Genomic DNA, 72,089 nt, shown 5'->3' on the forward strand with positions numbered 1-72,089 from the left:
AGAAAAAAAAAAAAAATCGCTCACCACTGTGGAAAAATCACATGACCAGTAGCAACAAGGCTCATGGGATCTGAATTCCCAGTACAACCTCCCTGTACCATCTGCATCTGTAACTGCTACATTCATGATAATTGTGTCTGTCAACAACTTCTGCATAACAAACCAGCCCAGAACAAAACGATGATCATTCTCCCCCACGCACTGGCAGGTTAGCTGGGGCTTGGCTGGTCTTGGCAGGGCTCAGCTGGGCGGTTCTGCCTCAAGTGTAGTCAACTGGGCTTGGCTCCTTGCTTGGGTTGGGCCGTCTCACTGGGGGGCTGAATGGGCAGCAGATACCTGGGAGAAGCTCTTCTCATGACAGTGGCAGAGGCACAAAAGAGCAAACTCCACTGCACAGCACATTTCAAGCCTATTTCTTGTCTTGTTTGCTGTCATCTAAAATGGCCAAAGCAGGCCATGCTGCCAAGCCCCAAATTGATGAGTACACACCTCCCAGGGAGGTGGAGGGAAGAGAGTGAATATTTTTGAGCAAAAATCAAATCCACCTCAGTGATTCTACCTGATTATTCTAATTTAGCCCTGATTTCAAAATGTCATATATAAAGAATAACTCATTTGCCTTATCTTAAATCTAAATGTGTATTCATTATAAGTACATGTCTCTGACGACTTCATTATAATAATCACATGGTCATGCCTGAGTATTAACATATAAAATACATACAGTTATGCATCGTTTAACGACAGGAACATGTTTTGAGAAATGTGTCGTTAGGCGATTTCGTTGTTGTTTGAACATCCTAGAGTGCACTTACACAAACCCAGATGGTATAGCCCACTGCACACTTAGGCTATGTCGTAGAGCCTACAGCGCCTGGGCTACAAACCTGTACAGCATGTGACTGTCTCCAATACTGTAGGCAATTCTAACACAACGGGAAGGATATTGTATCTAAACATATCTAACCATAAAAAAGGTACAGTAAAAATAGAGCATAAAAGATAAAAATCGGTACACCTTCATAGGCACTTACCAGGAAGGGAGCTTGCAGGGCTGGAAGTTGCTCTGGATGAGTCAGTGAGTGAGTGGTGAGTGAATGTGAAGGTCTAGGACATTACCTTACACTACTATAGACTTTATAAACACTGTACACTTCGACTGTACTAAATTTATATTAAAAAGTTGTGCTATGACATTATGATGGCTACAACATCACTAGGTGATAGCATTTTTTCAGCTCCATTGTAATCTTATGGGGCCACTGTCCTACCCATGGACCGTTGTTGAGCAAAATATGTGGGGCCCCTGCCATATACATGGTCCATTGTTGAGCAAAAAATCATTATGTGGGACATGACTGTATTTTATTATAAATAACTTTCCTTTTATTTTTTAATATACTTATTTTATTTGAAATTAGGTGTTTAGGTAAATTTTATTATTTATGAATTTCAAGTCGAGTGTCAAGGAGGTTGGCAAAGTATTTTTTATGAAAAGGGGGCCCTGAGCCCACGGGGTGGGAACCACAGCGGTATCCAACATGGTTCAGCGCAGTGGGCGCAGTAGAGTTGAGTCAGAGAGACCTCCGTCCCTTTGAATCCCGCTCACAAAGGATGTAGCCTCAGGCTCTGAGGCTTTCCCAGGTGTGCTATGGGGATAATAACACATATCTCTTCCTGGCTGCAGTAAGAATTAAGTAAGATCACATGTGAGACATTCAGGATCCTGGCAGGAAACAGATGACACACTCAAGTGGGGTAACTGAAGGACATTTCATAAAGGGACTATTTGCCAGGTTGTGGGCAAAGTTAAGGGAAACCACCCAGGGAACATGCATTATCTTAGGGTTATTAGAGAGCCATTTCCACCCCTAGTTCTACAGGGTCAAGGGGAGATGGAAGTTTCTGGAAATAAAAAAGAATAATTATATGGAAAGGGCAGCCCTGCAAGAGCTGCGACCTTCAGGAGAGGGCTTCAGCCAGCCATGCCAAGCCCACAGGGCAGAAGCTGTGGGGATGTGTGCTCCAGCCTCACTCTTCTCTTTCCGCCCTCAGATCTTTCTGCCATCAGTGTCTCCTGTTGGCAAAAGGCAGTCGGAAGTGAGGCGTGGAGGAGGCTGCTGATGCCACCTGTAAAGGTCAGCCTCCTAGAGCACAGAGCAGGAGGGTGGGGAGTGGGCCTGGAGGAGAAAACAGCTGTCTGGCACAGCACGGAAAACACTTAGCAGAGCACCTGGCAAAGTAAGAAATGTACACGTGGTAGCACCGCCGAACAAGTAAGTAAACATACACACACATGTACATACACAATACATACACACACACAGTAACTCAAATAAACCTGCCCCAAATTATGAGTAGAACCTCCACTAGAATCTAACTGATCTCTTCATTCAGAGTCAAAGGCTTTTTCCACTGCATTCCTCGACAGATTATACCAAATTTCTGCATCAACAATGACAACTTGTCCCGAGCCACAGACTTTTGAAACTTAAAATAAAGGTCATATTTATATTTGCCCTCAAGACATAGTAAGGGGCTGCTGTCCCAGTAAGGAGCAGCATTTTAGCTATAAATTTGGGGAATTAAGCATGTCCCACCCCTCTCCGACAGCATGACAGCAAGTGTCTGTCTATAGATGCTAAATTGCTTGGGAGCTGTTAGGGCAGTCGCCAGCCTGGTTTACACCAGTACCTTGGTTGCCCTTAAGTGCTGCAATTTAAAACAAACACTTGAAGGGTAGACTAGCTTTCTGGACTGTTCCCAAAGCCACCCTGAGATGAAAGGCAGTGTTGTTCACCCCGACTGGCAGTCAGGCATAAGCACCTGGTTAAACCAGTTCCATCAGCCACGGGATCAGCCCTAGATGTTGAGACAACATTCTGACTCTTGGGGAAGGCAAGTTTACTTGATTTTTCTGCTGCTTCTGCAGATGTCAATAGATTCAGAAGCCTTCCCTGTGAGTAGGAATTGTGTAATCAGAGCTTTTGGAGCAGGCAGGGTTCTGGGAGTCAGAAGAAAAATACACACATCTCTTTGCTTACAGAGATTAGCGGCTTCTTTTTGAAATCATGTGCTTTCAATTTCCAGATCTAAAAACTGCCCGCAGGGTCACATGCAGGAGTGCCCGCATTTCATGGGCTAGACCCAGGCGTCAGGGTTCTGAACAAACACCTTTTGAAATCTCTCTTAGTTCCTCAAGAAGTTAAGTTTGGATAAATCTCCAACCAGTGACCTCAGGTGCCTTTCACTCTCCACCCCAAATTAACCCCACATGTATCACAGAAGAAAAAGCTTTAAGATTCCAAATTTGTCACCACTCCCCAAGAAAGATATCAAATCTAGAAATTTGCATGTGCACATGTACCCTTTATGCAATAATCCAAACCCATAAACATAGACGTATGCCTTGTTTCATCATCTGAAACTCAAAATCCAAAAGGGCCATTAATACACAGCTGCTCAGGTGGAAACTGAGCATGTATCTTAACAGCATTTGTACCACATTTTCCACAAAATATACGTCATTTATCCTTGTACAAAGCTCTAAGGAACTATTCCCTCATGAGTTTTACACGTGGAGAAAACTGATTTGGGAGACTGCAAGATCTACCTAAGGACATGGTGCAAACAAGGGGCAAAACCAGTGTTTAAACGTAGTTCTCTTTTCCAAATCCCTAACTCACAAGATGATTGTCCAAAGAGAATTGTACATACTTCCCATTTATTGAAGATAAACAATAATTAGAACATAAACTAAATTTACAGTATTTTACAATGACAAAAGTTGAAACTAATGTCACTTCATAGTGGTGGAATAAAGACTTTAAAGCTTAAGGATTTATTTTCTTGAAGAACTCTTTACATGGGTTCTGAAGCAGGTTAAAACTTAATTACTAAGTAAAATAATGCAATTGATAATGCACTTTGCTTAAATGCATTTTTGTTATATACTTTTACTGTTCAAGCCAAGGGCTTGGTGGAACCTGACTGTCCATCAACTGATAGATGGATAAAGAAAACGTGGTACACGTACACAATGGAACACTGAATAGCCTTAAAAAATACCATAGAAAATTCTGTCATTTGTGACAACATGAGTGAACCTGGAGGACCTGATGTTAAGTGAAATAAGCCAGGCACAGATAGACAAATACTACATGATCTCACTGATATGTGGAGTGTAAAAACATTGATTTCCTAGAATCAAGAGAGATTCTTTACTTTACAAGAGAGTAAAATGGTGGTCACCAGACGCTGGGGGTGGGAGGATTGGGGAGATGTTGGTTAAAGGACACAGAACTTCACTTAGAAGAATTAAGTTCAAGAGATCTATTGTCCATCATGGTGACCACAGTTAGTAATAACACACAGTATTGTATATTTGGAAATTGCTGAGAATAGATTTTAAATGAAAATATGGAGGTAATGCGTATGTTAAATAGCTTGATTTTGCCATTCCACAATGTATACATGTATCAAAACATGATATTTTACATCAGCCATCCCCAGCCTTTTTGACACCAGGGATCGGTTTCATGGAAGATGTTTCCGTGGACAGTTGCGGTGGGGAGGGAAGAGGAGCTCAGGCGGTGATGGGAGCAATGGGGAGTGGCTGTAAATACAGATGAAGCTTCCCTTGCTCCTGGCTGCTCACCTGCTGTGCGGGTCTCTCCTTTCTGCTGTGTCCCCTCCCCAGTTCCTAAGTTTCTTGGAAGACAATTTTTCCACGGATGGGTGGAGCTCTGTGGCCCGGGTCCCTAACAAGCCAGGGGTTGGAGACCACAATTTTAAAACATTAGACTACTGTTTTCTTCTGCATCACAGATGTGTTTCTGGGATTATCTTCATTTTCTGTGGGTACATTATGCAGATTGCAAGACTCTGTTTTCTCACAGCATATTGTGAAATGTGTTCATGTTTAAATAAGATGGGTTTTTCCATATTTTTTCTTCTATATTTTTATAAGATTCCTGTGTAGGAGGTGAGGGTGGGCCAGGACAGTTTTCTAGCTTCATGGTTCTAGGGCTCTCTCTTCTGTAGTTCCTACAGAGTATTAGATAAAATGGTTTTGTGTGTCTCTACCTCTTTAGTACTTTCTGAATTCTATCACATTTGGTACCCCCTCTTCTATCAGTATCCAAACCCCCTCTCCTTTATACCCAGAGCTCTTCCCTTGTCAGTGTGTCTTCTATTCCCAGGAGTTTCTCTCAGTACAGACCACGTCCCCTCACTGGCTATTTGTGAGAACAACTGTGGAGACAGATTGCCCCAGCACCCCCCACCGTTCTGCAGGCCTCACCACTAGCTGACAGTTGAACACTGGGCAGTCTTCTCCCAGTTTGATTGGAGTTTTGGATCTACCAACTGAGATTCCCACCACTACTGGGGATCTTTCCTTTGCAGGCTGAGTTCATGGTGGCAAATTCTGGGTTCTTTGGCTCTCAGGACCATCACAAATCCCCCTTCCCTTCTCTCTGCTTGCTCCGCCAAAGCTGCTGTTCCCACGTGATCTTGTTGCTGTTGATGGTTTTGACCCAAACTACTCATACTCTGGGATTCAAAGAGATATTCTGCCACCTAGTTTTTGTGAAGATGGCATCCCTGTATGCCTCCAATAATTGTTTTCCAAATTTTTATTTTAAAAGTGATTTGCATTTTTCTATTTATACCATAATGCCTAGGATAGGACAGACTAAGCTACAGTAACAACTAAACTAAAAACTGTAGTGATTACACACAAGCACTTCTTTCTTGTTCTTGTCACAAGTCCAACGCAGTCAGGAAGCTCTCCTGGTTGCTTTCCACCAACAGTGACTCCCGTGCCCGGCTGCTTCCATTTCGCAAATTCTTTGTTTATAGCCAAATAGGAAGACAAGAGAACGGCCAATCACGACAGTGAGTTTTACTGCCAGGCCTGGAAGTCCCATAGATTACTTGTCTGCACATCTCGCTGGCCAGAACTCTGTCATGTGGCCCCAAATTAACTGCAAGAGAAGCTTGGAAACATAGAACAGCAGTAAGAATTTCTGCCACAACTCTGTACAGTTGCCTAAGCAACTTGGTGAAAGGCGGCAGACAAAAACTAGGATGCTACCTGTCTCTTCATATATCTGTACGAGGATGTAAAATGTAATTTGATCAAAGAATATATCATAGTATTTAATAAGGTTTTAATTCCTTAAAATTACTTTAAATTAAAAAAATTTTTATAAGTCAAATTATTTTCGAGTCTGCAAAAAACCATGTCTCCACAAAGAGTCTCCAATTGCTAACAAATTTTGGGGGTGACAGAGTCGGCATATAATTAAATAAAATTAAAATGTCTCCAATTGTAAAGGTTCTAGTTAAATGTGTTTTTAGGAATTATAAAGAATTAAACTATACCATTAATAAATGAAGTAAGAAAATCGTAGTTTGGCATCATTTATAAATGTGTATGTATTCACATTCTAAATCTTCAATATATATACACACAGAAGAAATATAACCTTAAAACAGTGATTTTTATTACCTTTAGTCTACTATGTTTGACTATAAATTTGACTATAAATATAACCATTGGAAGAAAACACAATATTTAAATAAGAATTAAGTTCATCAACATTTACAAAATACAACCAATGTACTCTGACTTGTAATTGTATCTTAAATATTTCAACTTTATTTTTCTGGCATGGTCAGACCATTTAGAAACATTTTCATACTATTTTAATTTTAGGATATAAAACAGTAATCTACTAAATTTTCCATTATAAAAATTAATATGGCAATTCTCAAAATACTGAAAAAACTGTTTTATGAAAGCAGAACTCACATCATAGCAACTTATTTCCTTTCTTCTCAAACATATCTTCAAAAGGCACATTTTAATTAATAGTATTTATCTAAAAGATAGTAGTTGGAGTTTTGAATTTCCAGTCAATTTTCCATTATCTCAAAACTGAGCTCATGGAGGGTCAGAGGAGGTAGGAGAACACAGGTTTCCAATGAACTCTATTAAGGCGGCAGAATTCTCATTCATCACATTCATGAAGACCAAGAGAAAGATGTAAAGGACGCGAGAACTACAGGTCTGTCTTACATGCTAATTTAACCTTCAGGAAATAATTTCTACACAAAAATACTTCCAACACAAGACAATAAGCTTAAAAAACAAAACGTCAAGAGCACAAATTACTCAGTTTGGTCCAACTGGTGATGTTACCGATTTTGAGCCTGAAGAAAAGAACAAAGTTTCTGCTTCTCTATAATCACGTCTTCATATCAGGCTCATTTCAGTTTAAATCACATGGTGCTGCAAATTCCAAGAATGTCAGACATACTGATATTCAAAATAAAGTACAAAAATAAATTTCAAAATCAAATATAAATGATTTTGTCTGTCATGCTCTCCTTTAATTGGCCTGGTAATATAAAATTGACTGTAATTATAATAACATCTGTAATTTCAAGTACTATTATTATTTTTAAGAACTTATAACCTAGGACACCAAAATGCAATCCAATATATAATTTGGGGTATGGTTTACTTTTAAGTTTAATATTAATTGAAGTATTAAATTTTATAAGATCAGTACTCTGAAGTACTAATCTCAAGTACTTGATCCCATGCTAGAAAACAAAAGGGAATTTTATTACTATTTTGGATTCTAAAATATTGGGGATCTACTTAAATTTCATATTATTCCTGTCAAGTCTCACTTGAATGTTTCCATTTTTTAAGAAAAGGGGGAATGTCTTTAGAATTTTTCCTTACTACAACAAAATAATTCACCAAAAATATTCTAAAGTACAAAAAAGAAAATGGTCACTTGATACTTATTGAAGATATAATTTTGTGGTCCCTAACAATAGCCACTTTAGGGGCACTTAGTCAAGTTCTGAAACAGCAGCTTTTAAAATTAAGGCAGCATTGCTTTATTTTTATGTGTTTTTCTATTACCTAACTATTCTATTAAAGTTCATAAGAGCAGTTTCAGACTTACGCACCCTCAAAAGCCTTTTGTAATGTAAAAAGAGTTAACATGAACATTCTTCTCAATGTTTAAAAAGTATATTAAAATTATTGTATTCAAAGTCAACAAACATCTTATTTTTCTACTTGGAATTCTAGGGTAATTACAGCCATTCCAGCATGTGTAAAATTACCTTTTAAACTAACAACAACATAAAATACAAATTTTCTACAAAATATAATACAGGAGATTATCACTTCTTCCCTGAAATAGAAATTTAATATTGGGACAAAGACTTGTAAACTTTTGGTTATATTCAAGATATAACCTTTAAAGACTTGTATTTGTATTACTCAAGGTTTTGGCAACTGGCGCTCTTAACAGCAGATTTACATTACCGTAATGTTTAACAACAAAATAACTCTAAACAGTTTGTTTATCTTATTCTTACATCTGTTACCAGGCAGAAAAAAATGGCTTCCTGCAATGGACAGTCTGAGTAAAGCAATTGCTTCGGTGGACAATCCGACCCTGACTTCCACCTTGACTCCGTTCCACAATTACACAAGGCATTTGTACTAGCTGAAAAGGACTCTTCCCATCTTTCAATGCCTGAGTAAGATTTAAGATCTGCGGAAAGAAGAGAGATTTTCACCAATTTTAGAAAGATAAAAAGCTTCACTTCACTGACATTATTTTAACCATTTATTCACCATAATTTTTTTCATCTACTTACACACACATGAGATTGTGATGAGGAGTGACTGCTATAAATATGACTATATGGATATACATATGTTTATATACACATGTACACAAATGCACAAAATTAGAAAAAAATAACTTTTGCCAATTGGTAACTTTAAAATATTCTAGAATAAACCTATGTCCAGGAACAATGGAATCAGAGAATAATAAAGTGAAGAGTTCCACATATTCTATTCAACATAAAATCTAAATAAATACTGGTTTAAATAGTCTGGTTTTAACTAAATACTTACCTTATCCACTCATTCAACAAATAAATTTACTGTATGCCTACTATGTGCTAGGTTCTGTTTTAAGTGCTAGGGATACAAAAGTTAAAAAAAAAAAAAAAGCAAAATTCCTGCCTTCATAAAATGTACATTTTAGCAGGAGGAGGATTCAATAAATGTGAATAATAAATCATACCATGCATTAGAAAGGTACAAGTGCTATGGGAAAGCATGAAGGAAGGCAAGGGGGTTAGAGAATTTGCGAAGGTAGTCATTTTAAACAAAGTTTTATTTAAGAGCTTACTGTTAAATAAGAAAAATAAAACTAGGAAAAGTAAAATATATTACATTCTATGTCCAAAGACACCCTTGGAATTCCTACTTGAGCATACAAAGAAGGTTATAAAACTCGATGCATAGATTATAGCCTATTCTATTCTCTATTTAGATACAATAAAATTTTAGTAATTCATTTTCTTTCTTCTCTACATATCGGGAAAAATTCCCTCTATCATGTACTTTAGAAATACAGATGTCTCCTTCAGGTATTTGAAAATATCTAATATATACATGCAATACATTTTGATGGTTCTTGTAAAGACTGGTCAATAGTGATAAGCATAAACATTTCACATAAAGCCACACCAATAAACAAGCTTCATAATTCTTTGAATAGTATAAAATAGATGGATTAGTTCCTAGAAAATCTGGAGTATTTAACACATCAGGAGAATAGACCTGTACTAGCATTAGTATTATAGTTATAGATTATATTTGTTTTAGGCTCCCTTTTAAGTTCTTCTTTTAAACTTTTCCAAGTTGGCTATATTTGGATAACAAGGAAAAAAAGAACTTATGAAATTTAAGTCTATAAGCATGGTTCTTACCAAGAAAATAAAACTATGTGCAAAAACATGGCTAAGGAATGAAATGTTCTGATTAGTTTCTTCTTTGGGTTTTAAAAATTCTATTCTAAAAATGTTAGTCTAAATACACCAAACTTAAGTAACATCTAATATTTTCCTGCCTCTAAAGAACAATACATGATTGGTGCAGAGAATCCGGAAAACAGAAAGGTACAAGAAAATGAAAGTCACTTTACAAATTCTCAATTTTTACATAGTTATATAGCAGCAAAAATTATTCAATCCTAAAACTATACTATTAATTTTTCTTTGGGAGTTCAGAAGATACAATAGTCTTGCATTTATTTACTAAAGAAATCTTTGCTGAGCACTCACTGTGTTGAAGAAGGGCCTGAATAGGAGGGAAAAATCATGCGTCCTTAAAGAACTCACAGACTAGAAACAAACAGCCACATGAACCAATAACTGCAATGCAGTGTGACAGACACTTTAACTACAAAGGACCTTAAAATCTGATCCTCACTCCCACATACCACCCATTTTTTCACTTCTCAAAGAATAAGCAAATCTATTATTATATGTTTAAATCAGACAGGATTATTTTTAAAATATAGAATGGAACAAATACTGCAGGCAAGCGGAGATGCCAGAATTCTCTACCCATGTCACATCTGCGAGCTTGATAGGCACATGACAGCCGTGGCAGAGGCAGATGGCACAAACCTGTGGGCTTCTGCATACAGACTGAGCTTTCCTTTAGATTAGTTCACTGGTTTTCAAATTTCAACGCGTATGAGAATTACTGCACTGTATACATCAAACCACATATATTCTACTTTATGGTCAATTTTAAGCTATTTTTCAGTAGTAATGTACCTGATATGCTGATTTTAAAACCACATTTCTGAGTAAAATGGGACACCAGCATATTCCCAGAAAGTGCTGCAGAAATCTAAAAAGAACAACTCCCTGGATTGCAGGACGAGCCTAGGGAGACTGAGCTGGAGCTTGAAAGAACTGTTCTCCAGGTGAAGAGGGAAAGGCATCTGGGGAGAAAACAGCACAAGGGCTCCACAGGGAGATGGGAAGAAAGAGAAGTTCCGAGTTGCTAAGCTTAAGGGAAGCCACAAAACAACAAAAGACAAAGGCGGGTGCATTGTTTGGAGTCAGAGCGTGAAGAGTCTTGTTGACTGTGCTGAAAGCCTAGATTTGAGCCTATACACACGGGCAAATATATCACGGGAGTTTTAAATCATGAAAGACACGATCAGACTTGTTTCTAGAGAGATTTTCTTCATTTTAATGTGGAAAAGAAATGGGAGAAGAGGTAAGGACACCACATAGAATGTCAATAAATCCAGAGAGGAGATGATAAGGGCCCTAAGCAGAGGCAATGCCTAAATGGCACAGATCTGCCAGGCTAAGACAGACCCTCTTATTACATGGATGCAACATGGTACTTCACCCCTTTGAGCCAAATTCTTCCATATAAAATGCAGATAACTGTAGAGTTGTGAGGATAAGCAATAACGAACACAAAAGTGCCCAGTAAAGGATCAAGTACTCAGAGGTACTAAAGTGCTTGTCTCACTTTTTTTAAACATCAATTGTTACTAAATCTGTAAATGAGCCTCTAGTTTGTAAATCACTGAATACTCGTTCACTGTATTTTCATAAAACAGTTTTACTTATTATTTCTGCCATTTTTTCAGATCATGGGGAAAATATATTTCACATTCCCATAAGTAAATATTCTCAGGTCCAATGTTCCAAACAGGCACAGGTAGAACATTAATGAATTTTATTGAACCGACTATGACCTATTTAATGTAAATATCAAAACATGGTTTATCTTTAGCTTTCATAAACATTACCAGTCCCAAACTACAAAAAAAAAAAAAAAAAAAAAACCTTCATTGTAGTTTCAGTCCACAACTTCACAACTTCATGTGAAGAATTAGAGCATGTCACTGATTATATGCATAAAACTGAAGTCTTACTACAAACTAGGGCAAAAGGCTTGGTTATAGAAAACACAAATCATTAAGTTAATAGGCAAAACTGGAGGGGAAAGGAATTTAAGGGATATTTATAAATGATAGAAATAACACAAGCATTTTGATTCAATGAAGGAACTGGCCAAAATAATGATTCTGTTGTTTGGAATTTAGAGTATTGTTATTTGTTTTTGTTAAGCCTCTCTTTAGTAAGTCCTGATTTACTTTAGAATAATATCTGATTTTTTAGACCATTTTTTTTAGAGACAGGGTCTCGCTGTGTTGCCCAGACTGGAGTGCAGTGGCTACTCCCAGGCACAATCATAGTGCACTGCAGCCTGAAACTCCTGGGCTCAAGGGATCCTCTTGTCTCAGCCTCCCAAGTAGCTGAGATTAAAGGTGCATACCACCGTGCCTGGCCTTAGACCAACTTTAAAAAAATGAAACAACAACAATAACAAAACGGCCAGCTAAAACAAGAGAGCTACACAATCATGTACATGGTCAGGGTACACTATTCTTTTTGGCTATCAGAAAGCACAAAATCAAACTAAAATTAAAACCAAAACAAAATCAAACTAAAACATATAACCAAAGTATCATCATTTTATTTCTTTCTCTCCCCAGATCTTAACCCTGTCACTTTTATATTTTATTACATACATTTTTATAATACCTTAAACTCCTTTGTAAATGAGACAGGATATGAATAAATAAACCTAAAATAGCACATAGCCACTGCTATATCTTGTACCAAACCTCAGAGTCATCAAAACTTTTCAGACAGGCATTTTGTAATTTAAATTCCTCATGTGCTAACTTTAATCCACAATTAAAGCTTACAAAATTCTTTGTAGCATTGATTTCTTTATTTGTTTAAAATAACATCCCTAAGATAAAGATACACCTTTAAGGATAAGAAAATTCCAGAGGTTGAAGGATATTGATATGTCCAGTCAATCTGTTTCAAGCAAAAAGGTCAAATCAGGGCATAATTATCTATGCCTGAAAATTTAGCTCAAATGCTTTTTGGGAATGGTAAAACTCTGCAACAAAATTATAATCATTGATCATCTGATCCCTTCATTCATGTCTGAATTACCAAAAAAAAAAAAAAAAAAGCCTCCTAGTGATGCTCCCTGGCTCTAGTCTCCTCATCTGCTAAGCAAACCTGTACCCCACTGTTCAGCCTAGCTTTCTGCAGTGGTTCTTACCCTTTTTTGGGTTAGGGACCCCTTTTGCTGAGATATCCTATCTCCTCCCACACCCAAAATGCACATATAAACAAAATTTTATACACAATTTCAGGCAGTTCATAGAAGAAAACTAGAAGGAGGTCTCCTTTTCAAAACTTTCTGTCTCATCACAGCCTTTCTTTAATGCTAAATTTCTAACTGCTCCAATTCCTTCTGTGTGAAATCTGTATTTTGGTTCTTAAGGCTCTCTATACCCTGGTTCTATCCTACTTCTCCAGCCATTTCACTTACTGATTCCAATAAAGCACTGCATAAATGTGAAAGAGCACAGAGAGATCCACTAGCTAATAATCGGTCCCTTTTCACTGATCCCTGCCCTTCTTAGAAGAGCATAAGTTCCATGAGAGCAAGAACTTGGTTTTGCTCACTGCTTTATCTCCAGTGACTAGTTTCTGGCACTAGTCCTGTCAACAATTATTTGGTGAATGAATAAATGATTATCTTATTTAACTATATTTACTTGCTAAAGTTATATAATATAATATGAGTGTAAAAACTTGACTCATCTTCTTTGCCACAGGTATTGTAGCAAACAGCTACCTTAAATTAAATGTATATTTTAGGAAGAGAATGTTAATGTACAAGTTACCAAAAGACAATGTTTACAGTATAATTTATTTTCATTTCAAGTCTTCCTTTTGGAACCTAAATACCATTAATAGAGTTGAAGAAGCAAATGTCATCTGAGAGTCAGCCCAGCCTGCAGGTCCACATCAGCAGATTTATACCTTGAATCTCTAATACTTAATTAGAGGAGTGAGGAAGAGAGGGAGGAGAGGACTGAGTTACAATTAGTTCTTTCACGCCCCAATCAGTGCTGAACTTTGGTTACTAAACCACTACTCTAGCAAAGGCCAAACATGTTCTGCAAGGAAAAGACCACTGGCAACAGAACTTGATATTGAAATGCTCAGACAAGTGAATTTGAGAAGAAAAATGTAAGGATATTCAAGAAAATAGCTATCCAAATGGGGACAAACAATTCACAGTAGGAGGAAACAAATAGCTAAATAAACAATATACAAAACAAGGTCAAAAATACCTAATTTATAAAACAATAAAGAAACTATTTAAATTAACTTCATTTCTAGTCATCTGAGCATAACAGGTAGTATTAAGAATTCTATCTCCGGGTCACAGTGGAGAAAACAGTTGACTAGTGTTCCAAAGAGATTTTTTTCCTAATGAATATGATTATAAAAAAGTAACCTACCTGGCCTCTCATCACAGACATCTGACTTTCAAAAGTGGCTTTGTCAAGTCCTTTGTCAGTCTATCACAGAAAGGGGAAAAAATTATAATTTCTAAAATCGAGATCTTTGAAACAAATATTTGAAAACAAATGAATACTTCAACTTAGCAAATAAGACAATTAGAAAGCTTTCCTAATTGATAAAACAAAAAGAGTTTTTTACCTGATATCTTTTTGTATACTTTCAGAATGATAAAAAAAGATTTATTTATTTATACCTCAGCTTATTCCATAAGGGATTTAAGAGGGCTTAGGTTTTTTAAGAGAATTAAATAGCAGGTCACCAAATATGTATTATAATTTATGGAGTATTAATAATTTTGTGAAAGTTCAACTTTTGAAGAAAACAACTTCTTAAATTTTAATGCAGTCTCACTTCAAAGAATACTCATAGAAAGTGTAACTTTACAAATTTATGCTCCTGTAAAGTAAAACTGCTAATTCCTCTGTCATGTCAGATTCTACTGCAAGGAGCAATATAAGAAGTAATAAATTGCAAATTAGCTCTGTTAGGAAAATCTCTTCCATTTTAAGAGTTACTTTTACTTTCTGCATAATCAAAATGAAACATTTATTTACCTTAAAAAGTTCATAAAGATCTTCACATAAATCTTGCACAAAGTTCATGTCAGAAATATATGGTAGAATCAAATTTCTTATTTCTTCAGAAAAAGGAACTTTTGCTTGAGGAAGCCAAGCCCAGTGAAATGGATCTATAGAAAGAAGTATTCTAATCAGTGGGAAGAAATGGTTTATTTAGACTCACATTTATCCTGGTTCTTTCTCACAATCCTAGGTTCTCCCAAAAAAAGGACAGGAGAAAGAACTTAATCAGAATACATATTCTTTGCAATTCTAATTATTCAGATTTGGATAGCCAATTCAGACAGTAAAGCATAGTAAACTAGTTATGTCTCTGAGTTTAGACAGTAAAGAGTAAGAGTTTGGATAATGAGTCTATCTCAAATAGCACTATCTCAAAAAATATATCTGAATCTGGTTCCTGAGTTTAGAAATTGATGGATACCTATAATTTGCTCACAGTCTCAGATGAATACCATAGCTGAGGTCCCCCTGCCCTCCACAACTACAAATCATCAGAAGTGACTACTCACTTGTATATAGAAGATAATCTAAAATTTTACATCATTAAGAAGTAAATAAGTGTGTGGCTTTAAGTGATAAAAGATCCATGACCCTGAGCTAACTCTACTTCTCCCCCAAAAAGACCATTAAATCTATACAGCCAAGACTAGAAAGATATATACAGACATAACAGAGGAATCTTCTAGAGAGGGTGCATATTCAGATTCCTACAAGTTAAGGCTTACCACATTATGATCTATAGAGCTACTGTGGGTACATCGAATGAGAATCCTCAGCTTGGATGGATCCTATCTTAGAAAGCCCTGAGAAAGAAACATGCCTTTGAAGTCATTCCTTCTTACTTCTCTATCTACTTCTTTGTACATGGTGAGAAGGACTCTCATTCTAAAGAAAGCTTTTCCTCTGGACCACATCTCCTTGACACCATGTCCAATTTCCTTTGTACCTTTCCCTGAACAATTTCATTAAAAAAAAAAGCCCTTATTCTTTGCCTGCTTCCACTTCTAACCCCTACCCTCAACTTCTACCACCACCATGCAAACTCCCTCCCCTGACACCACCAGTCATCTCATAAGGGTCTCTCCAAAGGCCCACTTGCAATCCTCATATACTACTTAATCTCTCTGTAGCAAGTAGCACTGTTTTCTACCATCTCCTTCATGAAATTCTCTCCTCTGGCTTTGGATATATCACTCTCTCAAAGTTTACCTTCTGTCTTATAAGCCACACCTTCTCTCTTTCTCTTTTCCTTCTCTTTTTCAGTGTCACTGTTTCCCCATCTTCCACACTAGTCCTTCGTTGTCTTCATTCATTAATCATTCATGAAACATTTATTGAGTACTGATGTACCTGGCATTGTACTAGGCTATAGTGTTGGTTCTCCATGACTTCCCTGGGTGATAGCAAACACTACCATGGCTTCCACTATCAAGATGACAGTTTAAAAACTACATCCTCAATACCAATTCCTCTTTCAAGCTCCAGACCCTTAATCCTCAACTTCATGTTTGATAAAATTTCCCAAATGAATAGTAGGCACCTTAAACTTAATCTTTTAAAAATGCAATTTGCATACAGGTTCCAAACAATTAAGGGGAAAAATCAAATGGAACCAAGACATCTCAAATCAGTCAACAAAAGATAAGAAAGACAAAAAACAATAAATTGGAATTCATGGTAAATAAAAAAAGAGAAGATGGCAGGAGAAGTTCAAGCATATCAGTTTACTGAGTATTAAACTACAAGGTTAAGTGTACCTTTTAAAAGACAAAGACTAGGTTTAAAAAAAATCCAGCTAAGTATTGTTTATAAGTCATATACGTTAAAACAAAATGACTAAGGTTAAAAATAAAAGTAGAGAATAATACCAGGTAAATGCTAACAAGAAGAAAGGAGGAATGACAATGTTACAACATACCAAATAAGAAAAACAAAAAACATTGAGAGGGATAAAGTATATATTTCATACTGAAAAAAGAACAAGCCACCACACAGATAAACCACTGGACCTTTATGTGTGTGAAATACAAAGCAAAAAATATGCAGAAATGTAAGAAGAAATTGATAAAATCACAATCACAGTGATCTTTAATTCTCTCTCAAAAATTTAACACATCAAGGGCTCAAAAAATAAATCAAGGATATTATGTGAATAACAATTAACAAGTTTTAGTTAGCAGACACAGAATTTTGTGCCCAAACATTCTTTTCAAAAACAGTTCTCTAAATTGGCCATAAATAAGATCAGAAAGAAATTAATAACAAATTGCAAAACATAGAATTCACATAGGCCATACTCACAGATCACAATGCAATGATACTGGAAAATAACAATAATGAGCAGTTTTTAAAAAATAGCAACAATGGACAGTTGAAAAAATAAACTGACCTAGAAATTTTAAAATCAAATAAAATACTTCCAAATTATTACTACCAAAAAGAAAATCAGAAAGTGTAAACATGTAAAGCAGAACAATAGAACAGCACCTATACAATCTGTGGTTTAGCCAAAATAATACATAGAGGAAAATATGTGGCTTCATACGCATTTATAGAAAAGCAATATAGCAGCCAGGCGCGGTGGCTCACGCCTGTAATCCCAGCACGCTGGGAGGCCAAGGCAGGAGGATCGCTCAAGGTCAGGAGTTCAAGAAAAGCAATATAGAATGAAGATAATAGTAGAAAAGAATAATGATGGAAAACATAAATCAACAAAAGAGAAAAAGCAACCTAACTAAAAGCCTGATCAATAAAATAAAAAGCCAATTATATGAAAAAAAGCATAAATAAATGGGCCAACACTTAACAATAGATAAATCTTTGGCAAGCCTAATGACCTAATGATGACAAAGGCCCATTAATAAACAATAGGAATTTAAAAGAGACATATCACTGATATAAAGACTTTTAAAACTTATCATATATTTTAAACATACACAAATTTTTTTAAAAAAATTAAAAAATCATCTCCTATATTTCCAATAACCTAATTCAATTATTACCAAATTTTTGCAAAATTTGCTTCATCTGTTCCCCTGGGCCCTACCCCCACAAGCATTTTAAGGCAAATTCCAGATTATCATTTCATTTCATCCCTTAAATACTTAACATGCACTGAGGGGATTTTTTTTAATTATAAGAGAATTCTAATAAAATGTTATAAATCTAAACTCAAGATATCATGGGCAATTTTAAGCAAAATAAAAGTACCTAAAACTGGCTCAAGAAGATGTAGAAAACCTACTAACCGTAAGAGACTGGGAAAGCAATTACAGCACTACTCACTCAAAAGGAGTTGGGGTTGGGGGGCAGGCCTAAACTGTTCTCGAACTCCTGACCTTGAGCGATCCACCCACCTCGGCCTCCCAGAGTGCTAGGATTACAGGTGTGAGCCACCGCGCCCGGCCAGGCCTAAACTGTTTTACAAGTGAATAACCCAAAACTCCAAATACAGTTCTACCAGAATGTTAAAGTAGCTAATCCTCATGTTATATATATATTTAAAATTGGAAAGCTACCAAACTCATTTTCCAAGGCTAATATAAGCCTAAAAATCAAAACCAGTCATCCAAAAATACGCAACTAATACACAGCAAGGCCCATGTTGTACACATGTTTGCATCCCTAGTGCCTAGAACTGAGCCCTAATGAATCATATACTTCAACAATTTTTTCCTCTGCTATTTTGATATCTGTAAATTTTGTTCCTTTCCCATTCTGGAAAAGAGGTAATTATAAAATCTATATAAGGTTCTAAATACTCACATGCTCTCCATTCATCAGGGTGTTTGAAAGGAAATGCTAAACCATTATCAATTGCAGCTATTTTAATACGCAATTCCTTATCATCAGTACATTTTGATTCCTAAAAAGAAAAATAATCTGTTGATAAAACAATCTATATAAATATTACCAAAGGGTAAATTATTTTCAATAATTATTGAGATTTAAGAACATATTCACTCTGAAGAGCTTATAAAAATTAACAAGAAGTTCCCAGAAAGAATACAAATTCACCCAGGAAGGGAAAAGATTGCCTTAAAAACCAGTAAGAATTTCATAATGACTATTTTTAAAAATTTGATATTACCTGTTTATCCAGTAATGGTTTTGTTTGTTTTTCTCTTTGGAGAAAAGGGCTTGAAAATACTAAGACTTAAGTGATGTTCTAAAATTCATTGCTAGATGCACTATTTAAATGTATGACATTTTGTAAAATATTAATGATTTTTTTAAGAAAATTTAACAAAATTACTTTATCAATATCTAGTCTTTCTCAAGGCCCCATAGAAATAATTAGTTCAAACATAAAATGTTTCTAAATAAAACTGCCCCAAAGATCATAACTAAATATAATAAGATTCAGTAGAAAGAACCTCAAGATATTTATTCTTTTTTTTTTTTCCTGAGACAGGGTCTTGGTCTGTCCCCTGGGCTAGAGCGCAGTGGTATGTATCATCATAACTCACTGCAACCTCAAACTCCTGGGCTCAAGTGATCCTCCTGCCTCCACCTCCCTGGTAACTGGGACTACAGGTTCACACCACCACACCCAGATAATTTTTCTATTTTTTGTAAGAGATGGGGTCTCACTCTTGCTCAGGCTGGTCTTAAACTCCTGGTCTCAAACAATCCTCCCACCTCAGCCTCCCAAAGTGCTAGGATTACAACAGGTGTGAGCCACCACACCCAGCCAAGATATTCTTGATGATAGAATATAGGCCATTCCTAACTTCTACATCTTCTATAGCAGAAATGAAGACCTCAGGAGCAAGAGGGTTTTCATGTTAAATAGTATTTCCAGTTATTTAAAGACAGATGACTGCCACTACTAACTGGCCTAGATAAAATGACAAAAAGTAAAAAAAAAAAGGCAATTTTTAAATTAAAAGTACTACAGTGAAGGCTCATGTCATGTATCAGGTTTCTTTTGTTTCTTTTAGTTTGTATCAAATATCTTAACTCAATGAAAATGGATGAAATATTACTAAGAACAAAAAAATAAAGTTTTCAGCAAAATCTAATTGCTCAAGATATACCAATAAAATAAATTCAGGAGCTATTATAAATATGCACAATTATGTGTATATTTCAAATCCATTTCTGCTATAACTGCCATTTATTTTTATTTATATCATTCTTTTCTACTTACAACTAAATAATTATTGAGGCACAATTTACACACAATTATCTTCATATATTAACATACACAATTTGATGAGCCTTGACATATGTAAACCTTGACCCAAAAGTTTCCTTGTATCCCTCTGCAGTCCATCCCCCCCACCACCACCACCTCATCCCCAGGCAACCACTGGTCTGTTTTCTGACACTAGAAACTAGTTTGCATTTTCTATATTTTTACACAAATGGAATCATACAGTATGTTCCTTTTATGTATAGCTTCTTTCATTCAGCATGACTTTAAGATTCACTCACATTACAATGTGTATCAAGTTTGTCCTTTCTTATTGCTAAGTACTACGAATATTTTTAAATTTCTTTCATAAACACAAGTATAAACTTTTAAAAGTGATGAAGTGATAACTTGAGAACACAGATATTATAAATATTGAAGAAAATTTTTTAATAACTTAAAATTTTTTCTTTTCTTTTTTTATATATATATTTTTTTGAGACAGAGTCTCACTCTGTTGCCCAGGCTAGAGTGCTGTGGCACCAGCCTAGCTCACAGCAACCTCAAATTCCTGGGCACAAGCAATCCTCCTGCCTCAGCCTCCTGAATAGCTGAGACTACAGGCATGTGCCACCATGCCCAGCTAAGTTTTTTCTATATATTTTTAGTTGTCCAGCTAATTTCTTTCTATGTTTTTAGTAGAGATGCGGTTTTGCTCTTGCTCAGGCTGGTCTTGAACTCCTGAGCTCAGACGATCCGCCCACCTTGGCTTCCCAGAGTGCTAGGATTACAAGTGTGAGCCACCGCGACCGGCCAAAATTTTCTCAAATATACAGATTGTTTTAAACTTGTAAAACTATTCTGAAAATATCTTTTATGTAAATATGTAAAATTTGAACTTGGGTACTCAAAAGTTGATAGCAATTAATCTAAAATCTGTAAACGATAGTGTTATGGGTCTATGCAGTCTATTACATACGTTAAAACCAGCTTCTTATAAGAAGTACTTTTTTTTTAAGTTCAATGGCTATGATTCACAGGTAAAGCACACATGTTCCATTGTATTAGTTAATATTGTATTACCTAATACTGACTCAAAAGACTCAGAAAGAAGTGAAACAGTAAAATACAAACATAGTGACCAAAAATACCAGAAGTCTTTATTACATAAAAGCAAAAAACATCTGGTGATCCTAAAATTTTCTAAGCTCTAAAAAAGGACTAAGTTGGTATTATTCTTCTATTTCAATACAAAATAAAAAATAAGCTAGGCACAGTGGCATGCCTGTAATCCCAGTTACTTGGGGGTCTGAGGCAAGAGGATCACTTGAGCTTAGGAGTTCAAGGCTGTAATGTGCTATAATTGTGCCCGTTCAGTGGAGTCACTGAACTCCAACATGAGCAACACAGCAAGACCGTCTCTTAAAAAAAAAAAAAGTTGCCCAGAGATAATAAAAAGTAGAATTGAGAAATGCAATGTAAACAAATGACGGAAAGAAAAAGGATGAGAAGGGGATTAAAAACCAAGGATCTAAGTGAAGGAAGGAGGAAATGGTGAAGAATAACTTAACTTCAAGGAATCTTTTACAGAAATTAAATACATATATTTTTTATTTGTTTATTTTAAATTTCCTTACCTTACAGTCAATTTCTTTTCCACATTTCTGCTTTTCATAACTGATTAACCAATTATCATTGCCTCTGTCTTTCAAAACAAAACAATCTGTTACTTCATTTTTATGGACATTACATTAGGTCATTAAATTATGAAATGTCTGATTTCGAATCAAAAGTTAGGTTTACTATATCTCAGATAGAAGCAGTACAATTAATCAAAGTATGCCCTAAACTATCACAGTTTTGCCAGCTTAACAGTAGCTTGCTTATGCCAGCCGTGAAGAAGCCTGGAGAGCAAGTGGCAATGAAATCACAAAAGACATTTTCCACAGCTTGTTGAGAATTGAATATTTTTCCTTACAAGAAGTGGTCCAAAGCCTTGAAGAAGTGATAATCAGTTGGTGCAAGGTTTGGTGAATATGGTGGATGGCAGAGGGTTTCCAAGTCCAGCCTCTTTAGTGTGAGCAGCATTGTTTGTGCAACATATGGTCCAATGTTGTCTTGCAACAGGACTGGCCTGTCTCTATTGATCAATCTCGGCTGCTTAATTGCAGGCATCCTCACCATTTCATAGTTGGTTGCAGTAGACATCCGCTGTAATTCATTGACCAGGTGTCATGAAGCTGAGTGGATAATACCAGCGCTGGACCACCAAATAGACACCATTAGCTTTTTTGATGAACATTCGGTTTTGGACTGTGTCTTGGTACTTCATCTTTATCCAACCATTGTGCTGAATGCTTGTGATTGTCAAAAAAGAGTCCACTTTTCATCACATGTAACAATATGGCATAGAAAATATGTCATGACCGCAAAGAAAGACAAATTTCAAGATGATTTCTTTTCTGACACTCGTTTAATTCATGCAGTGCCCAGCTATCCAGCTTGTTTCACATGGTCCAATATTGTTGGAATAGGAACATCAAATCTTGCTGCTAATTCACGAGTAGGTTGAGATCGATTCGCTTCCACTACAGCTTTCAGCTCATCATTATCCACCTTGGTCTCAGTTCACCCACGTGGCTCATTTTCAAGATTAAAATCACCAGGACAGAACTTCTCAAACCATCAACGTACTGTGGGTTCATTAGCCACATCCTTCCCAAACACTTCATTGATATTCTTCACTGTATTGGTTCCAGGATGGAAGTCACATTTGAAAATAACACGAATTTTTGACTTATTCACGGTTTCACAAAAATTACTATTAAAAAAAATTCAAAAGATAATCACAAGCCAAACCATGCATTTGAAAGAATGAGGATGTACCTTCACAATAAAAATGAAACAAGAATTGTTAAAGTGAAATATCAGAGACATCAACTGTCAGACTTAGTACTTAAGGAAATCAGACATTTCATACTTAATAACCTAACAGCTTAATATTGAAGGAGAAAATCTAGTCACCATCTGATTTTTGAGACTTTCATTGGTTATTTGTAGCATATGTTTACCATATTAAAGATTCCAATTTAACACATACAAACTAAAAAAACCCCCCACAAATTTTAGCTAACCTTTATTGAACATTTTCTCTGTGCCAGACACTGTTGAGTTTAACATGTATTTAATTCATGTAATCCTCATAACCACCCTGCAAGGTGGGTACAATTATTAAACCAAGGTTATTAAAATCAAGGAACTTTTCCTTACCTTAGGATAAAAAAGCATCTATCCTTATTGCTAGGCAAATGTCTAAGTAGGATCACCTAATGTCAGTATAAGAGTAGTCCAGACTGTATACTAATGTTAATATTTACCTAAGAACATTATTAATTAAGAAGGTAAATCTAGAAAATTACATGATGCTTTTTCAGAATCTAATATAAATGAGGAAACATGTCTGAACCACTGGTTCTTAAACGTTAGGGTGCAACAGAATTACCAGGAGGGCTCCTTAAAACACAGCCTGCTGGCCCCACTTGCAGAATTTCAGCAGAAATGGGGTGGTGTCTGAGAAGACACATGTTTAACAAGTTCTCATGCAATGCTAAACCTGATAGTCAGGGACCCACAATTGGGAACCCCTGCTGTGGATTATCTACACCACTGCCTCCCTTTCGGCACAGAAAAAAATTAAGAGTTTAATGTATTTATAGACTATACTGTTATATGTCAAAATAAGTCATATGTCAAAATAAGTATGTAACACAATTTACACAATAAAGTTTCAATTATTCATATTATGCAGATAACATTTCTAATATCGGGCTTTGTCTTGCCCCTAAGAAATCTCTCCGTAAGGGATAGGAACTGATCTCTATCACCTGGGAGAAGCCTGCTATGAGTCAGGATCCCCCATGCAGGACTAATTCTGCCCAGGAGAGGCAGCACTACATCTGTTTTCCAAAGCAGGTAAAGAAAGAGGCTTCAAGACTTCTGCATCAAATTTCATGGCTTTGATTTGGATAACAAAATACAGTCTGAAACTAATAAGATTTGAGTGAACAAATGAGAGAACTTCAATACCTGTATTTCTGATGATGTAATCCAAAATAACTAATCTTTCAAATTGTGACTGAAATTGTTTTCTAATATTCTCAGGCAAAGGGTCAGCTTCAAATTTCCTAAGCCAATATTCAGCCTCCTTGTAACCTTCAACAAATAACTGAAAGGAACCAATCTATAATTTTAAGAACTACAGTTAGAAAAGAAAGTACAAGAACAAAGGGATTAACTTTTTAATTTCTCAGCAGTACTGTCACAAAATATGTTACATAAACACAATAAGAATGAAAAGCTAACACTAATTTAGATAAGCCACATTTATCAAGAAAACTATTTTTATACTCTGTTTAAATAATCACATGAAGAATACATAGCAAACAAAGAATGCTCAACCCTAGGCTCTCAAGGAGCACAATAGCTATTTTAGAATAATTAAAAAAGAGAATAAATATGTGCCCTCAGGTGATACTCTTAAAAAGAATGCTGTTTTCTAAAAATATTCATTAAAATAAATTTAATTACGGAGGCCAAATTTTAAACCTATCCTGGTGATTTAATAACAGTGCAAGTTTATCTTACTAAAGAAACTTTTCAGGGTTCTTTTTATAACATAAAATACAAAATAAAATTTTATTTAAAAAACAGGATGGATTCCTTGGCCAGGCAGATTAAAGATCCTGTCATAAATTTTAAAAAACTAATCAATTAATCATAACCTTGATAGTGTTTTTTTTTTTTTAAAAGTCCTTTCCTTGAAGATATAACCATTTTAAAAGGCACTGCTATTACTAAAATTACTAGTTAACATTAAATAATTTATTAAAGAAGGAAATATTAATACAAATTTAAACAGCACACAACACACATGCAATGTATAACCTAGTGTGCCTCATAAATGCAAACAAATCACCACAAAGAAAATCTATTTCTTATCCTAACACCTTATATTGTTGTTGGCATGAAATTTTAATGATTTCCTTAGAGTTTTCTTTAAAGAACTTATAAGTACCAGTAACTGTCATGAATGTGGAAATAATATCCTCCTTTAGTCACACTTATTTCAGTATATCCAAGGAGGACCAGGCCTTCTACAACTTTTCAAACTTTCTGCCAATTTGGAGTATACTTTTTTTAAAAAAGTTAGGTTAATCATGAATTTCTACTCAAATTCTTTTATCTAGATAAATGTACAGCAACAAACCAACAAAATAACAGGCCAAATATATTTAAAAAAAATAAACCCTAAAGCTTTTTCTAGAACATCTTTCCACTTTAACCCTTTCCACCCTTGCTTAGCTAGCTGCTACTCATCCCTCAGGTTTATTGAAAAGTCACAAGAAAAAAACAAAATTTAACATGCAATGAGTAAACATAGCTGCTACCATTTACCAAATCTTTACTATGTACCAAGTACGTGACATGAATTTCTTAATTGTATCCTCACAACAACCTAAGAGGTAGTTTTTATCATCCCTGTTTTATTGATACTGGGGCTTAGAGAATAAGGAACTTGCCCCAGGTCTCAGAGCTAACTAACAGAGAGTCTGGGATTAGAACCTAGGTCTGCTTCTAGATCTGAGCTTTTAGCCATTACTTTATAAAGCCTTCTATGTAACCTCTTCTTGGAAACATTCCCCACCCTTCCTAACTGGGTAAGGCATCCCTCTTCTATCCTCTCAGAGCTTCCTGAACTTACCATCATATCTACAGCTTTATCACACCTACAGCTTTATCATACTGCATTGAAATTACTTGTTTACTATAAGTTTCTGGAAGATTAAAAAAACTGTTTTCTTTATTATTATATCCACAGCTCACAGCACAATTCCTAGCTCCTGGAGTTCAGGATACACGTGCCTAATTGCTCCCCAAATAAAGCTTATTAGAGAAACTTACCTTAGGAGGGAGTCCTATCCGATGAAACTTTCTACCTACTTTTGGCACTTTTTCTAAAGCATACTTTTTGCCTCTTGATTTTGCACGGTCAATGGCACTGTAGTTAAAGGTCTCACTGACAAGCCAAACCACCTAGAAACAAAGAGCAATGAAATATAGACTTAGGAATGAACATTTTGAGGAAGGCTTAAATAAAAATTTATAAAAGCCAAAAAGAAAACAATAGCAATCTTTTAAGCATTTTAGTTATCTCTACCTTCAATAGGATCTCTAGATCCCTAATCTTTTTCTGCTTTCTAAATGGTAGTTCTTTCTTCTCTTGTTAGCACTGTCTGATCTCAGAGAAACAAGACACATTGCCTTAGATACCGTGTGGATCTATACTACAGTCAATTTACTAGTCGTTCATGACTCTTCGATTACCAAAAAAGGGGCTCAACTATAGGCTTAATCATAAAGAATTATTACTATTCAGAGATAAACAGGCTGTAAATTAGAAGTACATGATTAAAAACAAATTCTCCTTTACCTTTGTTTTAGGTACAACGCCCAGATGAAGCTTTTCATCCACAAGGTAGGCACCAGCTTCAGAAAGGTAACCCTGATTAGGAACCAGGCAGCCTCTGCCAAAGCAGCAAGGGCAGCAGACCTTATGAACATATTTGGTCCATTTTGGATTCAGTTGACCATAAGGCTCTTCTGATTTGGGTTTAAACACACCAATAATCTTCTACACGGAAAAAAAGTAGAAACCTCATTAGACTTTTAATATAGATAATAATCCATAAAATGCATTCTGATAACTTGTTTTCTACTGCTTTCCAGTAGAAAGCAGTCTACTGATTTAGACACAACCCTCAAATATTAAGAGTTTCAATCACATTTTTATATTCATTCCCCTTCAAGCAATCTAAAATCAATAATCCTTGGACCAGTAGTTTTCAAATGGTGGTCTGACAAACCACAGAAAGGAGAGGGCAAGGCTCCAAGACCCCATGACATTTAACCAGATTAACTCTGATTTCACCTGTTTTATACTTCTGGACTTCCAAGTTAAGAAAAAGTTCCACTGATTTTTAAATGTTTATTAAAAACCACCACTGTAAACCGGGCATGGTGGCTCATGCCTGTAATCCTAGCACTCTGGGAGGCCGAGGCGGGAAGATCGCTTGAGCTCAGGAGTTTGAGACCAGCGTGAACAAGATGGAGACCCTGTCTCTGCTAAAAATAGAAAAATTAGCCAGGTGTCATGGTGCATGCCTATAGTCCCAGCTACCTGCGAGACTGAGACAGGAGAGTTACTTGAGCCCAGGAGTTTAAGGTTGCAGTGGGCTATGATGACGCCACTGTGCTCTACGAGGGGTGACAGAGCAAGACTCTGTCCCCACCTCAAAAAATTAATAAATAAATAAAAACCACCACTCTAGATCAAACAGTGTTATTATTCATTATTTACTAAACGTCCAAATTATGTTTGTTTATTCTCTACTTTCCCCACTGTAATTTACATTCTAAAAAGGCAGGGGCTTTGTTAGGGCTGCATCTCCGGTACTTAGACTAGTACCTGATACACAGTAGGCATTTCAAGTATTTGTTTAATAAGTGGATAAATTCAATGACAAAAAACAGTTGTCTAAAATACAAAGGTAATAAGATATTGTGAACATCTATGCTGTCAGACAGTCCTACTCTTAATTCTTTTCCAGTTATTTTTTCATGAACCAATTTTAAATAAACTTTTAAAAAAAATTTGCTCTTGGATATCTAAAAGTCTCTATATTCTTTAGTACTGTCTGATACAATATATTCATATTAAATTTACAGGCTGAATTATCCTTAAGCAAGAAATAAAAATCTTATTATAATTCTAAGTATATAACTGCTTTATAATGCAATAAATTTAATACAATAAAGTCTGAGTCACTAGTAAAAAAATCAACAAGAACAAATTAAGAACTCAAGCTTGGAATAAAGACTGAGACTGACATTACCTATACATAATTTTAAATCTCAAAAAAAAAGACGGATTCAAAATTATTTTTGGCTGGGTGCAGTGGCTCATGTCTGTAATTCAGTGCTTTGGGAGGCCAAGACAGGAGGATTGCTTGAAGCCAGGAGTTCAAGACCAGCCTGGGCAACATAGCAAGATTCCATCTCTACAAAAAAAATTTTTTTTTAATTAGCCAGGTGCAATGGTGTGCACCTATAGTCCTAGCTACTTGCCGGGAGAATTGTTTGAGCCCAGGAGTTCAAGGTTACAGTGAGTTATGATTGCACTACTGCATTCCAGCCTGGGTGACAGAGTGAGATCCTGTCTCTAAAAATAATAATAAATAAAAAATAAATCATTTTAAAAATACAACTTGAATCTTTGCCAAGAAAAATTTGGTGAAATTATAAACATTCTTCCCCCTGAAAAAAGAACTGCTCATTATGCATCATTCAGAAAGCTTTTAGAAGGAAAAAACAGGCTTTTAAAAAAAATTCTAGATGAATTGGAACAAAGTGCCATATCAACTTTTCCTTTCTGTCTAGAATCAGTTTGGTTCATTTCACTTTGTCAGATGCCAATGCCTTCAAACTTCTGAATGCCCAGCCTCCTTCCCCTGGTATAATGATTAGCTCTATTTCTAAATAGTAACGTGCTTTAGTAAAAATAAAAAACTGACCTTTATTTTGGAAAAGAGGTTGTAATCAGATTTAGTAGGAAAATATCTTCAGAAACTCACAATGACTTTGCATTTAAAAATTAGTGCTTTCCAAAATTTCTGTTATATATAGTAGGTCTGTGAAATTCTCACCCTCTTAGGATCCTTCACAAAGTAACTTCCACTTGAACCTTGAAAGATTCTTTCTGGAAAAATTCCAACTTCTATTGCTTGCTCTGCTCTCAACATAATATCAGCAAATTCTGGATCATCCAAGACTGCATTCATCTCTGAAGTACTAGTAGTTACTGAATTAAGAAAAAAGACCAGCTATGAGAATGCTCATGATACAGACCTGTAATATTGAATTAGGTTAGTGGCATGAGGATACTAAGGTACAAAAAATGTAATCACGTATTGTATGAAACCTCACTTCTCTTAAAGTTCCAAATAATCACATATGGGGAAAAAAAGTTCAGTATTTGTTGAAAGAATCATACTAATATCTCTCATTTCTTTGAACTCCTCTCCTCCAGTGATTCTGTCTGTCCTCCTTCAGCCTCTGACTCCATAGTCAAATCTCAGATCTTGTCATTACCAATAATTATAAGCTCTCTACACTTCCTTTTCTTCTTTTTGTTTTTTTTCTTTTTTATAGAGACAGCATCTTGCTATGTTGCCCAGGCTGGTATTGAACTCCCAGCCTCAAGCAATCTTCCCACCATGGCCTCCCAAAATGCTGGGATTATAGGCATGAGCCACTGTGCCCAGCCCCATACTTTCAATCACAAGCACCTCCTATCTTCCCATTTTAGTCCCTCTGGCGCCTTCAGTTCAAAAATTCGTCCACCCCACTAGAAACAACAAAGCACTGATCTACCACGATGTCATTGAACTTCACCATCTTCATGTTCTTGCTACCTACTCCTCGGCCAGCTTAAACTATGGTCAATCATTGCAGAATTGCTCTTTCCCTCTACCTTCATCATGATCACCTGGAAAAATTCCAGTCCTGGTTAAACCCCACTGCTGTTTGCTGACTCCATGCTTGCACCAGGACAGCTGAATTTGATCAATTGAAATCTTCCAGTTGGTTAGGCCAAAACCTTAGAATCATCTGTGATCTCACACTCTCACCCTCCAAATCCAACCTATCAGCAAGTCATGTTGGCTATATCTTAAATAAATATCCAGACTTCAACTACCTCTTACCATCTCCATTCCTTCCATATGATTAGGTCACTCTCAGCTCTCACCTGAATTACTACAAGTGCCTCCTAACTGGTCTCCCTCTCTCACGCTTGGCCTCTCTGTACTTAACAAGAGAAGCCATAGTAATCCTTTCATAAGACAGATCACACCACCCCTTTGTACCAAGCAGCCCAGTGGTTTCCCATCTCACAATAAGTCCAAGCCCTTATGATGGCCCCCAAGACCCTTACTCAATCACTTCTAACCTCCACTTTATTTTTCTATTTAGCACTTATCACCTAATATACTGTGTGTTTATTTTGTGAGCTCCAAGACCACAAGGATTTCTTTCACTGCCATATCCCGAGAACATACATAGTTTCTGGAACATAATAAGCACTCAATAAACATTTGCTGAATGAATTAATAACTAATCACTTAAAGTGATAGACATGCCAAAGACTATTCACATTTTATTTTTTATTTCTTTTATTTTTTTCAGAGACAGGTTTCACTCTGTCACCCAAGCTAGAGTGCTGTGGTAGGATCATAGCTCACTGCAGCACCGAATTCCTGAGCTTTAGCGATTCTTCTGCCTCAGCTTCCTGGGTAGCTAGGACTACAGGCGCTGTACCACCATGTCTGGCTAATGTTTTAATATTTTGTAGAGTTAAGGTCTCGCTATGTTGCAAAGGCTGGTCTTGAACTCCTAGCCTCAAGCAATTCTCCCACCGCAGCCTCCAAAGTGCTGGGAATACAGGTGGCTTGCATCTACCTACCCCAGTAATTATTCACTTTTCAGTTTGGAAGGTATTTCAATGCTATACATGTGTTACTATGAAAATTCAAAAGCAATCAACTTCTCTTAATTTAAAATTTGCCTTAATTCAGACAGAAATAAAACCGTTATTTACTAATCTTTAAAAGTTTGTGCTGAGAAAAATACTATAAAAAGGGCTGATGGGCATATTTAACCTACTCAAAAGAATAAAAAAACCTTTACTATACTGTAGAAGATGTGGAAAAAAAATAGAATAAAAATCCAAGTGTTTTAGTCATGCCTATACAATTGACATGCTGATTCCAAATAATTCTTATCTAGCCTTAGAAAATCCTTAAGAATGAAGGGAGGAACGTTGTCTTTCTTGTTCACTTGGAAGAGGAATCAGTATTTAGTGTGCACATATAAATATTTATTTGAATAAATGAATGTTCCAGTAAACAATATCATTAGTTAAATGATATTTCCTCTGGGTCAGGGATTCAAGGGATCTTAACAACAAGCACAAACTTGAAAAGTTATTTATTTCAACCTTGCTCCCAGTGCTGGTATACCTTCTGTAATACATCACCAGCAAGAGGTCTTTGGGCCAATATTTATACACTTTCAAAAAGAGAATATTCCTTTTTTTTTTTTTTTTAGAGGCATGGCTCTGTCACCTAGGCTGGAGTGCAGTGGTGAGATTATAGCTCACTGAGGCTTTAACTCCTGGGTTCAAGCAATCCTCCTGCCTCAGCCTCCCAGGTAGCCAGCACTATAGATGGCACCACCATGACCAGATAATTTTTTAATGGGGGGTCTCGCTATGTTGCCCAGGCTGATCTTGAACTCCTGGGCTCAAGAGTTCCTCCTGCCTCAGCCTCCTAGTCGCTGGGATTTCAGGTGTAAACCACCACACCCTCCATTCCTTTTTTTTTTTTTAAATGTTCCTTTTTGTTTGAAAACAAACATATACTTTCTTTTCCAGAAATGAAATAAGTTTCCTGTAGTTTAACCTTAAGTCCTAGACTTGCCATCTGGAGCAAAACAAAAGTCTACATATACTTACTTCTTTCTTCCCAGTGATAGCCCTCCAAAAAGTTGAAGATCATTTCACATTCTCCTAAGTCTCTATTTTCCACTTAATATTTTCAGGTTTTTCAGCATCCTAGTAGCCCTCCTCTTTCAAGCCTAAATATTTCAATATATCTCCTTAAAATATGGTCTCCAAAACCAAGTAAACCATTGCAGAGATTCGAGAGACATTTTAGTCTTGACACCATCCCAAAATAAGAACTCCTATAATACTGCATTAGTTAGTTAGAAGTCCTTTCATATTAATTCATATTGAAATGGCTAACCTCTTAGACCATTCTTGGTCTTGCACATATGAACTTGAGCAGTTCTTTTGGACATTATGTGTAGACCTTTACGTTATTACTATTAAATGCTGCCAAATTAGTTTATGGGTTATGTTTTATGAGTTCATCATAGAATCTCCCTTTGTTTCTCCCATGGAGCCCATGATCATCCTCTGAATACTTAATAATTCCCTTTCAACTAAAATCAGATCAGAAACAGTCCTGTAAAATAAGCCAGGAGGTTCTCATTTTCTTTCTTTTTAACTTTTCTCTTTTTGAGCATCTCTTTCAGATAAATGAGATAATATCCTCCCCATGTTCTTTTATTTGAAGATGACCTGGATTTATCACCAGTCTAGTAAGGTGCTTAAAAAACAATTCGTCCTACTATCTAATTACTGCCAGAAAAAAGGCTACATATCAACTATTCTAAATTCAAAGTAATTAGTTTTTAGTAGATAATTTTTCTTTAACTGACAATTAAATTCTACAATTTTCTTCATTCTAGTTACTTAAACGTACACTGGTAATGAGTTTAACTTGTAGGACACTCCCAGATGTTACACAGCTTCAAACTAGATGTGCTGTGGATGATCTGGTCTGAAGGTCTGTTGTTGTCATTTGGTTTGATTCTTAATAGCTGAGGGCATGGTTAGCTACATTTTAATTTTTTATCAATTAAAACTATCACCCCCTTAAGGAATAAACTATGGTGTTTTGATTTGGAAATATTCAAAATTATTTTCTGAGGAGAATCTTAACTTTACCTCTGTGTACTTCCTTTGGGTCACCTCTAAGAAGAGTTGGTGGCCTCCTGGTCAAGTTTCAGTCCCATTCAAGCTCCTCATTTTTCACAAGATGTCCAGCCCACTCTTTGAACATGCTGTTCCCATGAATAAATCAAGCTTCCTTCCCACGGCTAATTTATCTTCATCTTTCACACTTACAATACTATAACAAAATGATCTAAGTTCCATGCAGAAAGAGACCTTTGTTTTGTTCTCTGATGTACTCCAAGTGCCTAGAACAGGGCCTGGCATGTGGTAAGCCCTCAATAAATGTGTCTGAAAAATTATCAAACTCTCCCCTTGACCACACTTCAGGGCTATCACTGGTCCTTCAGAAAGCAGAAATATTAATAAAAATGGATTAAAAGAATCCACTGCATAACTTGTATATTTAATTGACTGTAAATATTCATGGTGACTTATCATTTTCATTTCAAATAAATAAATCAAAATGAACTTTTCCTCTCTTAAGGATTAGAACAACATCTTACCCATCTTTACTACATCTTTCCCACTTACCAGAATATTTTCTAGAAAAAAGTAGGTGCTCACAAGTCTGGTGAACTGAACCCTGCCTCAGGGGTTCCAGGGCTATTCACCTTCAGGTCTCAAATTGGATGCCATTTTCTCTGCTAAGTCTTCCCGGGCCCCTACATCGAGGGGATGGCTCTATGTGTCAATGGAAGTCTCAGTGTTTCCCATCTGAGCACAAATACAGTCTGTCTGTTTTAACTATTTCCTCCAATAGGCTATAAAGCTATGAGGATATAGGGCAGGTGACTGGGCATCTATCTGATACAGGTCACTATTGTTTCCCAAAGCCTTCATTTCCACTGGCAACAAGTAGATACTATTTGATGACTGATGTGTCTCTGCAATACATGGAAAACAAAGAATGGCTGTATTTTAAGCACTAGTTGAGAAATCATATCCAACATACCATTGCTTAATATCTTTCAAAAGTTTCGTTATGGAGAACTGTCAAGACCTATGGGACACATACTCTTCCAAAACCTTCCTCTAAATTAAACCAGATTATCAGTGTCTTGAACCTAGATCAGGTAATACAGATAGCACCAGCCATTAGAACTACTTCTACTGAAATGGGATTCAGGAAAGTTGTAAGAACTACCCCTAAGAAATTAATCACTTTTACCACAAAGATATTGTTCAGCATATAGTCTTTCCAAAAGAATACATGACAGGTTATTCTTTGTCAGTTGTTTGGTTCAAATAAACAGTTTGTTTTAACTTTATAGATGCAATGACAGTGTTTTTCTCAAGTTAGCTGCTCAGTAATCTTAAAAATCAAATTTATGGGTGTCTGTATAAAGCATCTGATGTGCATTTTGTGTACTCATTCTAGTCTCTATCTTATTTAAGTTCATTACTCTTATTTCCCATTCTCATCTTTTTTCCTTACTTTAAAATGATTTTCTTATTTTGTTTATACATTTATAAGCCACCATAAATCATTAAGTGACTTATAAGTACAGATTTTCTTTTACTTTAGTAACTCTTTGCGAATGCTAGTACTGTTCCCTAACTATTAGGCTCTCCAGCAGAAGGCAAGCGCTCCTGATTTGTATTAACTGGGACCTTGGAGAAGTCACTTTAACTCTCTGTGGTTTCTTAAAATGAGAATAAAAAATAGTACTCACTTCATAGGAATAGTTATGAATTAATATATGTGAAGGGCATAGAACTATGCCCAACACATACTAACTGCTATGTAGATATCAGCTATTACCATGTTTATTATTACCCAATGCACTGACTAAAATGATAAATAGGACAAGGAATGCCACTAATCCTACTCTGACATTGATCTAACAACTAATACTATAGTTTATGCTATTTCTAGACTTTGTCAAATGCCTCGTTAAAGATAATAAACATATGACATTCTTCGACTGGCTAAAATACATAAACTTCCTGTTTACGTAAACAAAATAGTTAAGCATCATAAATGATGTTTATATTAATCTAAAGGCAAGAATTTCTTGGAACTAGAGAGGTGATTTCATGGAAGATGGATGCTAAAGGACAAAGGGAGCTAACAGATTCATTAAAAAAAACTAAACTGAAAAATCTAGTTAAATTACTCAGTCATAAACTTTTTAGGAGTCTTAAAATTTTTTAAACAGTTTGACAATTCAAAACTATTTTAAAATCCCATTAAAAATAAAACCTCCATAATAACCAAAAGTAACAATAATTTTATAACACTTAGGGATCTATGGCAAAATAGAAGAAATACAGGATAAGAAAAAAGAAGTAGGCTCACTCCAGGCTTTACCACTTCCTGGATATTTGACTTTGGGCAAACCATTTACCTCTGAAGTTCTATGAACTGCCTACGGGTCATTACTGGTTTATTAATTTTGAATTCTCTTAACAAGGATGCGGGTGAATCACAACTAACTAGCTGGGCTACTGTGAGAATTAAATGAAATATATATTTTAAAAAGATCTTAGCCAACTGTAAATTGTAATACAAATAAGATACTGCCATTAAAAAAGGTAGGAATCCTCTTTAACAATCCATTTGTATTCTAACACTATACTCTATCCTCACTTAGACTTTTTTCTAGCCTTAATACTATTTACTTATAAAAGACCTCACTTTCACAGAAGGAATGCACTTTCAAGGCTTTAGGCTCTTTTAGAATCTAGCTACACAAGGTAACTGGCATAGAAAAAGGCAGATGGCCACACAGATCCCAGTTACTTCACAGACTGGATTCTAGGTAACATATGCCCAAATTGCCAAGGTAGGTAGGCGAATGTGGGTCCATATGCGATCTAGTTCTAACTTCATGTTTGTTTGGTTAAACTGTCAATGCATCCAACAGCTAATGCAATAACAGAACCTGCGTCCTTAAGGTGAAATGTGATCTTCTAGGTCCTTAAGTGCGGCCTTATGCCTGAATCCAAATTTTGCAGAACAAAATTCTTTTATTAAAAGGGGTGCAGCAAAGAAAAACGAAGGTTTTCTTGTCTCCTTTGGTGCTTAAAAAAAAAAGAATCTTGAAATCAGAAGGCTACAGGTTTCCCACCCCTGCATGGGCTTCTTCAATTTCGTTACTCTAGAATATGTCTGAATATAACTTCAACTAGAACTTGAATGACCTATTCTACCTGAAATTCTCTGTATTGTTGAATACACATTAGTGTCCCAGTAGTAGGGCATGCAAAATCTAACAACTCCAGAAAAACTAAGCAGTGTTAATGAAAACTACATTTTCTTTGGCTTTTCTTTAAGCTGTCATGTGTGAAGTGATAATCCAATGGTGCGCACACCATCTCACGTAATCCATCCCAACAACCAGCAAGCAGGCGTGTTACCATTACTATTTTACAAACATGTCTGTTTCACCTTTCGCCGGGCCTCTTACATGTCTGTGCTATTTCCACTAAATTGGCCTGACTCCACTGGGCACACCAAAAAACTCTCCTCAAGGCCTGCAAAATAGCATGCCTAAATTTTACTGACTTTCAACATCGTTTCAATCACCCTCTCTTTCATCGGAGGCCATCAGTCTGCTTAACAGTGAAAAGGTTTGGGGTTTTTTTAAAGCGTAAGTACAGAAGCGACACAAGAATAGAAAACTTAGCAGAAGACAGAGCAGAACAGGATTCAACTGCCTCTGCCCCCTCTGGCTTAACGTCACAATGACATTTACTAGAAAGAGGTTTTGAAACTCGTCCCAGTGGCAACTGGTTATTGCTTGCTGTACATCTCCTGTCGTCCACCTTGCAAATCCGCAAATCCACACAACTCCGGGAACTTTCTTGATCGTTCAGGGTTCTTAATTCAAAACTCAAGTCCAAACTTGAGGAAACAACTTACGTCATTTTACAGGGTTAAGTTTTCCTCAGTGTCTGATTCCAAAAGTTTGCACTCACTTTGGGGAGGAGGCCTAAAGAAGCAGTCTACTGACAACTTCGCCTCGGGTGAAGCGCCTGGACAAAGAGCGAGTAAACGCGGGAGCAGGAGAGAAGGGCGAGCGAGTTGTGCGGGATTTGGCCCGCGCTCGGACCGGCTGCCCAGCGGGGGGGGGAAAGCAAGCGCAAGTGTGAGAGAGATCCGAGCCGGACCGGGAGGCGCGCGAAAGGGGGCTGCCGCGGAGGCGGCAGGAGCCCCGGGAGGGACGCGGGAGAAGCGGAGAGCCGGCTCGCACCTGAACCCAAGGGGCGGATCCAGTCCCAGTTGATGGACGAGCTCTGGGAGACCCCCACGTCCGTGGGCGGAAGCAACAGTTCCTCGTCTACGGCCACGGAAGGGGAGGCCGCGCCGGCCTCCCCGGCAGCCTCCAGCAGCCTCACGGCGCTGCCCGGGGCGCCTTTCCGCCGGTGGGCCCAGGCGATCCGCGGCAGCAGCGGTTCCCGCTCTTCATCCTCTTCTTCCCCCTGGCCCCCGCCGTCAGGCCGGTCAGGCTCGCAGGGCTCCGCCATGGGCTCCCTTGGCGCCTCCCGCGCTGAGACCAGATCAGAGAGGCCAAGCGCTGGAGTCTGGCCTCTGCATGGCGGGGAACGGGAGCGGCCAGGTCGGACCAACGCCACCTCACCAGCTCACTGGCCGGCTAGGCAACAGCCCAGTGGTTGCCCCGCCCCGCCGCCGGCTTCGCCCCACCTCGCGCCTCGGCTCGGCGCCAGCCGCGCGCCTGCGCAGAAAGGCTGGGGCGGGGGGGCGGGGGGGCGGGGGGGCGGGGGGGCGGGGGGGCGGGGGGGCGGGGGGGCGGGGGGGCGGGGGGGCGGGGCCGCCACCTGCCTCTGAGAGCCTAGGAAAACGCCAGGCAAAGCTAGTGTTGGTTCTTGTGGGGTGAGGGAACGTGGGTAATTTCCATAGAAATGCCCTCTTCTAACCTAAGTAGGCCTCTCACTCCGCTACAGAATTCTCCATTAGAATTTACCACAATCTATAGGTACAGATTTAGTTGTATGACTATATTTTTTTCCTCCCCTAGAAGTCCCTAAGAGCAGGAACCTTGTCTTTGTTCAGATGGTGGTAATTTGTATATTCTTTTTTTCTGATTAATCTAGCAGGAGGTTTATCAATTTTAAAATCTTTTCAAAAAACCATCTTTTGGGTTTGTTGAATTTCGCTCCTTATTGCCCATTTGGGTTTTGATTTCCTCTTCTTTCTCTGGTTGCTTAGGGTAGAAGATTACATTATTGATTCTAGAATTTTCTACTTTTAAATAGAAGCATTTAAAACTATGAGTTGCCCTCTAAGCACTGCTCTAGCTGCATACTACCATTTTTGATATGTTGTGCTTCCATTTTCATTTAATTGAAAATAGTTTTTAATTTCTCTTATGATTTCTTCTTTGACTCACTTCTTTGAAGTGTGTTAATTTCCAAATATTTAGGGGCTTTCCTAGATATTGGTATTTCTAGTTTAAGTCTATTGAGGCCAAACAAGATGTTCTAAGATTTCAGTCTTTTAAAATGTGTTGAAACTCATTTTGTAGCTCAGCATATTATCTACCTTGTGAACATTTCATGTACACTTTAAAAAGAATGTGCATTCTGCAGTTGAGTGGTTCTGTAACTATCAATTGGTCTTATAAATACCAATTCAGTTAAGTATTGATAATATTCAGATCACTGTATCCTTATGGATTTTTTGGTCTAGTTCTATTACTAAGAGGAGGGTATTACAATCTTTTTATTTATGACTGGGGATTCATCAATTTCTTCTTTTAGTGTGGTGAGTTTTTGCTTCATGCATTATGAAGTTGTGTTGTTAGGCACATACACGGGATTTTTATATCTTCAGTTAGACTTTATGTTTTCCTAATGATTTGACCTTTTAAAAAATTATTATTATGAACCGTTCCTCCCTATCTCTGTAAATACTGCTTGAGTATTAATAGGCTTGAGGTCTATTTTGTCTGATACTAATATAACCACTCCACCCCTCTCAGGCTTACTATTTGCTAGGTAAGGCTTTTTCCGTTCTTTTCGATTAATTTGTATCATTGTATTTAAAGTGTATGTATCTTTTGTAGATAGCTTATGTCTGGTTCTTGACTTTTTTAAAATCCAGCCTTATAATTGAAGTTTTTAGTCCATTTACATTTAATGTAATAATGCTATGGTGAGATTAAATCTATTATTTTTCAATTTCTATTCTATCTGTTTTATCTTTTTGTTTTTATTCTTCTGTTCCTCGTTTCCTGCTTTCTTGGAGTTAATCCAGTATTTCTGATTATTTCATTTGAATTCCACTATTGGCTTTCTGCTTTACCTTTTTACATTAAATTGTAGTAGTTATGCTAGGGTTCACAATATGCATCTTTAAATTATCTCAGTGTACTGAGAGCCCAGAATGTATTGCATGACATAAAATTTAAGAACCTTGCGAAAGTATAGTTCCATTTATCTCCATTCTTTATGTTATTGTTGTCATATATAATAGACCTACATATATTTAAATATAATGAATAATTTTTCCCTTGAACAATCACATCTTTTAAAGAAATTCAAATAATTTATTTTGTTTTTTCCTACATATTTACCATTTCCAGTGTTCTCCATTTCTTCATGTTTTTTTTTTTAAAAAAAAAAAAACATTTCTTATAATGCCCATCTGCTGGTGATAAATTCAAAGTTTTACTTAGCTTGAAATTATCTTTATTTTACCATCATTTTCAAAGGATATTTTCTCTGAGTATTGAATTTTAGATTGATGTTGTTCCCCTCATCCATCCAAGTTCAACTCTAAAAATGTCATTCCATTGTCCTCTGGCCTTCATTGTCTCTGAATCATATCTCTCTATCTACCCACCCAATTTGGACTGTGTCATTTTCTCTAGCTGCCTTTAAAATTTTCTCATTATCTCTGGTTTTCAATAGTTTGATCATGATGTTCTTGGTATGATTTTCTTCATATGTCTTGCTTGGGTTTTGCTAAGCTTCTTGAATCTATAGATTTATGTTTTCCACAAAATTTGGGAAAATCTCAGTCATTATTTCTTCAAATAGTTTTTCTCTCCCATTCCCTCTTTACTTTCCTTCTGACATTTCTATTACATGTATGTTAGACTCTTTGATATTATCCCAAAGGTCAGTAGGATTCTACCTACCTATTCATTTTCTTCAATGGTTCTTATCTCTGTTCTTCAGATTGGATAATTCCTCCTAATCTGTCTTAAATTTGTCAACTCTTTGACTATTCATAATCAGCTATTAAGCTCACACAGTATTTTTTTTTATTTCAGACCTTGTACTTTTCAGCTCTAGAATTTTTTTTAATTCTTTTTGTTGTTGGAGCTTCTGTTTCTCTGCTGAGGTTTCTCATGGGTTAATTCATTATGATCACATTTTTTAAGTCCTTGAATATATGTATAATAACTGTTTAAATGTCTTTGTCAGCTAATTCTCACATCTGGGTCATCTTAGTGTCAGTTTCTATTCACTGCTTTTTCTCTTGACTATGGGTCAAGCTTTCTTTACATATCTATTAATTTTTTATTACATACATGACAATGGGGATGATATATTGTACAGCCTCCAAATTCTGTTATATTAATATTCCTCTACTGAGAGTTGATTTGATTTAGCAGGTAGTTAACTTGGCTGGAGTCAACCACCACCTGAAACTTATGATCGATCATTTTGTTCAGTAATCCAACTGTTACTTTTTGCTGGACTCCTTGAAGTCTCCCCCTCGTGTACACAGTTCAGGAGTCAACCAAGGATTTGGCCAGAATGTATGTGCAGATTTTGGAGTTCTCTCCCTCTCTGACTTCTTCCTTTTCAAGATTTCCGTTTGCCATTTCTAGCTTCTCTGAGAGCCCCAGAATCTATCCTCTAACTCCTTAAGCCATTAAGACTGTAGCTTTCTGGCTAGGTGCAGTAGCTCACACCTGTAATCCTTCCACTGTGGGAGGCTGAGGCAGGAGGATCTCTTGAGGTCAGGAGTTCAAAACCAGCCTCAGCAAGAGTAAGACCTGTTTCTACTAAAAATAGAAAAAAATTAGCAGAGCACGGTGGTGCACACCTATAGTCCCAGCTACTCAGGAGGCTGAGACAGGAGGATCACTTGAGATCAGTAGTTTGAGGTAATGGAGCAAGACTCTGTCTCAAAAAAAAAAAAAAAAGACTGTAGCTTTCTGATGGAGTTCCAGCTGCCTTCCACAGTACATACTGGGAAGTGCCCTCAGGTAAAAAGAAGATATAAGATCATAAATTTCACTCATTATATTTCCATTATCTGAAGAATGCTTACCCCTTCAACTTCTGTCTGCCTGCTTTTAGTTGCTTTCTAGTGTCTTCAAATAATTGTTTTTATATTTTGTCCAAAATTTATAATTTTTATCTATAAGAGGGTTAGTCTGATAATCTTCTATGACAACATTTTATTAGAAATGCATTTCTAGCTAAAAAAATAGTGCTATATTTTTCTCAGTTGTTCATGTGTTAGTAGAGAAATATTATAGGTAGATGAGATAGGATTCAGCATCATTTCTATTCGTAGTTAATGCTTTTGTAAATGTAAACACTGAGAAAATCTGTTCAGATAATAGATGGCCATGGGAAACGTCTTGTAATAGCAATGTCACTCAAATCTTTGCCCTCCATCCAAGATATATGCCAAAAAATTACAGTACTCTAAAATCAAAAAGTATTTTTTATGATCTGTCATCGGGCACCTCATTTAGGACCTCTTTTATTTGAGTTATTCATTTTCTCAAATTCCAAGGTATACTAAAAAGACTTTTAAAAGACTTACCAAGTTATTAACGATTATCTGTAACTCTTTTATTTCAAGACATCTTATTTTTTAACGGGGTTGAGAAAATAGAAATAGTAACATTTCTCTAAATGCTTTGCCCATATAATATTTTTTGCTAAAATACTTTTATCTTGTCATGATCTTTAAGTATATTTTTGCAAAACCTTGGAACTGCGTATTTGGCTCATTCAATGTATATAAAACATCTAACTTTAAAGTTAATCAGCAAAGCCAGGCTTCACTATCACATCAATAAGCCAAAGCAGACTTTTTCAATTCACATAAACGTGAAAATGTGTCATTGTATCGACGTCTGAGTTTTGAATTTTAAGGCTCTGCCACCTTCTGTATTTCTTACTGACAGTTTCTTCGCTTTGTTCCCATGGGATACTCCCTTAGGAGTGCATTCTTTAATAATAGTCAAGATTTAGAAGAGGCAAGATCTCTAAATGAAACTTGTCATCACTCCCACACCCTTACTGTGCAATACATATTTATTCAGAACATCCTAACTTAAGCCTAAATGCTCCATGTCCAATGTCCCCATCACCTTTAAAAGAATATTTCTTTACAAGAAAAGACAAAAAATACTGCTGCTACTTTAGGGGGCTACTTTAGGTTTGTTAAAGGAGGCTCTGCCAACACTTCTATTTCAAAGTCAGCCACTGTTGGGAGCCTCAGGTTTGTTTACACCTTGGGGCAAGCAGCCATTGGAAGATTCAAAATAGCTATTCTGACACTAATTTGTGTACTGCCATTCAATTCTGGCACTAACCATCAGAGTTAATGCAGACTATACTCAGTCCTCCAAAAGTCTGTCCTCACTTCAGATGCCAGCCACAGTTGGGGGTCCCCAGTCCACCTCCCCTTATGACTAACTTGCTACAAATTCAGGGGGTCACATGACCCCCTCATGTTCAATAATTTGGTAGAATGACTCACAGAACTCAACAAAGATCTCAGGTCTTTTGCTCTCATGGACATTCTGATGAGATGGAACTCAGCCCAAGAAACTGGCAGTTCCAATGCAGTATGCTGAATGTGGAGGAAGTATAGGCTGCTAAGAGAGCAAATAAAAGGGGTCAAAATTTGGGAGGATCAGGAAAGGGTGTTAAGAAAGACATTACAGAGGTAGGAGGGAGACTTGGTTGCAGTCAAACTCCACGTGAGATTTCGGATCGTTGCTTTCAGCAATCCAGCTGTTGCTTTTTGCTGGGCAAATAGATGTTCACAGAAGGCCTCACTGAACAGATGACATTTAAGTGGAGACTTGAAGAATAAGAAAGAGCTGTTTATGCAAGAACAGGGGGAAGAGTAATCCTGGCAGAGAGGACAGCTTGAGCAAAGCCCCCGAAGAATGCTTGTGTGCATTAGGAATCGAAGGTCTCTGGTGAGCACAGACGGAGGAGCAGCGGTGGAGAGAGGGGAAGTGAAAGACTAGGTCCAAGAGGTGGGCCAGAGCCACACTGTTGTCTTCAATACAAATCTCATCCAAAGATTTTCAGCCTTTTTGCTGAAGTTCCTGACCCTCCCTCTGCTCTAAGGCTGGAACTCATAGGGTGGAGAATGGCACAAAATGAACTTAGAGATTCAGGGGATTTACAGGGCTGGGCTGTGTGGGTCAGCGTAGATTTGGATTTAACTAGAAATTCAGTGGGTCCATAGTCCTCCCAAAAGGATAAGAACCTCTGCTTAAAGGGACATTTAAAACAAATATGTTATTCCTCTAATGAAAGAACACAAAGCATAACCACATAAGACTGTTGAAGATTAATTTTAGCTTAATCTTAGATGCATGTGTCCCCATGTCAAATCCCTGGAGCCTGTGCATGTTATTTGGATAAGAGATCTTTGCAGATGTAATTAAGTTTAGGATCTTGAGATAAGGTCGTCTTGGATAGGATTATCAGAGTGGACCTTACATCCAATGACAAGTGTCTTTATAAAAGAGAAGGGGGGGTAGGATTTGAGACAGAAGAGGAGAAGACACACAGGGAGGGCTGTGAAGATGAGGCACAGATTAGAGTGATGTGGCCACAAGCCAAATAAGCTAAAGAATGCCAACAGCTGCAGGAAAATAGTACAGCAGTCAAAGTGAGGGAAGGAGCTCCTAGGCTACACAGGAGAAGAATGTTCTAAACACATGATTGCCTCTAAATGCCTTCTATATGGGAATGCTATAACCTCTACTTCTGCATACATTTTTGCACTGGGTTTTTTTTTTTTTTTTAACCGAAGTTACATTAAAAATAATTTTAGTGCATTGCAAGGCTTTTATAGCAATGGAAAAAATGAAACAAGAACTACTTGAGTAAGCTCAAAGTCTTAATTAGATGTGGTTGATTTTTAAGGCTGCAATTCAACTAATATGCAATCAGTAAGCATGGAAAGCTGAGAGAACACTAGCCTTTTAGTAAATATGACAACAGCCCCATGGATGATATGTTCATTGGCTTTGTTTAGGTGGCTGCAGTGGACTTTTACTTCATGGGGAATCTATCATTACCTTGCACTTGAAGAAACACAGAGATCCTCTACATCCTCTTGCCACTGTTGATATCTGCTCCACATTTCCATATTTACATGTACATGTTGTGATTTGAATGTTCTGTCATTTCTTATACTAACACTGGATCTTGCTTTAAGCAATATCCTTAAGTGCAAATAAAGTGCTTGTGAAACAAATGCAGCTTTAATGCAGTAATAATGAAGGCTACAGTTTACTGAGAGCCAGACTTTTTTTCCATGTGCTTTATGTGTGTTAGCGTATACACAACAACCCATTTAGGCAGAAGTCTTATTATCCCCTCTTTACAAAGGGAAAAACTAAGGCATATAAAGGTGAAGTCAGTTGTCCCCGATCACTCAGATATAAGTGGCAGAGTTAAGGCTGGAGTGCAGACAGTCTGGCTCCATCCTCTTAACCACCCTATTATGCAGCCTCTTTTCACTTAGGAAACTAGTGAAAGGTTCTTTCTAAATCACAACTCTGATCATTGTCACTAACTTCTGATGAAACCATACTTACATGGTTAACAAGAATTACATGCTGGGTTCTGGACAGAAATATATTAATAGTTATAATTAAGCATTAATCAGGCTACACTTTGTCCCACTTCCTTGTAGCTGCTTAATAACCAAAAGTCACTGACCATTTGCATCTCCATCGTCCCTACAGATAGGATCTCTGACGTTAGAATCATAGGGCGTTTTTTTTAAAGAATTGCTTAAGATGCTTTTCAGATCCTGAATTCCAGCAGAACAGGCTGATGCCAACAAGTTTGAAGAGCCCCTGTAGAGGAACTGAATCAGCATAAGAATGCAGTTTCTTCAACTCTCCATCCCATGACTTCACTTTTCTTGACCAATCAACTATCCCCACACCTCAGCCCATTACTCATCCAAACCCCTTAAAATCTCTAGCCCCAAACTCCTTGGGGAGGCACATTTGAGGTTTCCTCTTATCTCCTCGTTTGGCTGCCTTGCAATTAAACTTTGCTGTAACTTGGTGCCTTGGTGTTTTCATTTGCCACGCATTGGGCAACAAACCTGGTATTGGTTACACTAATGTTATCCCATTGTTCACCAAAAAAAAAAAAAAAAAAAAAAAAAAAAACAAAATATAAAAGGTCACAGTCTAGGCTCTAACCTCTAACATAAGCCTTTATGTTTCACTTAGTGCCAGCTGCAGTCACCCTGAACCTCCTATTTCTAGAACAAGTTGTTTCATGTCTCTGTGTTTTTCTTCTTGCTGTCAGAATACCTTATTTCTTCTCCACTTGACCAACATCTACCTAGCCTTTAAGTTTGCTTTAATGTCAATTCCTTTGGAACGCAGTCCCCAGCTTCCTAAGCAGAGCTCTTGTCTCTGTCCTGTGTGCTCTGCAAACCCTTGCTCTGACCTTTAGCTGAGCACTCTCTGGCCAAAGTTTCATTGTCTTCCTATTTGAAGGTGTCATGAAATTGTGAGCCCCTTGTGAAAAGGGATCTGATGTTCTCCTCTCTGTATTTCTCTCTCACTCCCCCCAGTTTCTAGGAGAGTGACTAGAACATACTGTGTGTTTGGCAAAAGCTTTATAAATGAATGAATAAACACACGAATAAGTGAGTGAAATTGTATTTTAAGGAGTTCGGTAAATAAATTTTGTTTACTTACAACCCCCAACTTTTCTTTGGTAATGTTGGTATTTGCTCCCCAAATATCACCAAGATAACCTGTGCTGGAGGTCCCCAGGTTTAATAATTCACTAGGAGGACTCAAAGGGCATAGCATATAGTCATAGTCACATCTATGACCTATAGTGAAAGGATATGAAGAAAAGCAGCAAAGGTAAAAGGCACACGAAGTTAAGTCCAGAGGAAACCAAGAGCCTGCTTCTGAGAGCCCTCTCCCAGTGGAGTCACAAAGGGCACTCCTACTTCCCCAAACTACAAGTTGTCACAACACATGTGAAATGTTGCCCACCAAGGTATTTCAGTAGAGACTCAGTGCCCAGGGTTGTTATTGGGGCTGGTCACTTAGGCACCCTGTACCTAGCATGTACCAAAATTCTAGGCCTCTAGAAGCAAAGCAAATGTTCAGCATACACCATATTGTTTGCACAAACAGTTTAGGTGCCGTTAGCCACTCTTATCATGAATAGTTGGAACCCTCCTGAAATTCAAGTTTTCAGATACCAGCCAAGGATCAACTTTCCAAGTAGGGCTTTCTAAGGATAGTAGTCACAGACCTGCTATATTAACTCTTTTTTGCACACAGCCTAGCAATAAGACAAAGCCGAGTTATTGCTTACCACAGTCAGAAAGACCACCATCTTGGTAAAACTTGGCAGCATCCCAGAGGGGAAAGGTCAAAGTCAGAATTTATTGAGATTGTGAGTTTGCATTTAAAGTAGGTCTTTGAATGCAGGGCATAGATTAGAATTGAATTAGGATTGGTGAAAACTAGGCAAGGAATTTTGATCCAAGAGATTCAAAGAACATAATGGCTGAAATTGTCTTCTCATTCTTTCTATTGAAGGGTAGCTAGGTTTTCAGGAAGTTGCTTTAATGAACATTAAGTTATTTGCCTGGACAAGAGTTTGCTAGAATAGTAAAGTTATACTAATGAAGAAGGTGGAATAGTAAAGTTAGCTTAATGCAGATAGTTAGATGTGGAAGGGTAGGTAGTTTCCTTTCTCAGTAAATATGTATTTTTTTAAAAATATCAAATATTTTTTAAATATTCAAAAGTACAGTTGACCCTTGAACAACACAGGTGTGAGCTTTGAGGGCCCACTTATATGCAGATTATTTTTTCCACCTCTGCCACCCCTGAGCCAGCAAGACGAACCCCTCCTCTTCTGCATCTTTCTCAGCCAACTCAACATGAAGATGAGCAGGAAGATCTTTATGATGATCTACTTCTACGTAATGAATAGTAAATATATTTTCTTTATGATTGTTTTTGGTGAACGATGGGATAACACTAATGTAACCATACTTAAAAACACTTTCTTTTCTCTAATTTACTTTATTGTAAGGATACAGTATATAATACATATAACATTAAAAAATGTGTTAATTGACTGTTTATGTTATTGGTAAGGCTTCCAGTCAACAGTGGGCTATTAGTAGTTAACTTTTTGGAGAGTCAAAAGTGATACACAGATTTTTGACTGCACGGGAGTTTGGTTCCTCTACCTCCTACATTGTTCAAGGGTCAGCTGTGCATATTTTGCTAGTGAAAGTTGAAGCTAGTTTATAACTGAAATTTCTAAGAAAAATGAATAACAATTCAGTGTACTCTCTGGTTATGGGGAAATTGGATTGATTTATTCCAGAGATTTGACTTCCAGTCCTTCATCATTATAATCTGGGAGTGACCTCTAAAAGCAAGGTGAATGAAAGGTGATTTGAGGGAAGAGAAGCAATGATGGGCAGTAGCAGCACCAGGCGTTTAAGGAGAACCTACTACACCACAAGCACATGCTTTACTCATACTGCCTCCATCTTTACAACAACCCTGAAATTTAAGTCTTATCATCTTTGTTTTATGGATGAGGAAACTGAGATTCAGGGAAGCTACATAACACATCCATGTTTCCATAGTTAATGAGAAATAAAAATAAAATCCTAAGCCCCCCAACTGACTGAATGGAACCCCTCTTGGCCAAGGGGATCCCACAGAGGCCTTAAAAACTAAGTTTCTGGCCATGATGCGATGGGAGGTCGAATATGCCTCATTATACTCTCTTCCTTGCCAACCGTGATTAGGCTTTCTTTTCTGAGTTAAACAGAAACGGGCCCTTTCGAAAGATTTGTTCCACCACTAATTTACACAACTGACCAGAATTCCTTGCAGATAAAAGGAACATGGACTGGTTCTGGACAGTTTTCAGAGGCTGAGCACGGGAAGCCTCTGTGCCCTCCATTTCACCTTGACATACAGAGCCTAATTTTAATTCTTTTAAATAGTAAGTCACCCCAAAGTGAACGTGGGATGTATGTAATATGCATGTTTGCTTACTACACATGTGCACACTCTTCTTGTGAATATTCATAGCTCCTTCTATAACTTGTTGAATATGTATGTATACATAGCCAACCCATTCAGTGTAAATTCCTGTCTCACCCTTCCCTTCCTCTAAGTGCCTGCTCTCAGTTTCTGCCAGGCGCTACGCTCTCCAGCCTACAGGGCCAGCCTGCAGGCTATAGCCCTTTATAAGAAATAAAGCTCTCCTTTCCAAATTTATGAACCTTGTGATTCTTCAGTTAAATGCTAGTAAGTAGAAGAGTTGAGATTTGAACCCAGGTATCTGGGCTTCCAGAGCTTATGATTAATTTGCTTTTACAAAGTTATATCCCATCACCTCAGATAACTTTAATTTTCATAGATACTCACAGGTGCTGCTTTTCTGGGGCAATATTCAGAACTCTGTGACTTTTCTCCACCCTCAGTTTTCCCTCTGCACAGAAAATTCACCTATCCTCTGATTGGCTGATTAATCTATTTTACTGTGTGAAAGGGTACCAAAATGCTAAAGAGGAGGATTTTCTTTCCTTAACTCACATATATTGATCACTACTATCTATCAGGGACTTTAGCAGCTGAAATCCTAGTCTGGCATGGGGATGAATTCATGTGATGTTGTTAGGTCTGGAGGCAAGATGGAAACACACGAAGCCTCATATGTAGCAAAATGCTATTTATTTTGAACATCTGGGTGCAGATGGGTGGAGGCCGAAAAAGTGACCACACGAGGGAGAGGAAAGCCTTGGGGTTTGTAGAGGATTTTTCTGGGGGGAGTAAGCAACATCTGCAGAGATAGGGGGAGAGGGGAAGCTTTGTCCTTATCAGGGGGGATAGGAATGCCGGTGTCCACTGCAGCTGTCTGGGGTCGGAGTTAGAAATACAACCTCCGGACTCTCCAGACTCCTGCGGCTTTTGTTTCACAGGCTTTATGATCACTAAGTTTTCCATTAACCGCATTATGTCCTGTCCTATGCATACTTTTCGGGTTCCCACCCTAAGCCAACCTAACAGATGCAAGGCTGTGGTAGTGGTTAAAAATATACGCGTTTAATTAAAATGTATTGGTACTTTCAGTTTGTGCTGCTTGTATTATTTTTAGAAAACAGTTTTTAAATTTTATAATTATAGGAGCATACAATTCAATTTTTGTTTGTTTTTTAATAGATAGAAAACTAAAATCCCCAAGTGTCAATTTAATTCAAGATGCTAGATCAATCTGAGAGCTAGAGTACAGGAACAGAGGTTTTACAAGTTTAGTACACTTTGTAATTTCTCGAGGATTTTTATTTATGTGCTTGTCTGTCTGTATTAATTAGTAAGAAAAAAAAAAGCAGGTAAGCAAAGAGGATTATAAGCTTATTAGCAGGAAAATGGGGAGCTGGGAAAACCATTTACCACTTCACAGCTGGGCTGGTAGAGGAGAGTGTAGGTAATGACAGTTCCTGAAAGAGAAGGAAAATAAGCCAAATCCCTAAACCGCAGGCAGAGAGAGAGAATTGGGGTGAACAGGTCTGGGCCTGCAGAGAGGCCTGGGGCTCAGCTATTACAACCTGTATTAGTTTTCAAGGGCTGCCATGGCAAACTCCCACAAACCGATGTCGCTTAAAACAACAGAAATTTATTCTTTTACAGTCCTGGAGTCTAGATGCTCTAAATCAGGGTGTTGGCAGGGCCATACTCCTTCTGAAGGGTTTGGGGGAAAATCCTTCCTTGCCTTTTCCCAGCTTCTTGGCTCCCAGCAATCCTTGGTATTCCTTGGCGTGTGGACACATCACCCCAAGCTCTGCTCTGTTGTCACATAGCATTCTCCTCTCTGTGTATCTCTGTCCTTTCCTCTGGTCACTGGATTTAGGACCCACCTTAATCCAGTATGACCTCATCTTAACTAATTACATCTGCAAAGACCCCATTTCCAAATAAGGTCCCATGCTGCAGTTTACAGTGGACAGGAATTTGCGGGGGGGGGGGGATTGTTTAACCTGTTATAAAAGCTTATCACAGTAACTTTCATCTGTTATTATCAGATGGAAGGTCCCATAACAAGCCTCAGTGTGTCTATTAGTGTAACTTTCCTAGAATCTATGACTATCACAAGAAGAGAACCACTGAGCAAACAATAAAGATGGAGTGAGCACAAGGAAAACCTCTTCCTGGATGTGACCAGATTTACACTGTTTTATGGATGAAAAGACCATGATTCCAAATTTCTGATGCCAAAAGCTCTTTGTGGAAGGAAACCTGCCAGAAAATCTGCCTATGAAACATTACATGCTAAACGTGCTCCATAAACTCTCTTCAGAACATCTTGAATATGCTCTGAGCTTGAATGGCATAGTGCCTTCCTCCCCTGGTGTGTGACGGGCCCACCAGGGAAGGTTAGGGAGAGAACAGGGTGTACACACTTCTGATCTTAACAGACCTGTCTGGGCCACCCACAGAGATGCCTCGGCTACACTAACTGACATGGCCTCCAGCAGCTCCCTTCTGGAGGCTGCTGTCTGTAGGCTTTCTCACCAAGCTGGCCTCAGGATAGAAGAAAACTTAATTTGTCCAAGGAAGCTCTGGCAACTGGAGATTGTCACTCCTGGCTATGAGGAAACACTTGAGAGTGGCTGCACAGTAGTTTCTGCTCCCTGAATTAGACTTCTGAACTCTGACATAGATTAAAAAACAAACTTCACATAGTGATACCGTCTTTAACTTCTAATCTCAGAGTTGGTATTGTAGGGTCATGGATTAGATTAGATGCAAAAGAACATCAGAAGTACAGTCATAATCATTCCTGTTTGATAAGAAATTTTCAAATGGCACATTAAGATATGAAGTAATTATTAATGTATATGAACTTTCCTAATGACTTAATCTATCCATCCTTCAATTCCTGCATCCTTCACCCTATTGATTCTACTTCTGAAATAAATATCTCTTGAATCGTCCACTTTTCTTCCTTTCTAGCACTACCACCAACCACCATAGCCCAAACCATCATCATGCCCATCTTGACCACAGTCTCTGAATTAGACTCTCACTTCCACTCTAGTTGCCCAAATAGTTAGGATGTTACGGGCTGCAAAACAGAAAACTTGATTCCAGTTGGTTTAAAGGAAGTTCATTATCTTGTGTAGGAGGAACACCAGCAATTGGGCCAGTTAGGGAGCTGGTTCACTCAGCAGCTCATCATTGTCACCAGAGACCCAGGTTCTTTCCATGTTTTAGCTCATCCATGCTTAGCATCCACTCTCAGGCTGCTCCCCTCATGGGTGAAAGATGGCTGCAGCTGTGGTTGGCAATGTCACACCCAGATATGGCCACATCCAGAAGCAGAAAGAGACTGTCTCCTAGTGCATTCTTACAAATGAGGATACCTTTCCCAGAAGTCTCCCACCATAGACCCCTCCTCAAAGCTCATTGGCCAGAACATGCCCACTGCTAAAACAATCACTAACAAGGAGAACGGAAATATCCATATTGGCTTAGACTAATCAGGATTTATCCCTAGAGTTAGGAATATGATCCCATTTTTCTGAATTACCTGGAAGAGAAATGGACACTGGAATAAAACTATAATTTCCACTGTAAGAGGTAAGGGAGAAAAAGATAATGGAAAAGCAACCAAAGGTGTCAGTCAGGACTTGTACCCCAAATATCTTTTCTGTAGAGAAACCAGAATAATCTTCCCAACTTGCCTTTCCAATTATGTTCATCCACTGCTTAAAGCTTCAGTGGCTTCCCATGATACATAGAATGTAATCCAGAAACCTCATTTGGGCTTACAAGTCCCTGTGGGTTCTGGACATTGCCTTCCTCACTAATTGTAAGCTAATCCTTCTGGCATCCTCTCTGTCTTAGGGCTTGCATGTATGCCTGCACTTGGACTGTATCAGTTAGGGTTCTCCAAAGAAACAGAACCAACAGGACATAAAAGATTCACTTTAAAGAATTGGCTCATGTGATTGTGAGGGCTGGCAAGTTCAAAATTTGGAGGGCATGCATTCAGGCTGGAAACTCAGGTAGGAGTTGATGCTGCAGTCTTGAGCCAGAATTCCCTCCCTGGAAAATGTCAGTTTTTGCTCTTTTGGCCTTTCAACTGATTAGATGAGGCCCACCCACATCATCAAGGGCAATCTCCTTGACTTAAAGTTAACCGATTCTAGATGTTTGCCACATCTCCAAAATATCTTTACAGCAACCCCTGTCTAGTGTTTGACTGAATAACTGGACACTATAGACTAACCATATTGACACATAAAGCTAACCATCACATGCACCATTCTTCTCTTCCCTTGTCCAGCCAGAACACACCCCTCAATGTGGTGGACTAACCCTTCCCCATCCATGTCTCAATGTTCCCCAAAAGACTTCTGTGAGGGGCTCCTTCCTCAACCAGAGTAGATGCCCCTCTTTTGGCTCCAAATGAATTCTCTACCTCTAACACAGGCTAACACTACATAGTTTCATAGTAACCTATTTACTTGTCTGTAATGCCAACTAGAAGATTAGCCTCAAGAATGAAAAACAGTGCTTAGTTCACTGTTATGTCCCATTAGCCAGCACAAAACTTGTTAAATAGTAGACACGCAATAAATATTTACCAAATGAGTGCATCTCGTCCAACTCCATTTTATGGTTGAAGTAATGAATTTAGAGATGATAAGTCCCCTATCCACGATTACACCACAAATAGTAGTAGAGCTAGTTTAGAACTCACAACTCCTGCCTGTAAATTTGGGCTCTTCTTCACTTTGCTACTCTTGTTTGTGCTGAAAGGATAAGATTCTCCAGCTGTGGTGAGGTTTATTTTTTAGAGGGATATGTGTGTGTGTATGTGTGTATGTGTGTATGTGTGGGTTCCTGCAAATAATAGAGTGTTTTTTTTTTAAAGTATACCCATGATGACAAGGGTGATAGAAACTCTTGTAACAGAAACTGCCACCCAGCCGGGCCTGAAGGAAACCTGAAGGAAACTAGGTTCTCTCCTGGCCCTTAAGCAGCAGAAGGTCACCAGTTCCCTGCCATCCTGCTGACTCAGCTGTCCTAGCGCTTTGCCCTTCCTGCTACTACCCGCCCATGACTTGCCCTCTGTGCGTGCCTTCCTGAGCTTCTGGCTGCTGCTTAAGAACAACGTAGACTCACGCAGGCCTTCCCTTTGCAAGTTTTCAGCGTCTCTTCCCGTTACCCAGTTGATTCTCTCTTCATATTTTCTAAATCTAATTTCTGACCAAGGCACTCCGGCCAAGGCATCTTCTGTCACTATTTTTCCTGTTTGGGTAGAGCTCTCCATGCCTGGCCACTTCCTCGGGTAACCTGTGGACTGGCTGCTTCTGCAGCCAATTGGCTATGGTGGGGGAGGGGAGGACGCAGCAGATCCTGTGGAATAGAACACGTTTTCTCCGCAGAGACTGGGAGAGGCATTGTTTTCTTTTTCTGTGACCGAGGGTGAGGCAGGTAACATCAGTGACCTGTCCTGTACAGCAGAAAAAGATCACCAGTGTTTGGATAACAGTCCAAAGTATTATCTCATGACAAGGTATAGTATTAATAGCATTTTTAAAAGGCTCACACTCCTTCATTTCTGGCATATCATGGCTCTCCATTTTTCCTTTTCAGGTTAAGGGACTGGGTATAAAACATGCTGGGGGTGGTGCGAAGAAAATGGAAAATGGAAAGAAGTTAAATAACCCTGAAATTATAACATTATTTGACTTAGACAATAACAAGTGAATTTAAATGAAGCTAGATCTCAAAGTGATTTGTAGGAAAACAGACAACTAAGTTTTATTTTTCTTTCTTTCTTTTCTTCTAAAAAAAGACTTTAATCTAATCTAGTAGAGTAGGAGAAAATAACTCAATGTTCTGAAAATAAATTTCCCAGAGGAGGCCATTAAGGCGGCCCTTTTGTTTCCTGTCATACTCTGAATCAGTTACAAGGACAAACTCTATTTGTTTGGGTACATTAATTTTGCTCAATGGCCTTTCTATAAAATGAGCATCAAATTGATGGGACTGGACCTCAGTAAAGAAGAAGTTCCAATTTTCTCTGGATGGATTGTTCTGGACGTGCAATGGAAAATTATTATTAATAGCAATTCATGTTTACTATCCAGTGAGCACAAAAGAAAGATGGAGTTTAGAAATACAGCTGTATCCCACTAAGCACTGAGCACCATAGGACAAATTACTAGGGAGTGATGATCTGATCTTTGCCTTCTACGTGGCTAATACGCATGGGCCATATTTGGTGTGTTGGACCATAGGTTTTCTCTCACTGTGTCTTGGCTCAGGAACTTCAGGGAAGCAAGATAAGTTTTTATAATAATATGATCTAGTCATTTCAGTTATCTTCTTGCAGGTACCATATGGTGCTGAGGTCCTGGAGGCATCCATATGTTTATTTCAGTTATTCAACTGGACACATGGTGAGGGCTGAACAGACGTACTTCCTTCCCTCATGGAGTTAATATTCCAGTGATTAAATCTGGTGCCTAGATCTTTCTGATTCTGATTCAGCCTTCAAGGATGAAACCTATGCGGTGGCTCTAGATCTTCCTTTTCAGGCTAAGTGGTTGGGAGTAAAGCATGCTCTAAGAGCAGTGAAGAAGGAAATAGAAAGAGGTAAAATAACTTCATCTTCCTGGGGCTCAATCAGAACCCAGCAAGTTCCTGCAGCCAGTGGGGTATGGAGAGTTACTATAACCCTCATTTCTCATAAATGTATAACACTTTTGTCATTTGCATTCTATGTGCTAAGCTCATTCCTGAGTTCATTTCTCTTCTCTGCCATGGAAATAAACAAAGACCCACCCAAATGAGAACAGGAAAAGGCTCTTTATTCAGAGCTTGCTATAGTGAGTGAATCAGCCACCACCACTTGTGTTTGGCAGAGACTCAAAGGCAGGCGGGAGAGTAGGAAAACTTTATAGTCCAAAAAAGTGAAGGTTTCAGGTACACCTTGGTAGGAGGCTGTTGACATGGGGAAGTTGGAGGCAGCTAACCAGAAAGAAGCCATCCTATGTGATTGGTTTGGGGATCATATTTGGTCTCTGGCTGTCATTGAGTTGGAAACAGGGACAAAAATTAGGGAAGCTGGCAGATTAATCGAGTTTTGGCCATTTTAGGCCAATTGCTACAGGGGTTATTGTTTAGCGTCTAGGCTGTTTGCTAGAGATAATGGGTTGGCTTCCTGGATTGGTTGCTACATACTGTAGGTCAGAGTTCTGCTCTTATATATGGTCTGGCCTTTGTCTGCTTGTATATTCAATCTCTCACTTCTTATCATTTTATGTAATTTAACTTCTAAATCCTGTATCTTATACATATCTATTAATAGCCATCAATTCTGCAAACTTCATAGTATATTTGCAAAAAACTTTAAATTACAAAAAAAATGCATGTTCATTGAATAAAAAGATTTTTTTTTTTTGAGACAGGGTCTTGATTTGTCACCCAAATTGGAGTTCAGTGGCGTGATCATAGCTCACTGTAGCCCTGAAATCCTGAGCTCAAGCGATCCTCCTATCTCAACCTCCCAGTTAGCTGAGACTACTGGTGCACCCCACCGTACCCAGCTAATTTTTTTTTTTTTTTTTTGTAGAGACGGGGGTCTCACTACGTTGCCCAGGCTGGTCTTGAACTCCTGGGCTCAAGTGCTCCTCGTGCCTCAGCTCCCAAAGTGCTAGGATTATAGGCATGAGCCACCGTGCCTGGCCAAAAGGTTTTAAAAATAGAGATAAGAAAAAGGAAAAATAATTTCATAAACTCCCACCAACCACATCCCTGCTGACAATTTGCTCTGTTTTCCCTATGCATATATGTCAATATAATCGCGTAGCACTTTGTACATTCATAACTATCTTATAAATAGTTGTTGGTGTGTGTTTCTCCCATAGGGGGTTTCCAGAGATGAGTTATTCAACCCTTCATCTCCAAACCTCACATGGTGTGTTGAACCTAGTAGTGTGTTCAATAAGTATTAATTGAATATTTTATTCTGAATCACACAAAGTTACCTTTTGTGTAAGTCAAAAATGATCAAATAATGGGCAATTTCAAGTTGTTAAACCTAGTGGATGGATAGATGGGTGGATGGATGGATGAATGGCCAGATGGATGACTTATAATGCCTTTAACAATTGTCAGTTCTATTCCACATAACTAATGATTTAAATATCAAAGTTCTGAATGAATGTGTTGTGGCCTCCTGACAGCAATGAAGAAAATTCTGACTTCTGCTCTCAGCTTAGTTATTTCTTACATTTGTCTATGACTGATATTTAGCCAATTGCCAAATGACAGTGTCAATCCTTTTCATCCATTTGTGCATTCAACTTTTTTGTAAAACTGCAATCTCCCTGTCATGAATAGATGGATCGTTTTCATTTTTCAATTATTTGAGCTTCAGTTTAGGACTTTGGTTAATGGTTTTGTAAGACATTGATTAGAGAGGTCTTTTTCTTTCCTGATTAAAAGCATGTATGATGTCTTCTCTCCAGCTATCTTTTATTTGTATCTAGTAATTGTGGATCTAAATATATGACTACGGTGATCTGTCACATACTATATTATGTGAATTTTTCAGGAAGCAAAATAGATTTTTTTTTAAAAAATCATTTCAAAAGGTCATTAGTCAGACTAAGGATTTTGGAAGTAAATCTTATGTAAAATAAATTGTTTTCAATAAAACACTATAATAGCAAATCACTGTTGCCAACTCCTATTTAATATTCCTCCTATTATAATATCTGTGTATAATATCTAGAGAGGAGTTGCCACATAAATTATCTCTCAGGCCGTTGTTCTTAGGGCTTGGTCTTTAAAAAACTACAGTTGGTAATGTAATGTGGAGGCTAGGACTACAAAGTCAGCCGTCCTGAGTTCCCTCCATGCTAGCTCTGTCTCTAACAAGTTCTGTGAGTTCAGATGTGTTATCTTTTCTGTTGGAATCTCAGTTACCCACTGTGTAAAATGGGGGCAATGTTATCTTGTAGAAGGTAGTCATCCATTGTTTCATTCAACATGTGCTCACTTATGCATCCAGGCCCTATTCTAGGCAGTGCTGTTGGATGATAAAAACGCACAATGTTACCATTGCTTTTGACGCTTTGGGGCTGCAGTAGGGAGGAGGCAGGCCAGGCTTCCTCCAGTCTTCTGTTGTACTGTAATATCACTGGCAACTCAAAGTTAAAGGCCAGTTCCCCATATCAGCATTTGTAAGTTGGAAGTAGGAGTACGGTAAATAATGGTTTCGCTTCACTTACTGTCCAGAAGTGTGTAGGTAATTACACCTGTTAGCAGTTTACATCCGTTACCTTAATTATCTTAATCAAATGATCATCAAAAGACATTATCTCTGCACACGCTCTTTATAAACTATAAATATATAATGGGTGATTAAAGTAATTTTTCCTCTTTTTTAAAAAAAAAATCAAGTTGATTTGAGGAAAACAATGTTTTTCAGTTTTTTGGTAAGAGTTAAACTTTTCCAGGAGTTTTAAACTCTTTCCTGCACCTGGCCAAGAGAATTTACCCATAGCATTACTCAGAGTCATCACTCTCCACCAGGCTTATTAGCATTAACCGGGAAGCATTTTGAAAATAACCACACCTAGGCCTCCCCCGAAGCAATTGAATTGTAATCTCTGGGGGTGGCTCATTAAAAAATTCCCCAGGTGATTCTAATGTGCAGTCAGGGCAGAGAAAAACACAGCCCCAAGAAATGATTTTCTAATCTAGCACCTGAAGTTCTGCCAGAAAATCTAAGCATTGCAGCTGTTCTGGGTAGGCGGGTAGCGGTTTACTCGGCCTCTCTCTGGCTTTTGGGAGGGTGGAGGCTATACCCAATCCGAGTGCTTGGGCAGGTGGCTAGAGGATCTGCCCTCTGCCATTACAAAATGGCATTGCTACCGTTTAATATTCTTTACAGTAGTAATAAAATCATGTTTATAACTGAAATAAGTGCTTCACAGATTACAGAGTGCTTTCAAATGCATCATCTCATTGAAATAAGTGTACTTTTTTTTCAAATACAAAGAAACATATGGTCATCATAGGAACTTAGAAAGTATAGAAAAGCTGAAAGAAGACAATTAAAAATCTCCCAAATCCCGTTACCTAAAGACAACCGATTATCCATATTTTATAAATTTCCTTCCAGTCGATTTTTTTAACAAATTAATTAAAATTTTTATCATAAAATTATGCATGTTCATGGTAAAAAAATAAAAGTCAAATACAGAGTTTATAAAGCAAAAAAAAGAAAGTCCTTGTCCTCCCTCTAATCCCTCCCCCAACCCCAACTTCTACTCCCCCCCTGCCAAATTACATTCTTCAGAGGTAGACATTGTTCATGGTCTTTACACACAAATTCTTTCAGGCCTTTCCTTTCTATGTGCATAAGTTTAAAAAGTTTTGTTCTTCATGGTTGTATTCTTTTTTAAAATTTATTTTTTATTTGTATGTATTCATGGGGTACAAGTCCATTTTTGCTACATTGATATTTTGCGTTATGGTGAAGTCAGGGCCTTCAGGGCAGCCATCACGGGAGCAGTGCACATTGTACCACCAAGCAGCCTCCCATCATCCATCCCCCTGCCCCCACCTGCCCACTGAGTCTCCATTGGCCGTCATTTTACTATACATTCTGCTTCCATATGTACACGTTGTTTAGCTTCCACATGGTGGTTTGCTTAAAGTTTATGCAATTTTGGGGTGTGTGGGGGCAAGGGCAATATACGTAACCTAAACTTATGTACCCCATAATATGCTGAAATAATAAAAAAAAAAAATAAATAAAGTGTATGCAATTTTTATTCAGTTTCACCCCACTGAACGTTACATCATAAGCTTTCTTGAGCATAGTTTTAATGGCTGAATTAATATTCTATTGAATATATGTATTATATTATAATTTGCTTAATTATATGCTGTTGAATAATTAATTAGGTTGTTTCCAGTTTTTTACTGTTATAAATTCTGCAGCAACTGTCTTTGTGCAAACAACCTTTTCTGTTCTACTAAGGCAATTTCTGTAGATAAATCCACACTCCAGAAGAACATTCCTGGGTAACATCAATGATTCTTTCCATGACCCTAGGTAGTTGGCTATGCAGGTACCTCCCCATTTTATAGTAACACAGAGAAAGGAGCAGGAGCTTTAGGGGTCAGACAAACTTGTATTCTAATCCCAATTTGCCACTGATTAGCTGTGTGACTTTGGAAAGCAACTTAACCTCTCTGACTCTCATATTCTGCACGTGTGGTATAGGGATGAGAGTGCCCATTTAATGGTGTTATTATGAAGATTATTTCGTAAGGCACTTATGGTTATACCTTCTCTGAATAAATGTTCAGTAAAAGATGTCTCCTGTACTTCCTTTAAAATAACAACCTTTGGGGGTCTTTAAAGAATTGAGGTGTGACTTATACACTGTAAAGTACACATATTTTAAGTGTACAGCTTGATGATTTTTTTAAACCTATATATAAACCCATGTAACTACAATTCAGATCAAAAGACAGAACATTTCTACCACCCTAGACGATTTCCTCATCCCCCTTTCCCATCAGTAACCATTCTCCTTCTCAGAGATAACTGCTGACTTCTATGACTATGGATTAGTTTTTTGTTTTAAACTTTATTTAAAGGAAACTAACAGTATGTAATCTTGTGTTTTTGGTGTCTTTTGCTCAATAATTATGTCTGCAAGATTCCATGTTGTCATGAGCATTAAAAGTTTGCCCTTTTATATTGTGTTATATTCCAGTGTATGAACATCCTAACATCTGTTGATCCATTCTGCCACTGATGGACATTTGAGTTGTTTCCAGTTCAGAGCTATTAAGAACACATTGGCACATGTCTCTGGTAGATACAGAACACTCATTTCTTTTGTATATATACCTAGGAGTGAAATTGTTGGGTTATGGGGTAGGTGAATATTTAGCTTTGGTAGATATTTCTATTATCTTCTATGAAGACAGGTTTTGAAAAGTTAAAATCATTTATTTATTTATTCAATAAATGGTAAGTGTTTATTATATACCAGTTACTGTCCTAAATCCTGAGTTGTGAGGTTCCAGAGTTAGTTAATTGAGAGAGGCAAAGATATCATTAAGGACCACTTTTCCTTTTCACCGTGTTGAGAGTGTTTTGGAGTATTGAACTTTATCTTCAGATTCCTACCCTCATGGTCTCAAGATGGCTGCTACAGCTCCACGTTTCATATCATTACAAGATCTCATCCACAAATAAGAAGGGGAGGGGGAAAAGGTTCTTCATGTGTGTGTCTAATTTTATTTTATTTTTTATCTTCTTTTTACAATTTTAAAATATTAAAGGGGTACAGCTGTTTTTGTTACATGGCTATCTATTAGAATGCTTAAGTCAGGGGCCTTTAGTGCGGCCATCACCTGAATAGTGAATAGTGTTCACTGTACTTGATAGGTAGGTTTTTACCTCACCTCTCCTCCCCCACTTCTTGATTTCTGATGACCTTTACATCTCTTTGTGCCCATGTGTGCCCACGTGTGCCCATCAATTAGTTCCTAATTATTAGAGAGTACATGTGGTATTCGTTTTTCCATTCCTGAGATATGTCACTTAGGATAATGGTCTCCAATTCCATCGAAGTTGCTGCAAAAGACATTATTTCATACCTTTTTATGGCTGAGTAGTACTCCATGGTATATATATGCCATATTTTCTTAATCCACTCATGAATTGATGAGCGCTGAGGCTGATTCCACATCTTTGAGATTGTGAATTGTGCTGCAGTAAACAAACAATCACATTAAAAAGTGGGCAAAAGACATGCACAGAAGTTTTTCAAAAGAAGATAGACAAATGGCCAAGAAACATATGAAGAAATCCTCAGTATCACTCATCATCAGGGAAATGCAAATTACAACTACAACGGGATATCACCTTACCCTTATCAGAATGGCCATCAATAGAAAGTCAAAAACAATGGATGCTGGCGAGGATGCAGAAAGAAAGACACAGTTGTACACTGTTGGTGGGACTGAAAATTAGTACAAATTCTACGGAAAACAGTATGGAGATTCCTCAAAGAAATAGATGGGGACTTACCATTTGACCCAACAATCTACTACTAGGTCTCTACCCAAAGGAAAAGGGGTCATTTTATAATTTTATTTTTTAATCAGAGAGAAAACTTTCCCCAAACTCCCCAGCAGGCTTTCCCTCTGGCCCCATTGGCAAGGTTGGGTGATATGCTCATGCCCTACCAGCAAAGAAGTCTGGATAAAGAGTTTCTAGCATTTTCAAATTCTTTAATGAGAAGCATGTTTAGCCAGCAAAGAAGAAGAAGGAAAATAATTATAGACAAGCAACCAACAGTATCTGTCATAACTACTTTATAGCTGTTTTAAACTTGAGTAAATAACTTAGTTTTTTTTAAGGCTTTCCAATCAGCAAAATGGGAACAATAATAATAGCGTTAAAGATTAAGGTCAGTATTAAATGAAATAAAATAACATGTGGTGTGACAGTCACTATAAGTGATGTCAAATAAATGCTAACACCCTCCTTTTATTCTTGCTTGTTATATTCTCACTCCCATGATGCTCAACGTTTGTGGAGATTTCATCAGTTGTTCAAATGAAAGACCAGTTGAGAAAAGCAAAGAGAAGAAACAGAGGACGCATTTCATGTTGTATTATAGCTATGTAATTTATAAATTATGGCCAGAGAAATTGTAGTTTGTTATTTTAGGGTGCAAAAAAGAATGTGGAAATCTGAATCAGTTACAGGGAGATGTATTGCAGTTAACCAAATTGTGTTGCTTCACAAATACATGAAAAAATATGGTCATAGGAAGGATATTGGATACCAAATGGGCTTTATTTTTAACTGTTTGTTTTAATAGCTTATGAAAATATGGTGGTCCTTTTATGGCTGTAATGAATTTTAGGAATAGGAGACTTCACTGCAGCATTCTAGTGCTAAATCTTTTTAGTGGAGACATAAGAGACTTAGCATGCTGTTGTCTCTCCATGCATCCTGGTGGCCAGTTTCAGATCTTGCTCTTCATCTTTTTCAAACAATTGAAGGCTGTGAGTGTGGTAGAAGGAGAGATAATTTCAGGAGTTGGTGCCTAGGAAATTAGTATCTTCCCTCATGAGCTTCATTGGCCTTCCTCAGGTTCATTCTTCTTTCTTAAAAAACAAAATATTTTCCCTTCCTGTGTAGAGCATATGATGGCTTCTTTGGCATTGGGACTTTAAAAAGGAGAGAAGTAGGTGGGTGTGTAAGTCTCCTTTATTTCAGTATCAGATATTCTGCTTAACTTCTTAACCATAAAAAGAGAATTGATTAGCTTATACAACTGAAAAGTCTAGGTCACACTGACTTCAGGCATGGCTGGATCCAGGGGCTCAAATGTGTCAAAGGATTGGTTTGCATGTCTCCTGTCTTGCCTACTTTCCTCTATTGTGGTTTCATTTTCAGACAGGCCAGTCCCTAATAATGACAGGATACCTACCAGTATTTTATCTTCTCAGCAAATGCAGCAGAAAAAAATACATTCATTCTACAATAGTTCCAGGAAAAGGTGTCCACTCTGGAGGATGAAGGGTAAGGACAGGGCTGATGCTGAGCCAGAGAGCACAGTACAGGTGGGACAACGGTTTATACTTGGCATCAGGTTGGGCAGTGTCTATGCTGTACCTCTTGTTAACTATTTTGAAGTAAAGAAAAGCGGCAAACAAGTTATCCTATCGGTTCTCTTGGGAACTTTCATTTCATTTCATTCATCTTCACCTTCATTTTTCCCTAACCTCTTTCTTTGCTCCTCCAAAGTCTTAAGAAGTGGGTGAGTGAGGTTTGATCCTAGTTGGAGAATGAGAATGATGTAGTTGTAGAGGTGGTGATTATGTGTTTGGGGAGTGGGCCCTGGTTATTTCAGCCCCTGTTTTCCACCACAAATCCATTCATCAAGAAGAAAGTAGAAAAAACTTCAGCTTCACTAAAGCAAGTGCCCAATGTCTCATTCACCATTGTATTTCCAGCACTTTGTAGACAAGTGCCTATATGTCAGAAGTATTCACCAAATATCGTTTGGATGTAAAAGAGAAGAAACTTGGAGAAGCTATAGGATTTTTCCCCTTTAGTTGTTTGAAAGAACACGGACAATGGAGCTACAGCTCCTGGGCTTAAAACTGGGCTTCTTGGCCTGGCATGGTGGCTCACACCTGTAATCCTAGCACTCTAGGAGGCCAAGGCAGGAGGATTGCTTGAGGTCAGGAGTTCAAGACCAGCCTGAGCAAGAGCAAGACCCCATCTGTACCAAAAATAGAAAAATTAGCCAGGCTTGATGGTGTCCACCTGTAGTCACAGCTACTCTGGAGGCTGAGGCACCAGGATTGCTTAATCCCAGGAATTTGAGGTTGCTGTGAGCTAGGCTGACGCCACAGCACTCTAGCCCAAGCGACAGAACAAGACTTTGTCTCAGAAAAACAAACAAACAAAAAAAAACCCAAAAAAAACTGGGTTTCTTAGCTCTTCCCTTATGAGCTGTGGTTTGGGCACATTGTCTAACCTTTCTGTGGCTCAATTTCTTTATCTGAAAAATGGGGATAATAATGGAGAATTGTTGAGAGAATTAAATGAGTTCATACACATAAAATACTTTTGTAATAGACTGGATTTTTAATCACCTATATGTAATCAGCTATGGGAAGAATGTACCACCTTACCCACTTTGTAGTTAGACATGGTCTTGTGACTTGCTTTAGCCAATGCTGTGTAAGAGGAAATCCCATGTGTTACTTCTGAGTGGAAGCTGTAAAAGCCAGTGTGTGTTTTGACATATGCTGTGTAGTAAAGAATTTGATCTTGCTCAGAAGAAGGACTGGCCTGTGCCCTCAACTTCTATGTCATACTTAATAGGAATGTCTTTGGTTAGGGTGGGCTTGGATACATCAAATCTTAAGATGAGGCTGACCATACCCAATAGTCTTAGGGCAGGGGCTAGCCACACCCAAAATACCAATCATGTGCTTTAGAGTGGAGACCCTGGGTCACGTGGTAACTTGTGGATACTGAGTTCAACCACGTGGACAATCATTCATGGCTCTGTAATGAAGCCCCAGTAAAAACTCTGGACACGGAGGCTCAGGTGAGCTGCATTGGTTAGCAATACTCTGTCTGAATTGTCACACATTGTTGCTGGGAAAGTGATGTGTCCTGAGGACAGTGTAGCTTTGTGCTGGAAACCTTCTTAGATTCTGCCCTTTAGGTGGTTTTGATCTGTATTCTTTTCCTGTAATGAACTGGAGCCGTGAGTGTAATAGCTTTCAGTGAGTTCTGTGAGTCTTTCTATTGAATTATAGAAACTGAGGGTAGTTTTGGGAACCCTGAACTTGTGATTGGTGTCAGAAGTGAGAGCAGTCTTGGAGAACATGCTCTCAAACTTTGTAGTATGGCTAAACCTGGATACATGATTCCTATCCCCTAACCCTTCACCCAACAGGGCAATTGGCAGTGTTCTAGAGATTGGCAGCTCTATTAACCTGGGTTTTGGGATGAAGTTGGTAGTATTGCTGAAGTGGGGTCCCAGACAATTTGTGTAGCATGAGTGAGAAATAAGCTTTTATTTATTTAAGCCACTGAGATTTGGAGGTTTGTTTCTACCACAACGTAATCTATCCCATCCTAACAGATGCAGCGTGGCCCAGGGCCTGGCACATAGTAAGCACTCGATAAATATTAGCTACTATAAATTAATACTGTATGGGTTACTATAGCTACTATAATTTATAGCTACTATAAATTAATGTATGGGTTTTTTAGTAATACAGGTATATATAGATCATCTATAAATTACAAAAAATGTATTCATAGTGTCTGTTCTTTAAATCTTGGGAGCTCAAAAATAAAATTTCCATTCTTGTTAGTATAGTGGTAACAAAAAAAAAAAGCAAAAAGTAAAATAACATAATAAAGGGAAAAAACAAAAATTTAAAAAATACAATTTCCAAATAGCACTCCATAAATGACAAAATCCTCTTAAATATCACACACAATGAAGACAATCAATCTCTGGAATTGCTGAGGACATAGCATTTATTTATCAAAATATAGAGCCCCCACCGTGAATCCCCCCCAAAAAGTCCAGAGCAATTTCAGAGTAGATTTTGCATTGAAAGAAAACCAGGGACACTACAATTTAGTCCTAGTTTACTCTTCCTAGTACCTCCTCCAACCCAGAAATGAGAGAACCAAGAAAGATCTTCTTCCTAAATTATATATAGGAGAGGAATATTCGGGGAGATTATCCAAACCAACACACCTGTTTGACTCCCTCAAAGGCTCCCCTTTCCCATGCCACTCTACCTCCCACACAGTCTCCATCTCCCATCCAGGGTCTACAAAGAGGACAGAGCTTGATAGAGCTCCCACATTTGATTTCCAGCCACCCCCGCTTTTTGTACTATTTCCAAAGAGGAAAATAATTTTTTAAATGATTATATACTTCTTTTTTTCTCTATTTGTCTTATCAGTATGTGGGTGGCTATTGACCCAGGCTAATTTCTGGTTATCTGTTGTTGTGTAATGAATCACTGCCAAACGGTTAAAACAATAACCATAAACTGTATACAAGAAAAATAATAATATGTTTAAGAGTGAAAGGATTACTGTTTCTTTCTTTCTTTTTTTTTTTTTTTTAGAGGTAGGTCTTGCTATGTTGCTCAGGCTGGCCTTGAACCCCAGGGCTCAAGAGATCCTCCCACCTCAGTATCGTGAGTAGCTGAGACTATAGCCACATCCCACTGTACCCAGTTGAAATTATTATTCTTAACATAGAAATGACTTTTAAAATTAGGAGTAGAAAAATTCATATGGAATTCAAGAGATCCAGAATAGCGAAAACAATCTGCCCAAAACACAACAAACTGGGAGGACTTATCCTTTCTAACTACACAACTATAGTAAGACTGCGCTACTGGCATCAGGATAGAATGTAGGTCAATGTAATAGAACAGATAATTCTATAATAATTCTAAAATAAACCAATTTATGGTCATTACTTTTTAATTTTTTTTTTCGAGACAGAGTCTCACTCTGTCACCCTGGGTAGAGTGCCGTGGCATCATTATAGCTCACTGCAACCTCAAACTCCTGGCTTCTCAAGCAGCTGGGACTACAGGCATGCGCCACTAATTTTTTCTATTTTTTGCAGAGGTCTCGCTCTTGCTCAGGTTGATCTTGAACTCCTGAGCTCAAGTGATTCTCCTGTCTCAGCCTCCCAGAGTGCTGGGGTTACAGGCACGAGCCACAGCACCTGGCCGTCAATTACTTTTTGACAAGGGTGCCACGAACTATTCAGCAGGGGAAATGGTGGTCTTTCAACAAATAGTGCTGGGACAACTAGATATCCACATGCAAAAGAAGGCAGTTGGGACCCTACCTCACAGCATATAAAAAATTAACTCAAAATGGATCAAATACCTAAATGTAAGGGTTAAACTATAAAACTCTTAGAAAAAAACATAGGGGTAAATCTTCATGACTTTGAATTAAACAAAGGTTTTTTAGTTATGACATCTAAAGCATAGTATCTAAAGAAAGAAATAGATTAATTAGACTTTGTCAAAATTAAAAACTTTTGTGCTTTAAAGGACATTGTCAAGAAAGTGAAAAGACAACCTATGGAATGGGAAAAAATATTTTCAAGTCTTATATCTGATAAGGGACCAGTACCCAAAATATGTAAAGAACTCTTAAACCTCAACAATAAAAATATAAATAACCCATGTAAAAGAAGGGCAAAAGATTTGAATAGAAATTTCTTAAAAGAAGATTTTACAAATGGCCAATAAGCACATGAAAAGATACTCAACATTAAGTAGCCATCAGCGAAATGCAAATCAAAATCACAACGAGATATGACATCATGCCTACTAATATAGTTATAATAAAAAAGACAGATAATAACAAGTGTTGATCAGTATGTGAAGAAAATAAAATATTCATACATTGCTGATGGAATATAAAGTGGTACAGCTGCTATGGAAAACTGTTTGACAGTTACTCTAAAGACTGTCTGGAAAATTGTCTGGCAGTTACTCCAAATGTTAAACATAGGTTTATCAAATGACCCATCCTTTTTACTCCTGGGTATAGACCCAAGAAAATTGAAATGATAAATTGGTACAACATTTCTGGAGGGCAGGTTAGAAACAGTTATTATAACTTTAAATGTACATCCCCTTTCACCCATAAATTGCACCCCTGGGAATATATTCTAATGAAATATATTAAGGCAAGAGTATAAGATGTATGTATAAGATGTTCATTGAAATGTTATATAGTAAATTTGGAAGTAACCTAAAATATCCATCAATAGGAGACAAGTTTTGATACAATTTCTATTAAGCAGAGGAATACTTAGCACTTGTTTAAAAGGATATTTTGTTTCTGGGCTGATGACCTTTTACCCTGTAATTTTTTCCTTTCTTGGGAGATAGAATGAACAGACTGGGACAACCATCACTTTTTCTTATTCACCTCTGGGCCCAAATCCCAGAAGATGAACCACATATTTGACGCAACAGCTATGCTGAGTTGCTTTCTATGTTTCTATTTAATGTTTGAGAACTGGGGGAAGAAACATGCCCCATCAGGGTCCTAAATGAGAGAAGAAATTTGTGATTTGGAGTGACCAAGCTTCACAATTTCAGCCTGGAGGAAAGGCAATTAAAGAAGTAAAGGCAGCCCCACCTTGGGCATGCAGTCTCCCCAGGCCAGCGGAAACAGACCTACAGGACACCAGTGCCCCCTTTTGTCTACTCCCCAATCACTGAGAGAGCTTCCCTGACTTGGGGCTCAGCACCATTAGGCAATCTATGCACCCCTTATTTAGGCAGAGGGTTGGAAACAGCATGGGCTAATGCCTGGACTGTGCTTAGCATTGGCTGATCTTTGCTGCATTGGGTGCTGAGATTTCTACCACTTTACGACGAGTCTAAGTAAAACCTAGCCTTGGGATCAGGGTGGAGCTAGCCAGCCTACATTTTGGTAGGGCTTAAGATATCTATTTATTGAGAGAAAAAGATGCCCATGATACTAAGTAGCAAAAGAAAGCTCACTATGCTAGGAGAGAGATATTAATTTCCTTTACATAGTAATTGTTTCACTGTGTATATGTATATCAAAATATCGTGTTGTATACCTTAAGTACACCTAATTTAAAAAGCTGAAAATAGTATACATCATGATTTCTATCTTTTGTATTAAAAACATACAAATATTTGCATAGAGAAAATATTTCCATGGACACATATCCAGCATGATAACAGTGGCTATCAGTGGGTGGTGTGTTTTTGGAGGTGATCCTTCTTCTCTTTTATATACTTTACCAGTGTTTGATTTTGGGTTTTTTTTGCAATGAGCACATACTACTTTTATAAACATTAGAAACAAAACTTTTTTTTTAAATATACCAATGTGAGAGAGTCAGGTAGCTATTACTGGTTGTAGTAGGTGGACTTTGGAGCCTGGCAGATCAACAATGACACATATAAAAGCACATACATAGCACAGGGTGGTTCCAGACTGCAGGGCAGAGGGTGCTACTTCCTGCCCTACTTTGTACCTCTCACCAGATGTTCATGGTCCTGTCTTTTCCTGTGTTATGTGGAAGTTAAAGGAATGTCAGAAACTAATGGTCTGCTTAATGAAAGGTTGTTATGGGCTGAATTGTATTTCTCTCCTCCCCCGAAATTCATATGGTGAACCCCTAATCCCCAGGACTTCAGAATATGAAGATAGGGCCTTTAAAGAGGTGCTTACTTTGTGGCCATTAGGGTGACCCCTAAACCAATCTGACTGGTGTCCTTGTAAGGGGAACTCTGGGTACACAAAGAGACACTAGGGATGCATGTACACAGAAGAAAGGCCATGTGAAGACACAGCAAGAGGTGACCATCTGCAAGCTAAGGAGAGCGGTCTCAGAAGAAGCCAAATCTGTTGGCACCTTGATCGTGGACTTCCTGGCCTCCAGATCTGTGAGAAATAAATTTCTGTTGTTTAAGGCAGTCACTCTGTGGTACTTCATTATGGCAGCCTTAGCAAACTAATACAAGGATATTCATAATTTTAAGTTTTCACAGGTTGAAATGTATAAATATTTCAGCCCAAATATTTTCACAGATGCTGTATTTTTTGCCTTCATTCAGAGTACCTTTCTTCAGTAAGTATTTCATAAGAAAAACCTCATCAAATAAGTTGTCTCTATTTATGACTCCACATAATTATAGGCCTCCACAATTTCATTTTGTTTCAGTACAGAACATAAATTTATCTAATTAAAAATAGGTGCTTCAGCAAATGATTTATCCTGCAAGTTGAGATATTCTAAAATGCAATTACAGAATTTCAACATTAATATTGTATACCATTTGAGAGCTCATTGTTTAATTTGCTCAGTACCTCCTGTGCTTATGAAAGGATAAATTTCAAGTCTCTGTGTGCAAATCGTGTTTCCAATAATTGCATTTTGGCACTTCATTTGATAAATGCTTTGATCAAAAATTTTCATAAGCATATGAAAAAGTACTCAACTTATTAGACATCAGAAAAATATCAATTAAAATCACAGTGAGATACCACTACACACTAAAATGGATAAAGTCACAAAGATTGATACTACCAAGTGTTGGCAGAGATGTGTTGCAACTGGAACTTTCATACATTGCTGTTGGGAATGCAAAAATGGTACAGTCACTGGAAAACCATGTCATTACATTATGAAGTTAGATTCATTACCGTGCAATCCAGAAATTCTACTTCCAGATATTTACCCAAAAAAGATGAAAACATAAGTCTAAGGAAAAATACGTACATGAATATTCACAGAAGCATTATTCATAATTGCCTCAACTGGAAACAATCCAATCCAAACTTTGATCACTATTAAATGGATAAACAAAGTGTGATATATCCACACCATAGAAAACTACTCAGCAATAAAAAGAAAGGAAATAATACAGATGATAGCATGGATACATCTCAAAAATATTATAATGAAAGAAGGCAATCACAAAAGTTTCCATATTATATTAAGTCCATTTATATGAAATTCTATAATATGTAAAATTGTAGTGACAGGAAACAGATCCATGGTTGCCTGGGCCCAGGGTGAGGGGAGATGAGGGAATATATACAGGTATGAGGAAACTTCCTGCAGTGAAGAATTGCTCTATTTCTTGATTACGGTCGTGGTTAAATGATTGTACGCAATTACCAAAATTCACCAACATGGACACTTAAAATTAGTATAAATATTATTTTGAAAAACAAAAAAGAGGAAGCAATTTCCAACTAATTTTGAACACCATACAGGGAAAAGTAGAGACTTATTTATAAAAAGTTCAACACAATGGTAGAATGCTTCTATTGGTTTACAAAATAGATATTTGAAAGTGCAAACATTTTTAAATATCAGATTGATGACAGGCAGCAAAGAGAAAAAAACACACAATGCCATAACTGAAATATATTTTTATATTCAACATCAGCCCGGGCACAAGGTTTTGTAACTCAGTTATTCTGTGCATATGTAAAAATATTTGTAAATTTTGGCAATTGGACAGTTTCTTTTTGATAGTTAAAGGAACTATTTTTGGACAGTTTGAATGTAATTATTAATTATGTATGCACCACTTCCAATTGCAAGTAAATCTCTTAGTTTAGTAAGAATACTGATTTCATCAAAATTTATATTCATGTTATCACCACACAAATTAATCATTTTTCTTTAGTTTTGAAATTTTTAATTGACTATAGAACAGCAGTCATAATAATTTCATAAACTTCAAAAAGCTTTACTTTGATTCCATGAACTAGTTGGAAAAATTGAGCAATTATTGGACTGAACTGGTGTTCTATTTGGAGCAGCTGATGACAGTGATAGACAACTGGCAACATTCAACTGTAAAGTTTTTCTTCTCCACATATACTTGCTATCACTTTTTCTACATACACAAGAAAAAAATGGAGAAAAATGAGCAAAAGTATGAATGTTGTTTAATCTAAGTGAAAAGCCATGCATCATAAAGTGATAGATAAATCCACCCTCTGCAGCTACCCATATTTAACAGTCCACTTTAGGACAGACTTCTTAAAATAACTTCTAACTTTGCTGGCCGTGGTGGTGCACACCTGTAGTCCCAGCTACTTAGGAGGCTGAGGCAGGAGGATGGCCTGAGCCCAGGAGTTTGAGGCTACAGTGTACTATGATTGTGCCTATGAATAGCCACTGCACTCCAGCCTGGGCAACGTAGCGCTACCCCATATCTTAAAACAAAAAATAAATAAATAACTTCTAACTTTAAAAGTAGATGCTGATGCTTCTTCAAAAATTTGTACTTTTATAGACCTAATGATAATGGTAAATGTCGACAAATATGTCCAAGAATTCTATCATCATTAACTTTCTTAGGAAACAGATATTCAGTTCTTAATTTCTCATTAAATACTCACTTTGTAATTCTTGAAAGGGTCAGGAAAAGAGGGATGGATTATTACTGGCCAACCTTCAGATTTAAGGTAAGAGTTCTCTTTGTTGCATATGTATCTCTTGACTGAGAGATGAGGCCATGGAAGAAGCTAGCAGTACAATGTGGAGGTCTTCCAAACCCATCCCAATTTACCTTTTCTAGTGAGGTAAACATTGCAAATGGTGAAATGCAAAAACTCTAAGTGTGTTCCTGATCAAGTTTTAACAAATGTATATGCCCGTGTAACCCATACCCAAATGAAGTATAGAAAGTTTCCATCCTTCATTTCCCCTTCCAGTTAATTCCTGTCCCCATAGATGACCTGTGTTCTGATTTCTATTGGCATGGATTTGTTTTGCCTGTTTTTAAACTTCACATACATGGAATAGCACACTATAAATTCTTTTGAATTTGGCTTCTTTACTTCAACATTATGAAGTGAGATTCATCTATATTGTTGCATGTATCAGTATAGTAGTTCATTCTTTTTTTTCATTTTTAAATTGCTGAGTAGTAGTCTATCCATGAATCTACCACAATTTATTTATTCTTTT

At 37.6% G+C, this 72,089-nt stretch overlaps 1 protein-coding gene across 1 annotated transcript; it reads right to left on the reverse strand.

Moving 5' to 3' along the window:
• Positions 1 to 7,841: 7,841 nt before the first annotated feature.
• PI4K2B (phosphatidylinositol 4-kinase type 2 beta) lies at positions 7,842 to 37,307 on the reverse strand. The gene is made up of 10 exons (XM_069494424.1): positions 36,943 to 37,307; positions 28,812 to 28,966; positions 26,540 to 26,740; positions 26,011 to 26,142; positions 24,136 to 24,289; positions 21,687 to 21,754; positions 18,678 to 18,777; positions 14,886 to 15,019; positions 14,268 to 14,327; positions 7,842 to 8,588 (listed from the first exon to the last, which is right to left on the reverse strand). Exons 1-10 carry the CDS (start codon positions 37,214 to 37,216, stop codon positions 8,415 to 8,417), a joined length of 1,452 nt encoding a protein of 483 aa, XP_069350525.1. The 5' UTR covers positions 37,217 to 37,307; the 3' UTR covers positions 7,842 to 8,414.
• Positions 37,308 to 72,089: the final 34,782 nt, after the last annotated feature.

Source organism: Eulemur rufifrons, chromosome 19, assembly GCF_041146395.1.
Source record: "Eulemur rufifrons isolate Redbay chromosome 19, OSU_ERuf_1, whole genome shotgun sequence".
Classification (NCBI taxonomy): Eukaryota; Metazoa; Chordata; class Mammalia; order Primates; family Lemuridae; genus Eulemur; species Eulemur rufifrons.

Excerpts from the sequence above, each read along its gene's own strand:
- PI4K2B (XM_069494424.1), bottom strand. The coding sequence starts at position 37,216 with ATGGCGGAGCCCTGCGAGCCTGACCGGCCTGACGGCGGGGGCCAGGGG. Across the intron at positions 21,755-24,135 it reads TTACATCATCAGAAATACAG|ACAGAGGCAATGATAATTGG; the intron begins GTATTGAAGTTC and ends TTGTTTTGAAAG. Across the intron at positions 15,020-18,677 it reads CCCTGATGAATGGAGAGCAT|ATCCATTTCACTGGGCTTGG; the intron begins GTGAGTATTTAG and ends TTCTTTCTATAG.